We start from the raw sequence: 62,159 nt of genomic DNA on the forward strand, positions 1-62,159 counted from the left end.
TCTTTTATGCAACAATTTTAAACTGGGCATAATACCGTAGTCCAAAACCTACTGTCCAGCAAGTTGTTGTTTTTTTTTTTTTTTTTAATTCTTCAGATGATCAGATTGTCATGACACTGTTGGAACAAATGCTGCAGTATCACAAGATCAGCAGAAAGTTTAGAAGCACTAATATCACTAAACCCGAACATCAGTGATGAGGTTTCAGATATGATCAATGAAACAAACCACTTTATGATGCTTATATTATTAATAAGCAAGCCTCTTCTATCTGTTTTTTTTTTACCACAACAAACATGATTTCTAAACAGTGTTAAAAAAGCAAAAAATAAATAATTTTTTTTTTTTTTAAAAATCAAGGATCAAGAGCACAACTAAAGGAAACACTATTCATTACATTCCACTATTCATTCACGTCATATGGTGACTTATATATATATATATATATATATATATATATTTTTTTTTTTTTTTTTTCCAATTATAAATAAATAAATAAAGTGAAGCTTTTTTTGAGTTGTTTAATCATCCTCTGAGATCTTGAGAGATTTAATTTAATTGTTTGCAGTTGATGTTTCAGTGGCTGACATCAGATCAATTATTATTTATTTATATATATATATTTACAATTGACAGAAGAACAATTGAAATAAATATTTTTTTTGTTTTAACTATGAAAATAAATCAAATAAAGTTAAATGAAAATGAGTTTACACATACTGACTTACCATGAACAGTAACATTGAAAATTTTCCCACTGATTCTGCTGCTGATCATTTTCAGTTCATAAAGTCCAGAGTCTGTGTTTGTGGTGTTCATGATGGTCAGAGATCCAGTCTGATGATCCAGCGTCAGTCTGTCTCTGAATCTCTCATTACCTTCATTACACTGAACATCTGTACAACTGTAACTGAGATCTCCACTGATTTCTGCTATTCGAATGTCATTAAAATACCATCTAATATCTTCTTGTTGGTTTGTTTTAACACCAGTGATTAGAGTGACTGAATCTCCTTCCATCACTGACTCTAAATCTGATCCAACACCGAAAATACCTGGAGAAGAAATGAACAGTTTTTCTACAAAATATTTTTAATCCTGCTGTTCGAATCTTCTACTTAAATAGTGTTTAGGCTACATTACATTTTATTAATTTGGCAGAATTTATGCAGTGAGGACTGTGCAGTGTTTGATTATTCAATTTCAGTTCACCTGAAAATCTTAAAGCACTGTTTACAAGGTTACATGACTCTGCTTTATTATTTTATCCAGTGTAAAACCCGGACGTCGCCACACAAATGTGGCTTTTTGTTAATGACTGTCCTGTACGGAGTTAATATTGTGCCATAATCAAACAAACAAATCCAGCATTTTGCAAACAAACATGATCTGCTTTGCAAAGGAAAACTCGACTCGCAAACAAAGTGATGTGCAAATACAAAGGTCAGTTTGAGCGAAACGCATCCGATACCTAGTAAATACAGGGCTGGTATCTCGGATATTGATACAGATGATACTTTTTACTTTCAAAAGCATGCACTTGCATACCTCTAAATGAAACTGATCTTTTAAATTATTTGTAAGAATTAAATAGGTAATTATACAGCATTATATTTAAAAGCCTTTTTTATATTCAAAATGCCTTAAATGTAAATTATTAGATTATGTTGTTGTTTACACTGTCAAAAAAGTGCTAAAATTTTACCTTTAGATTCTCACTGGAGCAGTGCATATTAATGCACGTCCTGATTTTGCAGAGTTAGGCGCTTCCTGGGTCAACATATTTTGTTGATCCTGGAACAACATTCCTGACCAAAAATTTTTCCGTAAACGTAACCCTAAGTTATCCCTAAAATCAGAGGGAAATGATAGGTGAATAGCACTGTAGAAGCACCAAACCCTGGTTGTAAGCTTTAACTTGACATAAACTGTAAACTTGTCCCTCAGATCTGATTGATTAAATGGAATGTTGGTCCAGGATCAACAAAGATGTTTGCGATGATACTTTGCGAAATCAGGTGCTGCCATATGAGTACCCTTTATGTGCAGATAAGGTACAAAAGTTTTCTGCAGTGATAAAGCAGATCAACATGTCTGTTTTAACAGTCAAATGACTGCAATAAAGTGGTTTAAACAACTACTTTTTCTGTAGTTTTGCTTGTATTTGGAATTGAAAAGTTATATGAGAAGAAAATAATAAACTCAAATAACGTGACGAAAATAATTTGTAACACTGAAGTGACTTAAGATTATTCAAAACTAACCTATTTAAAAGTTCAACACAACACACTTTGACATCAGCACTCATCACACAAACCTCAACAATGGTGACAATAAAAATAAAATAAAATAAAATTTAGCTGCATAATTTATTCATGCCAGAATGCATGCTGGGAACCATGAATGTGTTTTGTATGCTGGCATGAAGCATGTCACCATTGTTGCAGTTCATATGCCGAATGTTGATGTCTGTGAGTGTATGAAAGACACAAGACATGTCTTAAACAAAAAGTTAATGTTATTTATGCATTCATAAACATTAATGCTGTTGAAACAACAAAACTAAGTTGAAAGAACGTTTCGCTCACGTCAAGAAAACTGGACATTTTTACGTTCCTAGAATCAACACTGAATATTTGAAGAACGTTCTTATAACAAAATTCTGTTAGCTGGGATCTCTGGACTCCCAAAAGCAGTGTAATCCTAAACTGACCTCATAATCTAGTGATCGCAATGTCTTGTGACTTCCTTGCGCTTCTTGAAACGCAGACAGTCCAGTTTGAATGAGCCAGCAGCGAGCGCTCTGTCACCGTCTTTCAGCATTTGCGTATGATCTGAGCAGGAGCAAGTTCTTTTATACTACACAATTATTAGATAACAGTTTATTTTTCCACTTCGTATTACAAATCGTATTTGGGTACAGCAGTCACAATCACCTGAAGAAAGATTGTAATAAATAAAGGTCTTACCATTGTCGAGCATAATCAAGACCACCAAGAGTAAATTAAAGAGAAGCTTCATTTTTCCCACTTTCCCCCCTCATGATTCTGATCATAAAAGCATTCTGTTCTTCTGCTTTAAATCCGGTGACACAGTTCTTTCGCTAATCAAGTGAAATTACATAGCAGCCTCTCTAATGCAAGGTGTGTAGTGAAAACCCAAAGTAGTGTTTAATTTGAGCAGATGACAGTAGGTGCGTGCATGAGACAGACAGAGCAGACCTGCTCATAGGTCTCTTTAGGGGGCGTTTTTTGGGAGGTTTTTTTTTTTTTTTTTTTTAAACGGATAGGTGTCTTTTTTTATATCCCATCAAAAAAGTATAGGGACGCCAAGAGGCCATCTATTATTATTATTATTATTATTATTATTATTATTTTCTTGTGATCACAACTATTTTTTAATGTCTAGATCACAAGGAAACTTATGTCAAGATTATGATAAATAAAAAAAAAATAATGCTGCATGCTTTTAGGCTTTCTGTACAACAAGGAAACTATTGGCCTATGCGTTGTTTTCCGAGTGCCTGCAAGGAAACATTCACATATTTTGAAGTGCATCAATAAATATATAAGACTTGTACAGAGGTGTATAGTCCAGGGGTCAGAAAGTAGAAGTCCTGCCATATTTTTCATTCCACCCACTGAAGCAGTGTTAAAGTTAATGAGATAATTAAGTGATAAATTGAGTGACGATTGACCATTATTGAAGACACCTGATGATAACAAGCAGAATCACCAAAAGAGAAAATCACAATTTTTAAGACACCATCATGTAGATGAGTGTTTGCTTTAGTTTGGCTCTTGACCCGTGACTTTTTATTATTAGATCTTGTTTGAGCTGTTAACTGAGTTGTAACAGCCAGACAAGCAGAAAAGAAAAGCAGAAAAAGAGAAAAAAGATGATCAGGTGTTGTTGGTTATGTTTTCACATAATTGTAGTTTGATCTGAGTCACTGAACTCATTTAAAGCCCAATCTCTGAGTTAGATTTACATTATTGATTACAGCAGCACTGTGATTCTACAGCACAAGATCAGCTTTATCAATATAATCCAAAGGGTTTCACAAAAGTTGTTCTGAATAAAACAAAAAGATCTTTCTTTTAGGCCGTGTGTCCACCAGAGCGTTTTTTCCAGCTGCTAGCATACTTTTTCAATTGTTTTCAATGGGAGCGCCGCGTTTTTTAAACGCCAGGAGCGTAACGAGGCGCTGAGCGTCTTTTTCACGCTCAAGCGCTGAGAGCTCAGCGTTTTTTACTGGTCGCCTTGAGTTGAAGAATGTTCAACTTTGAGTAAAACGCTGCGCTCATCACTGTCACTTTTTAGCCAGCCGTCCAATCAGAGTGGAGGAGGGGCGGGACAAATACTACACCGGCCAACCGTCACAACATTCGTGCTGTACAACAACATCAACAAACAGAGAACGGAACAAAATGGATGAGAAATTAATATTGCTGCTCTCCGAAAATACATAGCACAGTAATTTCACATTGTGTCAACATTTTAAGTCTGAAACAAATTACCTGTAAAATCAGTTATAAGTAACAGTACTGCAGATATTCCATATCATAGCAACAGAGCAGCTCAACGGGAAAAAACACTGCGCTGCAAAAGCGCTCACAGACGGGCGTTTTAAGCAGAGCGCCTAGCGTTTTCAGCTGGCTAAAAACGCTCTAGTGTACACACAGCCTTAGGCACAAACAGACATCAAGAATCAGCCTGTGAATCTCAACGACGGTGACAAGCAACATATTCTGATCAACAGATCAATTCTGAACATTAGAAAACAAGCTACTAAAAAGTCACATAAAAACAGCAAAAAATAAAATAGTGAGAATAAAGAAAATTACTAAGACATTTAAGCTCATAATTTATTCATGCAGCAATGCATGATGGGAGGCATGGATGAATTTTGATTGGTAGCACCCAGAATGCACTGCAACATGCTTTATGATGGCCACCACTGTTGAGATTCACAGGATGAGTCTTGATGTCTGTGTCTCTAAATAAAAGTGATTTTTTTTATTTTTTTTTATTTTATCAGAACACCTTTTGCAAAATCCCTCAGATTATATTGATAAAGTTGATCCTCTGCTGTAAAATCACAGTGCTGCTGTAATCAGTAATGTAGTGATGGTGAGATGAAGCCTCATAAAGCATTGAAGCTTTTCAGCCAAGTGGTTCACAAAAGGGTTAATTTCTCGAGGCTTCATATGATCACAATACCACCTGGTGGTCAAAGAGTGTAAAACAAGCAGATACATTACAGATGACCTGATGTGATCTGATACACATTATTTTGCGGCAGTTATGGCTTAGAAATAACAGTGAAGAAAAAAACACACATTTCCACAAAGACTTAAATATTTATTTGAATGTAATGTATATTTTCTGGTTGTAGCTATATAATGACGACTGTTTAACATAACTGTGTAATAGCCTAAACGTATTGGCTTTAAATGAATGGGGCTATTAAATGTGTGTAATAAATTCTTTGGTCATTAGCCTATATGCAGGAGGGGAGATATTATTATTCTAAAACCACACAATCTTTGGTGATCTCGTGGGTTTATATATCTGTCAAAATATCGCGCCAAGATTCGAACCGCATCCAGTCGAACCATTCGAACCAGTCAGGCAAAAGCGAGGCTTCGAACGTCATCAATGATGTCACTGATCTAAAACGATACAAGCTTCGATATACGCGCTTCACTGAAAGTTTTCAGGATTTCTCGACACACACTCCGAAACCTCGGTACAGAACGTAACATCACTAGGTGATAGTGAAACTGTTGGCCTAGGCCAGTGGTGTCCAACCCTGCTCCTGGAGAGCTACCGTCCTGGAGATTTCAGTTCCACTGCTCCAACACATCGGTCTATAATTATCTAGCAGCCTTAAACACCATAGCTGGATCAGATGTGTTTGATTCGGGTTGGAGCTAAAATCTGCAGGGCGGTAGCTCTCCAGGAGCAGGATTGTGTATTTTGTTTAAATCTCTTGCCGATGCATGGCAATTTTCTTTTTTCTTAGTGTTAATCTTCATTGTGACATAACTGTACTAGTCAACAGAAGAGCAGAGCGTGCTGAATATGCAGATAGCGCTTTACATTTGTTCTATTATGCAAGTAATTTATAATTAACTTTATTGTATGTATATTGTTTTTATAGGCTGTCAACAACACAATGTACAAGCACATGACATGTACAGCTTGAGCCTTATACTGTTACAGAGAGGCTATTTAACTGACCCTGTACAAGAATTAGGCTAATATAAAGAACATGTGTTAACCTGAAATGATGATTCAGAAAACATTAAACTTAAGGATAATTTTATTGACCATACAGACACTGTAGCCACAACCTGATAACAAAACTAAAACATCAACAAACAGATTCATCAAAGAGAATAGCGAATGTTAGCTATGGTTAATGCTAAATTGAATGGAAGTAGATTTTTTTAACAACGGCTAGCAAAGTGGTTGAAAACTCCTTGAAAACACCCCAAAATTGGGAAATGCCCTTTTTTGCTCCACAGAGACCTCATACTGAGTTCAGAAACAGTGCACACTGATATGAAGAATAACTCCCATTGGAGGAGCAAGTACTTTTAACTTTGCAGACCTTTTTCATGCTCAAGCAGCAACATTACACACACTACAGAAAGATGAACATTAAAAAAGGCACAATAGGTCCTCTTTAACACATACTTATTTGAGCTGTAAAGCAATTTAAATGTTAATTTTTGTTGATTAGTTTTGTATTGTCAAAGCGACAAAGTTATAAAATGGGATATTTGCACAAAATCTTATTTCACAGGTAGTGTAATTGATCAGGAAATCCCAGCAGACAAACAGCAGGATCTTTCTGAGGGGTTTATTCAGAGATAGATTAATGAAATGGTCTCCTAAAATCTTCTTGTGGCCCACAGGAGCATTTCCATGCTAAAGTCGAGACTGTGTGCATTAATCACCAAATTCAAGACGTGGGTTGCACCCGAAATCGAATATTCTCTTGAGATACTTATTTTAAATTAGTACTTTGTGAGTGGTAAAAAAGTATGTTCTTCATGTGTAATCCAGCATCAGTTGTGTCGCTTCACCTCCATTCTCTCTCATGAACTCATGGGATAGTAAAGTGTCCATCAAATGCACACTTCAGAATCTCGCTGCACATAGTAGGTCTTCCAGGTATTTGCACCGTGCATATTTTGTTACACACTATTTTTACCTACTAAATGTGATTTCAGACACAGCCAACCAAGAAAAAAGCTACAAAAAAAACAAAAAAAAAACAAACACTGGTCACCATAATAGTGACTTCAAATGAAACTTTAAATAAAACCGCCACATCCAAACTCCAACACTGCTTCAGTCTTACTTTAACGCTCTATATAGTGTGGACAAAACACAGAGCAGTACATTTAACATTGAGGATTTTGCTGTGTGGCTCTTGAATGGTCTTGGAGGTTTGGTCTTGACTACACCTCTGCTTTTGGGACATTATAATTCACACATCATGCCCACATGAAGTTTGTCTATAAGAGTCAAAGGACCAAGACTGGGTTAAAATGGACAGTTTGCAGAGTTTAATGTGAAGCCAGCGGGACATGCTTTTGGACCACCAGATGGCCACAGCCAACAACATTTGAAAAGCTTCCAATGAACCCCCCTAAAAGGATAGTTCACACCATCACCTCACACGTAAGCCGTTCTAACCCGGTATGACTCTTTATTCCATGGAACATAAAGGAAGATATTTTGAGAAATGAAATATCACTGGAATTCAGTCAGTGCTTAAGTTAATTGCCGAGTTGGAAACAGTAATTAAGGCGCCGGACAACTCCAGTTTTCCTGGAACATACAATTATAAGAGCATCATTCACAATCTGTAATTTCTATATCACAAAAGATCATACAAAACAGTCATACAAGAAATAGTATGTAAATCAACAACATAAACCATAAAATCAAATAAAATCAAGACTAAGATTTAACTCACTAAGACTAATAGAGCTAAGAATTAGGCCTGAGAAAAAAGATATGTTTTCAGAGATGACAGATAGGGACCCGGCCAGTTCCTTCAATGGTGCAATGCATTCTGGGAGCCATGGATAAGTTTCGTATGATGCACTCAGAATGCATTGCACCATGAAGCATGTGACCATTGTTGAGATTCATATGCTGATTCTTGATGTCTGTGTGCGAGTAAAACTCACAGGAGCCCAAAATATGTAAATGGTGTGTTATAAATCGTTTGTTGTTCTGATTAAATTCTATTATTCTCTTGCTGTAGAATCATAACAATAAAACAGAATTAATAACATACTACCCGTATAAACCTCCCACATAATATCAATGAGTTAAGCCAATATATGATGATTATATTCTTATCATCAATCCGCTTACAGCATCTGATTATATTTTCTCTTGCTGTTCTCGCCATAACAAACAGACACAGCTGTCAAGAGAAAAACTAATGTTAAAAAGTCAAGAGCCTGACTAAAGCACACACTGATCGCCACAATGGTAACATCAAATCAAACTATTACTTTCAAATAAGTAATCAACATCTAAGCCTCTTCTTAATTCTTAATACGAACTTCTGTAGATGTCTGACAGAAATAAAGTCAGTCTGGTTAGTAATAAGTGAAGCTAATGTTGTTTGTGGAGTTGTTTAATCAGATCTTGAGAGATGTAATGTATTTTATCTTCAGTTGATTTCATCCAAGGCTGTGGCTGGAAGTAGTTCTTGTGTTTCTCTTTCCTTCAGTGATTCTGCTTGTTAACAGCAGGTGTTCTTCACTAATACAAAATCATTATTCAATCACTTAATTATCTCATTACCTCCAACACTGGTTAAGTGTTACATTAAACAGCCTGTAGTGTGCACACTAAGCAGTGTTCATTTCATCTGGGCAAATCCATGTGGGGCCTACATGGAAACTGGGTGCAAAACTGGCTGGGTCCCAGTTAGATAGCCCAGGTCAAACCCATTTGGGCCCCACATGGCTCTGCTGACTGGGGAGGAGGAAAACCTAATTCGACTGAGATAGCAAATTCCACAGCTTAGGGTGCAAATATGAAAAAGGCTCTATCACCTTTAGATTTCAAGCAAGACAACGGAACGGCTAATAGTTTGTTAGAGGATGATCTGAGAGTTCTTTGAGTAGAATATGGACAAACAAGGTCTGAGATATAAACTGGAGCCAGACCGTGCAATGCTTTAAACACAAAAACTAAAACCTTGTAATCAATTCTAAATTTGACCAGTAACCAATGTAAGTGCGCCAAGATAGGGGTGATGTGCTCACGTTTTTTCTTTCCCGTCAAAAGGCGAGCTGCAGCATTTTTAACTAAGTTGCAAACGTGATAGGGAAAACCTGGTTAATACCAGCATATAAAGCATTACAGTAATCAAACCTTGTTGAAATGAAGGCATGAATAACTGTCTCTATGTCACCAAAAGATAGAAAAGATTTCAATTTCCGTAAACCCCTAACAACAGAGTTTATTTGCTTGTCGAATTTTAACTCTGAGTCAACAACAACACCCAGGTTCTTTCCATAAGTGTGGATCTTTGCTTGCAGAGGACCTAAACTGGGAGTCAGACCACGTACCAAATGGAATGACTTTTCATTGCTTTCATTTAACTGAAGAAAGTTTTCACCCATCCAACTAACAAATCAGATAAGGACTTTGACTCATGTTGTGCCTTATGTTTGAGATGATGATCAACCAAATCAAGTAGGCTTTATGTTCACCATTTTTAACTGAAAATATATAGGCTAATTTACGCAATTGTAAGGTAATTCGTAACTGTCGATTTCTAAATATTATTAGGCATAAGAATTATGAACATGCATATTGTGAATGAATTTAATAAACAACTGCCTTGCTTTCCTGGTAGCCTTCAGTAAATTCACTTAACTAAGAAAATAATTCATAAAACATATCAGCTGACTTTGTTTACTTCACTGACAGATGAAATTGAAAAGGCTATCAGTCAAAGCTCAGCTTCAGAGAAAAAGAAAAGAAAATTACAATATGAGAAGAACAGGCATTGATAATTAAGTTATACTGCCCACTGACAGCTTTTAAATCTATTGTTATCAATTTTTTGTCCTTCAAACATCTTAAAAGCACAATGTAGATCACGGAAATCAAAATTACATAGAAATCTGCTTGTTCATAGAAACTGAACAAAATTAACCAGTTAACCATTCCAATTTTATTATTACATTCTGCCAGAAAAAAAAAAAAAAAAAAAAAGCCCCCCCCCCCCCATTTTAATCCCTGCCCCCAACAAAGTGGTTAAAGATCATAATTATTCATAATTAATTTTAATATTAATAATAGACATGGAAGATTAATTTTGAAACATTTGTGACAGAATATTATAAAATGAGCAGGAAGCTAGAAACATAAAACAAATGTTTTATGCTTCTAAAAAATACTATATTAGTGTTACAAACAGTCCCTTTCAAAACCTGCAACTTTTGTTATAAAATCTGGTGATGCAAAATTTGTTATCAGGAAAAAATAATATTAAATGGATCTAGTTAAAGAAATAACTCCAGCCCACCTTGTATCTTAAAGCTTTAGCTGGGCCTGATGCGGTTGCTAGGAGACTTTTGTGTTTTGACAAACTATTTCTGCTTGTTTATTTGCTTATTCAATGTGCAGTGTAATCTTCTATCCACTGATGCATTTCTCTCTCCAAAGATTCTTCCATTTAATTGATAGTTTTCACGTGACGTCACGACCTCACGACGTCCCGCTCTGGCGGGAAAAAAAAGGGCTTTCCATTGAACGCCAGTCATTTTTTACCAAGTTTGTAGTAGGATCTAAAGTAGTAAGACCAAATTGACAATGCATACTTTTTACAGGCAAACAAATGAACACAGAATATTAATGCAACACAAGGTTTCTCGTTAAGCCTTTCTTTCCCATTGAAAACTATTATAAAGTAAACGCATTGCTTTCATATTCTGGGCTCATCTGCTCGCCTGTATATAGTAGGCTATGCATCATCAAAAACGGTTAAACTGAATTTAATAATTTAATATTACTCTTTAAGTACATTAATGTATTTTAAGGGTGGGTTGATTCTTTAGCCTGGTGTCGGTTCATCCTCCACCTGTGCTGCTTGATCAGCCCTTTAATTTAGTCTTTCTGCATAGTTAATCTGTTTAAAATTAAGTGGTGCAACACAACTCGATTTAAAATAAAAGTTAAACTTTGCTTATTTTAATCCTTATTGGTGCAGATAACCACCCTATGTTTTTCACGTTAGCTTTTTAAAAAAATCAGTTTTTAGAGATTCAAAATCACTGCAGGTGCTGTATTATAGATTACTAGTGCACAAAACTTGCATCTTGTTTACATATTTTTGCTTTTAAGATGGAAAAATGACAGGCCTGTGCTGCAGTTACATGGCTGTTACATGACTGAATGGCTTATGAATAGCTTAGACATTATGGTTGCTTTGAACTCCAATGCAACACACCGCTCAGAAATTAAACCTAATCATAATGACCACACGGATGTGACACATTCCCACAGGAGCAAGAAGATTACAGCATTGCTAAGCAAGGCATTGTTTCTACTAATCATAATTCAATGTGGGATGTTCTTCAAAGAGTGTGGTTTTTCAGAATTGTTCTAATTGCTTTTTTGATGATAGTCATTTCTTATAGCACATAAACCTGTAAAACTGTTGCTGTGTGCCAGGTACATTTTTATAGGTTAAAAACAGGCACTGGTATTTCATGAATACATCAAGCAGTCTGCATACTGTACTAGAGTGTCATAACCAGGAACTCACATTTCCAAGAATTTAAAGTTTAGTGCATCACATTTGAGTGCATACAGGAGACATGATCATTCAAATCAAATCATGACTCAATGTTAGCTTAGCTCAGTTATTCCTGATAATATGCAAAAATAATTTAGTGGTAAGCAAACACAGATTCAAGCCATTATGAGAGAATCAGATCTGATTTATTAGCACTTATCAGATGTGATCAGAAGTGTTTTATGTGGGTTCAACTGTAAGGCATTTAAAAAATGTCTTATTTTTCACTCAGATTGGAAGTGACTTTTTATACCGCACAATCACAACTGCTTATATAGACTGATCATTTACAATATTAAAAAAGCAATAGCTTATGGAAACATTAGTGTTAGTAAAAGGCAAGCATCCATGTCCTGTTCTTACTGATTTACATCGTGTAAGATTCATAGTACAGTAAGGCTTTTGTGAGAAGTTTGGCATGTTACAGTATTTTAGCACTGACACTGAAAACATGACAATAATAGTAATAATAATAATATCTGTTATCACTTAAGCTCAAAATAATTGACAAAAACAAAAATGTACAATTGCTGTATTAACGGCACCTGAAAACATTATTTTAACATAAAAATTGTTCTTGCTCTACTAAACTCTTGTCTGAATGTCTCCATGAACAAGACAGTAGAGACCAGACTGGCCAAGAACCGTAACAAAGGATGTCAAATAAAAGAAAGAACATGGCAGCACCTTATGAAATCACATTTTTCCCTCACAATTTCAAGAATACTGAATGTAACTCTTTCTTTTTGCACATTTCAACAAAGACAATATATAGAACAGCAGTGGCATGCACAGGTAAGCGGGGGTGGGATTCGAGCCCCTGCCCCTTTAATCATGAAAGTGCCCTTTTTGGTCGTGTCGCAATGCCCCACAGCACACAATTTCTACCAAAGGGGACCCCAAACCCTAAATGCGATTTCGCCCCTGCCCCCACGGAGGTCTGCGCATGCCACTGTAGAACAGAGATATGAAGACGTTAATCCTTACGCACACATTCAATGCACGGTTACAAAAATCAGGTAGTGCACGTACAGTGTGCACATACTATTCTGATAACAAAATTTTTCACGTGAACTGCTCATCTGCATTCACTTATTCATAAGAAACTCACTAGCAGAGCAATTGCACTAAAGAGGTGCATCCTAAAGAGGTCAAATGATTCTATTTATTTTTTTCTTTTTATTTACACTGTGTGCAGAATTATTAGGCAAGTTGATTTTCTGATCACATTTTTTTTCCAAGCACATTTTACCAATTCCAATCCACATCAATCTTAATAACTACTATTAATATTGTTTTTAATCATTTATAAATGATATATAATTGTTCATAATTCTTAATTATTTTGCAGTTAACATGTGTCTTTTCTTGTCCACCTGTTTTTGTATGACCCCGCTGACCCATTTTGCTGAGCATTTTGCTGTCCACTGGTCATGCTTTAACTTTGCAATTTCTAGTATTGCATTAGTATTGCGTCCTTCTCATGAGTATTTAATAATTTTTGACTTTTCAGTCAGAGTTAAATCTCTTTTTTGGCTCATTTTGCCTGTAATGGCTCATTCTGCACACCTGAATATAAGGCATTTTTCATTTCCAGCCTTCATGAACAATTATATATCACTTATAAATGATTAAAAACAATATTAATAGTAGTCATTAAGATTGATGTGGATTGGAATTGGTAAAATGTGCTTGGAAAAAAAATATGATCAGAAAATGAACCTAATAATTCTGCACACATACGATCTGTTGTGCATGTATACAAGCTCATAGTCTTAAACGTTAGCTTGTGTAGTGCATTTTACGGATTAACGGAGTGTTTACAGTTGTCTTGGAAGCTGAAGCTCGTGTTTATGATAAGGGGTGTTACATTTCCGACACACGCATGAGGAGTTTGACCAATCAGAGCACTCGGAGCTTTTCAGAAGGAGGGGCTTTGTAGAAACTGGAGCGCTTTAGACTGGGAATAAAGGTACTACAATAACGCATACTACACAAATAAAAAAAAAAAAATAATTATTAAATCATTAAAGCATGTTAACCTATTCTAGTACACCCAATAAACAAAATAACTTTTAAATTGGCATCATATGACCTCTTTATCAGTCTTTTCCAGTGATGGCAACAATGCCAGTAACAAATCCCACAGCATCTGTAGTGAAGATTTACATATTTGTGCACATGATCTGTGTGCTTGTGTATTGCTGTATGATGCTGTGTGAGAGTTGTAAAATACACTTCTTGGTCATAAAGTATGTAAAAACACACACACACAAAATCCTTTAGCAGCTTTAAAACCATTTTCTTTAGCAGCTTTAATAATCCTCTAACATTAAAGCTGCAGTCCATAAGTTTTGCCTCTTTGTCGTCATCTCTGTTTGAAACCTGCAACTGCAGTTATTTGTGGAATTATCATCTTTACGTGGGTTGTGCATCGGCACGACTCCTCAGCGCGGATGAATCTAATGTTTGCTGTCAGTCACCGCATTGGTGTAGATACTGTACTTCAGAATCACAGATTGTATGTCTTGGACATATGACCAAAATAAGATTTTTCACCAAAAAATGTCATCTGAACAAGTAACAAATCTGCCACTTTTGTTCTGCATCAGCATTGCGTGACTATGCATATTTAGTGTGTATTAGCGTTACCTGTAGATTTCAATTTCTGTACAGTCTAATCTCTAATGTTAATTTGTCATACCATACAATCCGCCATTAAAATTATAAGTTTAATTATTCCAGCTGCTGTGAGAAAAGGCTATAAATGATCCGCCGCCTGCAGCATCCTCACATGATATAGCCTAGCTGGGACTCCTTCGTAAAGATGTAATGACGCAAAGACAAACGGTGGGATGCTTGAATTTCTCTTGGAAACCCAAGTACCACCTGAATTAGTAGACATTATTACAAGCTTACCGTTGTGAATCGAACTAAGATAAGGAGATAATTTTTAACACTGGCTGGTTATGTACTTGCTCAAAAATCGATTTTGGATCATTTTTAACCAAAAAAAGTTATGGACTGCAGCTTTAAGCACTCACTATTCTATTGCTGATAGTGTATTTCCATAAAAATAAAAAAATAATATATATATATATATATATATATATATATATATATATATACTGTATATAGGATACATGCTTTAATTTAAACAACTAAAGAATGAGTTCCAAAAAAACTAGTTTGAATTTGAATTAGTTGAGTTTGGTGTTAAGGTAACTTTTCATATTTTGAAAGTATCAAAATAAAAATTAATGTGATGTCTCACTAGCAGCCACAGTCTCAATCTGATTAGTGGGTGATTCTTTGGCAACAGTCATCAATGCAGTTTCAGCCGTATTAGTGGACGAGTATTCAACATGATGCTCCTGTAAGAAAACACAGATTCACAGAAAATAAATGAAATGAACAATACTGAGCTCTTAGTAAATCTGGCCCCTGTTGTTTTATTTTATATATGTGAATTAGTTTTGTGCATGTGAACTGATTTAAAATCTCATATTTCTATATAATCTGCTGTATGTATGTATGAGATACTTGCATTCTGTCCTGGTTGGGTAGAGTTATTGCGGCGGCAGTAAATCACACCAGCAGTTACAGCTGTAGAAACCAGCAGAGCAACACCAACACCAGCACATATAGGCCGACCAGATTCTGTAACAATAAAGACAGACATACATAATCACTAGAGATTGACTGACAGTTATGAAAAAATATATAATAAAAATATATATTTCAATGCTTTGGCATTCTATCTGAAAACTTGAGAAACTCTGCATTGGAGACTGAGACGGAGCAAGGATCCAGGGTGGAGCCGGCAGGACAGGTGGGCACGGTGAAACCGGTGGAGCTGGAGACCACCATGATGGAGCCGAAGACCACAAAGGGTCAGGGGACCGTGGCGGAGGCCGGCCACCATAGCTGTGACAGAGGAGACAAACTTTACAGTTTGCCTCTGTGGCCGTAACTGAGCCAAAATGGGGCACAGAGAATTCAGCGACTGCCTCCATGGCCGAAACAGGGCAGACAAAGAGTTCATGGTCGGACTCTGTGGCCATAACTAAGTCAAAATGGGGTACAGAGGGTTCAGAGATGGCCTCCATAGCCATGGATTTGCCACACTGGATGCCAGTCTCATTCACTCAGACATGGATCCAGTGGCCAGGATGGTACAGGCTGATGGTATATGTGGCAGGAGCTTGCAAAATCCCAAAACTCACAAAGCAACCCTCGATGACCATTACTGCAAAGTTGGGTTCTTAAAGGCTACAAATACATAAGGGCTAACAAGGTAACAAGTTTATAACACAATACCTTTATTTGTCATGAACTGTGATCCTTGACACTTTGCAGACCTTTAACATTGACAAACAGCAATGTTACAAACTGCATGAAAGAGAATATTCAAAAAAGCATGATTGGGACCCTTTACAGTTTTTCTCAGTCCCTTTGGTACATTTCACGAATCATTCTTAAAATTTGCAAATCATACAAACAGTACCACATATTGGGTTACCTACAAAAGCCTGTAACTTGCTCAAAAGAATGAGAATTGCTTTTATGATATGCACAAGTGACTAGATGATGTGGAGGTTGAACAAGTAGTTTTGAGAATTTCAGTTGTGATCTGAGAAATGTACCAAAGCGACTGAGAAAAACTGTAAATTCCTCAAAAAATGCACAATATAAATTAAATAATACTCAACCAATGACAGCAATGCTGAAGCTCTTAAAGCTGCTGATGCTGATGCTGCCGATGCTGCGGTTTATCTCCAGTTTATAGAGTCCAGAGTCTGTGGTTCTGGTGTTCATGATGGTCAGAGATCCAGTCTGATTGTCCAGCTTCGGTCTGTCTTTGAATCTTCCATCAGCATGTTCACATTGATCATCTGTACAGATCTGATTCTGATCTCCAGTGATTTTAGCGATGCAAGTGTCATTAAAATACCACGTCATCACATCATTTGGGTGTTTTTTTACACCAGGATCTAAAGTGAGAGATTCTCCCTCCTTCACTGCCATTGTCTTCATTTTTTCTTCAACAGGAACATCTGAAACACAAATAAACATCTGCTGTAGGATATGTTTGCTGAATCATGAAAGAACTGTAAAAATGAAATAGATTGCATGTGCTTCAATGCAAAAATAGTTTTATGCTTATAAACACATTGTTCATACTAATTTTACATCAAATCCTCTTGTACTTTACATTCCCAGTGAACCAAAAAACAATGAGTATGAAATAATAGATGTATTAAAACAAATGATCATAGATTGTATGAGAAAACAAAACTAAAAAATATTTAGTTCTACAGTCACTTTTATGTTAGTGTGTTTGATGTTTGGGGGAATTTGGGGGAAATTTTAATTGTGATTAAAAATAATTTGATATTTTGTTTTATACCATAAATACATTGTTTTTTAAATGTGCATAACCTGACTTTAAACATTTTTTTTTTTAAATTAAATGACTTACCATGAACAGTAACATTGAAGGTCTGGGTTCTGTCATTGATGAGTTCATAAAGTCCAGAGTCTGAGTTTGTGATGTTAGTGATGGTCAGAGATCCAGTCTGATGATCCAGCTTCAGTCTGTCTCTGAATCTCTCATTACCTTCATTACACTGAACATCTGTACAGATCTTACTCTGATCTCTATTGATTTGAGCGATGCGAATGTCATTAAAATACCATCTAATTCTGTCTTGATGCCTTGTTTGAACACCAGTGTGTAGAGTGACTGAATCTCCCTCAACCACTGACACTGAATCTCCCTCCATCACTGACACAACGGTCTCAACACAGGAAACACCTGAAGAAGAAATGAACAGTGAACTAGATAAGTTGATGACAAACTTTTGTTAAAATTCTAACATCTTTTGACATACTGCTAACATGTTTTACATTGCAGGCATGATTTAACACATTGCTAACGTGTACAATCATTGCTAGCATGATTTAGCACACTGCTAACATTTTAAGCTAGATGCTAGGCTAGACAGATTAGAATTTGACAGTTGGAGTTTGAGTTCATTTAAACACTCACTCAATGAAAGTCTATGGGAGTTTTCAGAGGTCTGATCATCCGGTTTATGAAAATTGTTGCTCCAAGAACACATTAATTTGCAAATTAGATACAGTGTATATATACATTGTATTGAATGGGAAAACCCAGAATTGGCCATTTTACCCACATATTGCATAAAGTAAAATGGTATATCATTTAATTCCATTATATCTTTCATAACATAGTTGAGAATCTTCTTTATACAAAGTTTGGTTAAAAACAATCCTGAAGCCTAAAAAAATTAATTAAATAGGTGATTTAAAAAAAATCCAATTGTTTTTGCCTATACATGTCATTTCATGTCATTTTATTTTTTAAACCACTTAGTCCTGGTGTCCACTACAGAGGACATAGCATAACATATGAATAAAATATAATTTCTCAAAATTTTTTTCTATTGCTAGCCTCTACGAAATTGCGCACCCTAGCTTTAAAATAGTAAATCAGTATGTGTAAAGCCAACATAATTATAAATCATTGCTGGGACAGTGGGACAAAAACAAACAGGACAGTGCCGTGAAATCTTTTTCCTTCAGATCATAAAGATTGTACAGAAATATTTCTGGATTCATAATGTAACATGCGAACAAACAGCATGAAAACAGTTGATTTACAAGTATCAGTGATCATTATATTTTCATGCCCTGATTAACTATTAAACCTCTGAAGGGATAGGAAGAAATTAATTTATTGTTATTTTACACCATATTAGTACTCAAATCCATTTCATGTTATTCAGAATATTTCTGAATGCTTATTTCAGCTGTTAAAGCTGTTTTACATTAATATACAGAATTAAAACTGAATTAGTTTGAAAGATTCTCCCCCAACCTTTTGTTTCTGATGATTCATCCTCACCCAAAACACCACATAATATGCACTCTGCATCTGAATTATTTTCTCAGCACTTTGAGTCACTTTGAGATGATTCATTCATTCTGCAGTCACATTTATCTAAAGCAACATTCAAATGAGGTATATCCCAAGTTATTTCTCACAATATTCATAGCACACAATGGCAGGTTTATTAGAAGGTTAGTTTAGAAAACAAGCAGAGCAGAGGTTAAATGCAGAAAATAAGAGGAAGAAGTGCTTTGGCTGAAGGTTTGGAAGTGATTAAGTTTAATTACACTCACCAATGACAATAAGACTGAAGCTCCTAATGCTGCCGATACAGAAGCTGCTGCTGCTGCTGATCTTCAGTTGATAATCTCCAGAGTCTGTTTTCCTGGTGTTTGCGATGTTCAGAGATCCAGTCTGATGATCCAGCTTCAGTCTACCTCTGAATTCCGAGTTCTCTGAATTCTGATGTTCAAACAGTTCCTCTGTACAGATATTACTATGACCGCCAGTTATTTTGGTAAAGTAAATGTCATTAAAATGCCATTTGATCAAATCATTTGGGTGTTTTATCACATCAGGATCTAAAGAGATAGATTCTCCCTCCTTCACTGACTTTGTTTTCACTTCTAGTGCAGGAACACCTGAAAAACAAACCAACAGCCACTGAAGGATCTTTTTTGGGGGGGTATTAATTTCCTGAAAAACAAGACAATCAATTTGGTCTCTATACACCGATCAGGCATAACATCATGGCCACCTTCCTAATATTGTGTTGGTCCCCTTTTGCTGCCAAAACAGCCCTGACCCGTCGAGGCATGGACTCCTCTAGACCCCTGAAGGTGTGCTGTGGTATCTGCACCAAGATGTTAGCAGCAAATCCTTTAAAGGTGCTAAAGAGAAGGTTTTGTTTTATACATTTTTGCAATATTACTTGAAACTGTCTTTACTAACTGATAAGACTATTTATTAGGTGCACTGAAAGTAATAATATTAATATACATCATCTGTGCATGAGGTAGGGCCTTAAAAACATCAGCCAATCGTCTACGCGATCATCGCGTAAACGATTGGCCCTCTGGCTTGTCAATCACTGCCGTGACGTTCCTTGTGAGAGATGTGCGCGGATTGGCCCTCTGGCTTGTCAGTCACTGCCGTGACGTTCCTTTTGAGAGACGAGCGCGGCTGCGCTCTCCAGTAACTTTCCACACTCCACAGGCGCCACATGCAATGTTTTTGTCAGGAGACAGGAGTAACAACTGCAGATTATGAGTTACCTGCGGTGAGTCCGACATAATGAACCTAAAAAACACGACACAGCGAATGCCGGTGGTAAACACTCGTGTTCCAATACTCGTGTTTATGAGTTTTGGGAGGCGTTCCTTTGAAGTGAGCTGTGAAGGAGGAGGGCTGTTCTTACGCATGCGCTCATTTCAAAAACTCAGTAACAGTCTTTGGATTCTCAGTCTACGAAAAATTCCTCTTTATCACCTTTAAGTCCTGTAAGTTGTGAGGTGGAGCTTCCATGGATCAGATTTGTTTGTTCAGCACATCCCACAGATGCTCGATTGGATTGAGATCTGGGGAATTTGGAGGCCACCACTGGTCTAGCCATCACAATTTGGCCCTTGTCAAACTCACTCAAATCCTTACGCTTGCCCATTTTTCCTGCTTCTAACACATCAGCTTTGTGGACAAAATGTTCACTTGCTGCCTAATATATCCTATCCACTAACCTGTCAGTGCTCATAATATTATGCCTGATCAGTGTATATAGCCACAGATATTTTAAATTTAACGACTTAATATGACACTAAAAATGTACATTCATAATATTCATAGCACAATGCACAATTAAATGTGAAAACATGCACATTGCTAAACAATTTTTTTTTTAAATGAGCAAAAATATAGTTTTGAGATCATATTAAAAGACAAATACAAACAAGTCAAAAATATTTGTCCACATTTGTTGCTTTTAAACACATTTTTATCATGCTTACACTCATCAAATCCACATGAAATAAATCTGCAACTAAACAGATTATGAGAAATGATCTGATGAGAAATTGTTAATCTCCAGAATACCACTGCCGTTCTTATGATCCAAAAACTGTTAAAACTATCATTCTGGTCTGCGTATGAAGCTGTTAGATTATTAATCCCGAGGTTCTCCTTAATTGGCAATTGAATTAACAATCTCAGCGCTGAGGGAGAGTATTAAGTCTCATTTTTATTTAGCTGGGTCAGAGATTATATAGAAAGAGTAAAGTGTGTAGTATGGATTTAACCAATGAGAGAGAGAGAATAAATCATATAGCTCATGAGTCATGGTATAGGAATGTGATACATATAGAAAAACAAGTCTAATATGGTCATATCCCCAGGAAGGCCAGATCCCCATGCCTTCCGGGGGATCCAAGAGGACCCCTTCCATACTTGCAATACAAAAGGCAGAGACCATTCCCTGTCTCTCCATTAGGTCCAGGGGCCTCATACTTTACATTGATCATAAAATCTTTCAGAAGCAAAGTGTGATATTTAAGCAAACTCCACTTTAAACATTTTTTTAAGGAAACAACCTATTTACTTGGAACACAAGTAGAGAATAAATAACTGTGATGGTCACAGATATAATAAACATTAATGATGATGATAATGATAAATACCATGCTTTTAAACATTCATGAAATGACTCACCATGGACAGAAACATTGAAGGTCTTTTCACTGTTGATGATCTTCAGTTTATAATCTCCAGAGTCTGTGTTTCTGGTCTTCATGATGGTCAGAGATCCAGTCTGATGATCCAGCTTCAGTCTGTCTCTGAATCTCTCATTACACTGAACATCTGTACAGATCTCGCTGAGATCTCCAGTGATTTGAGCTACACAAGTGTCCTTAAAATACCATATAATCTTTTCTTGTTGGTTTGGTTTAACATCAGCGTATAAAGTAACTGTATCTCCCTCCTTCACTGACACTGACATTGTATCAACACCAGACACACCTGGAGATAAACAGTTAAAATCACAGGTAAAGTCAAAAGCTCAGAAATCAAACAACTCAAGCTATAAAAACTTGGGTAAAGTTGGTTTTATATTCTCACATTCGGACATCCGTATTCAATAGCCTTGTTAATCACACTACATTGGACATTCAGTGGACATTCACAAGTAAATATGCCATTAAAACAATACTTGCCTATTTTGATCGACTGTGAAAAATGTTGTAAGTTGACAATCGTTGGTTGTCAATATCATGTCGCTGCTTAAAATTTGCAAACATTAATTTATTGCACATTTATTGGAAAGTCTGAATTTATCAGAAGTTGGTTTTATATTCGCACATTCGGACTTCTGATAAATTCAGACTTTACAATAAATGTGCAATAAATTAATATTTGCGAATTTTTGTCTAAAACTATGACGATGCAGTCATTTAAAATGGGAATAATTGAGAAATAATAAATGAATAACTGCCCGGAATTCCTGACCGGAAGAGAGATAAACATTTTAAGAAATAGTCTGTCTTACCCTGCACGAGTAAAACACTCGCTATGTGCAAAAGAACTTCATTCTGGTGGAGGGGCATAGTGTGTGGATGGTGGATATCCAGAAGCTTTCACGACCATAGTTCACGACACCTCGTATTTATGGAACGCGAACGGGGCCAAATGTCTTTAAACGAAACGCGTGATTTAGGAAGTATGCGTTTCCATGGCACCACTATCAACACCTATGACTCTACAGCGGTCAGGTGGTACAGCAGCCACGTGGTACATGTGGGAGCTTTCAGAAAACTCCCAGCTTACAAACTGTAATTACGAGCTCTACGAGGACGAACACACCTAAACTGCGGTCAGGCGCGCCGCACTTTTTTTTTTTCTTTTTTTTTGTGTGCGTCTAGTCGTGTACTTACGGTATGGGTGCTGGAAACGGTGTTATGAAATATTCGGTGTCTGAGATTTTCGGTGACACTGGGAGGAGCTTACATGAATATTCACGAGTTTCCTGTTTTGAGTTAAAGCGCCACTGAAAGTGTTAGTGCACGCTCTTCGGCTTACATTAAAGGTAATTAGCATATGTTTCAGCGTTAAACGATGTCAAGCTTATATTCTAACTGTTATTGATGCACAAGATTTTATATATAAGATATATTGTATTATGTCGTGTCATGTGTTAGCTATGTTTGAAATGAACACAGCCAATGATTCGCCAGAGGTGTCGTTAGGATTCGCTAAACGAGCCAATAGCGTTTTAAGTAGCCTATTTTTGTTGTTTCTGTATTGAGTCTTTTAAGCATATAATTTTGAAAGTTTGCCAAAATGTATGGTAGCATAATAATATTAATTGTAAACTCCTGTGGTGAAGGCAGCAGTAAACTTTCCTAGTTTGCAGAAGCACTTCTAATCTGGGTAGACTTGAATTTCTATATGTAATGTTTCAAAAATAAATTGCACACATGCAAGAAAACATGTTAATGTAATTGATATAGTTTATTTATTATCCAAATAGGCTACGGTGAATTATGCATGCGATAACTAATATACAGTAATATCTATAGCCAATATTCTTTCATTCCCAAATATGACTTTTGCCAGTAAATATCCCTGTACACCAGACAAAGCAGACACTTTTATTTTTCACTTTATTTTGAACATGACAGTGTATTAAAAATTTTAATACTACATGTTTGTTGTAATGTCATTTTATTATATATTTCAGATTGAATGTGTCAGTAGCAAAGGCTGGTATCACAAGAGCAGACCAAACTTTAAAGGTCCCATTCTTCGTGATCCCATGTTTCCAACTTTAGTTAGTGTGTAATGTTGTTGTTAGAGTATAAATAAAATCTGTAAAATTTTAAAGCTCAAAGTTCAATGCCAAGCGAGATATTTTATTTAACAGAAATAGCCTACAACGAACGGCCAGTTTGGACTACATCCCTCTACTTCCTTCTTTAATGACGTCACTAAAACTGTGTTTTGACTAACCTCCGCCCACAGGAATACACAAAAAAGGGGGCGTGGTTTTGTTGCGCTCCCACGGAGAAGAGCAAGAGTTGCGTTTGTAAAGTGTGTTTGTCGCCATGTCGTCGAAACGCTGTTATTTTCATCCCGCAGTCCAATCACCTTTGTTTGGCCTTCCCAGGGACGCTGTACTTAGAAATCAGTGGTTACAATTTATGTTTAACTCGGTTCCCGAAAATTATAATCCACATGTTAAACTATGTGCAGCACATTTTACTGAGGACAGCTTCCTCAATCTCAGTCAGTTTAATGCCGGATTCGCACAAAGATTATTTTTTGAAAGATGGAGCAGTTCCCTCTTTGTCTGGAGAAGGCGTTGTTTGTGGACCACAACCGGTAAGTGCATTTTATTATTTACGTTGGTGCGTTTAACAGTTTCTGTAACTTATCACACAAAGGGCAACGCTGTTTAGCTTTGTTAACTAGATGGCAATTGAAACATATCCGACCAAAACTTTTAAAAAGTGTAGTAATTCAACCGGACACCATCGATTGTTGGTGTTTGTTATGATCAGTTTAAATTATTTGTTGATTATATCTGTTGTTTACTGTTTAACCACATGCTGGTTTAGCTGCAGCCACGCGAATCATTGTTCTATGTTTAGGCCTATGTAACGTTACCTACTGTAAATAAACAGCTTACCATTGTGACACATCCTGTAAAAGACGTGTTTGCACAGGTTCTACTCGATCCTCTTCATCTATATTCTCCGGGTCTGATTCCGGCTCAAATTGATAGGGTAAAATTAAAGACATGTTTACGATAACACTGAGCGCGTGCATCTCCACGTTATGGTAAGAGGCGTGACCTTTCCGGGCAAGGAGCGCTAAGCTGCTGTCGAATCACAACACAGGAACCGCTGGCACAATCAGAACTCGTTACGTATTTCTGAAGGAGGGACTTCATAGAACAAGGAAGTCATCAGCCCGTTTTTATGACAGTGGAAACAGCGGTATACAGATAAGTAAATTATGTGAAAAATACTGTGTTTTTTTATATGCGAAACATGAACACATGTTATATTGCACACTATAAACACAATCAAAGCTTCAAAAAACCACGAAGAACGGGACCTTTAATTTGTCTGGGATCCCAAGACCCTGTGTAAAGTGTGTTAATCTGCTTGCTATGAATAGAAACATGAGACAGTGATATTTGCTTCCCTGCAGCACGTTCACTATATGGAGAAGACAATTGGCAAAAGTATGAGGAATATTATTGTTATGTGGATAATCAGACATATATACATACTGTGATTGTTCTGTCATTTCTTAATTGCTTGCTCAGTTGGTAAATATTTTTAAAGAGACTTTATTAAATCCTAAAGTTAAGTGTTATTTTTTTTTTTTTCATATTATTAGGAAACATTCTCAATCTTTTTTCCCACAAAATGATGCATTTCATTGACAAAAAAAATAAAATAAAATAATAATAATAATAATAATAATAATAATGTGGAAAAAACATGAAGCACTGTGAATCAGGATTCAGTTTAACACAGTGGTGATATGAAACTATATGGAACTAAATGATCAAACCTGCAGTATATTCACAATGAAATGTATTAGTTCTATTCTACAAGCTTTCCATAACAATTAAAATTTTATTTATGTTAAATAAGCTGCTAAAATAATAGACCATGTAGTAATTTGCATATCTGTAATATCAAAGATGAAAGTAAATAATGAGAGTAGTTTCACTTTGAATAAAAAAGAGCAACTGATTCTGTGTTGGAATTTTATTCACAACTGAGAAGAAGTCACGACATATGACATATTTAATTAGCAAAAACACTTGTATTTAAACACACTTTACACAGGGTCTTGGGATCCCAGACAAATAAAAGTTTGGTCTGCTCTTGTGATACCAGCCTTTGCTACTGACACATTCAATCTGAAATATATAATAAAATGACATTACAACAAACATGTATTATTAAAAATTTTAATACACTGTCATGTTCAAAATAAAGTGAAAAATAAAAGTGTCTGCTTTGTCTGGTGTACAAGGATATTTACTGGCAAAAGTCACATTTGGGAATGAAAGAATATTGGCTATAGATATTATATTAGTTATCACATGCGTAATTCACGTGGCCTATTTGGATAATAAATAAACTATATTTAAAGTACATTAACATGTTTTCTTGCATGTGTGCAATTTATTTTTGAAACATTATATATAGAAATTCAAGTCTACCCAGATTAGAAGTGCTTCTGCAAACTAGGAAAGTTCACTGCTGCCTTCACCACAGGAGTTTACAATTAATATTATTATGCTACCATACATTTTGGCAAACTTTCAAAATTATATGCTTAAAAGACTCAATACAGAAACAACAAAAATAGGCTACTTAAAACGCTATTGGCTCGTTTAGCGAATCCTAACGACACCTCTGGCAAATCATTGGCTGTGTTCATTTCAAACATAGCTAACACATGACACGACATAATACAATATATCTTATATATAAAATCGTGTGCATCAATAACAGTTAGAATATAAGCTTGACTTCGTTTAACGCTGAAACATATGCTAATTACCTTTAATGTAAGCCGAAGAGCGTGCACTAACACTTTCAGTGGCGCTTTAACTCAAAACAGGAAACTCGTGAATATTCATGTAAGCTCCTCCCAGTGTCACCGAAAATCTCAGACACCGAATATTTCATAACAACGGTCAAAATGGATTTAAAGACGCCGTTTCCTTGTATTTACCCCTAAAAAGGGCAAAAGAGACATCAGAAAGGTTATTCATTTCTATTTTCCATCTTATTAGGACACAAATAAGTTTTGATTAAAAAACATGACCTTTATTTTCTGTTTTAAGGGGAGACACTACAGGCAAAAACACTGATTTTTCAGGCACCTGTCAATTTTGAGATTTTGTGCTTTTTGGCTTTTCATAAAGTGCTTTTTTTTTCAGACTGGTGGAAAGAAAATATCCAAACTACACTTTTAAGTGTCAAATCTATTTGCGTGTATAGATTTCAATTACAGTAAATATCTGTAAAGGCTGTTTTCTCAAATGAGTCAGAAATCTCCACTTCATCAGAACTTACATACACCAAACTTTACAGTTTTATTCCTATCTTCTGAAGGATTTGTTGATATATAATTTGCCTGATTTTATACAACATTTTATTCCTAAAAAAATTGTGATTTTTTTTTTTTTTTTTTTTTTTTTTTTTCTAGCTGTTGATAGTAATTTCTGATTTATGGAGTGATAAAAAGAGATATCCAAAATTCCCTTTGTAAAAACCTTTGAATTTAATATGTCCAAAAAATTAAATGAGAATTTTGAACCTGACGTCATCCAATATTCAGATTTTTGTTCTAGAAATGTATGCAAATTAGCGCATATTTAATCAGATAATGCCTCATTTGCATATTTAAACATAAGGTTTTAGAAAACTTGTAACACAAAAAAAAATGTTTGTAATTTTTAATGCAATCAATCAGCTAGGGAATTATGGTGATATCTATTAGTTAATTTTTTTACCCTATTCACCTGGGGTGTCTCGCCTTAATGATTGTATATAAGCTATACATGAATTAATTATACATACTTTATTGTTAATAAATGAAGACTTCAAATCCTCTAAGTGCCGTCTGAAATTTTCTTCTACAATAAGCATTTTTATCAGGCTTGTATGTTTAGGTTCAGTAATTCCACTTTAATGGCAATTAATAGGTCATTTTCATTGCCATTAAAGTGAAATAACTGAACATAAACATACAGCTTGATAAAAATGCTTATTGTAGAAGAAAATTTCAAACGGTACTTATGGCTTTTGCATCTGAAGTCTTCAAATGTTAAAATGAATGTTAATTATGAAAAATAATGTATTAATTTTAATTTTCTTGAATTTATATGTTTGATTTGTATGTTTTTATATATATTAGGTTAATTACTATACACTATTTATTAATATTAAATAATGTTAATATTAATGTGAATTTTTAGACACCTTTTATATATAACCAAAAATATAAATTGGAAAAATAATATAACAATAATTAAGTATGATAATTAACATTAATATTAATAAAAAATGTTTAAAAATAATGTTGTTTTTAATGTTATATATCAACATTATTTTATATTAATAAATAATGTATAGTAGCCTATTTTATGTCTAATATATAAAACATTAAAATCAAAAATATAAATTTAAGAAAATTAAAATTACATTAAAAATATATTATTTATCATAATTAACATTAATATTAACATTTATTAACAATAAATTGTGTATAATAATTAATTTATAGCTTATATACAATCATTAAAACAAAAAATAAAGGTCATGTTTTTTAATCAAAACTTATTTGTGTCCTAATAAGATGGAAAATAGAAATAAATAACCTTTCTGGTGTCTATTTTGCCCTTTTTAGGGGTAAATACAAGGAAACGCCGTCTTTAAATCCATTTTGACCGTTTCCAGCACCAATACCGTAAGTACACGACTAGACGCCCACTTGACCGCAGTTGTTAACACGACGATGCCCATCACTGACAAAAGAAACCAAAAGCTGCAAGTACTCGACTGCGCGGCGCCACCCCCACACCACACTGCACGTGTCCGCGGCGCGTCACGGCTCCGGCAAGGATTTGTTCCGTATATTTTGTCCAGTTTATTTGTGTTTATTGCCATACTTTATTTTGCTGTAATCTTCAGACGAATAAATGTTGAATTACTGGCCCACATATAATCTCACAATCTCTGTTGATCTAATTCTGCCTGTTCCTGCCATCAGCAGTAGCTAACTCTTCACAATGCTCTTCATCATCATCTTCAAATTGTTCATTGCTCTGTTCATCTTAACGATAGTTGCAAACAGCTTAAACTGAAAATGAGGAAGCAAAAATTAGTCTTAAAATCCTAAAGAAATAACAGTTAGAAATGCAACAGGAATCTTACATCATTTCTCTTTGAAAAACAGTTTGGAAAGTTTCAGATTAGAACTATTCTTATAATGGCTAATGGGCAACTTCAGATGGTGTGTTTTCTTCAGATCACTTGAGTCATTTCCGTGCTTCAAATGTAATGACATGCTGAAGTGCATGAGGCAAGAAGAACAAAAAGGATATAATGGAAGCACAACCCCCAACAGACACAGACTGAAGCAGTTTCACTTCAGCAGTCTCTACAGGACTTTTAAACATTTCCCTTTTTCTGAACTGATGAATAAAATGTTTTGCTCTCTTGTTTTTTGCTCTTTGTCCTTTTGGCATCTGGTTGGTAAGTTCTAAGCATTTCTATAATTACCAGAATTATAAATCTGTATAGTTTGTGTTTGATCCTACGTTCTGTGCATTAGTTTTCTATTATATTATTGGCATATAAATGATGAAATTGGAAGTCTTGTTCTGGACACCACTCAGCTGTTTCCATCTGATGGTACAAAGTATCTGCAATATGCATAAAGTTTATATCCCTTCAGAATTTCAAACTGGGAAGAGCCTAAATCTTATTGAAACACGTAAGACAAAGCAAGAGCATGAACAATAAGTTGCTGGCTCCAGTTCACTAAATGGCCCTCAAGGGTTTCTGAATTATAAAGCCACAGCCAAATCGTATAGTTATTCTTACTTAAATGTGCTACTGATGATAAACTCCCTCTGTTCTGCAGTGTTTGTTAATTCAAATGCAGTGAAAATGGTGTCAGTATCAGTGACGGAGGGAGATACTGTCACTCTACAGACTCAGCGACAGGAGAACGATCTGATATCATGGACATTCGAACATCCAGAGAGTCGTATAGCTGAAATCAATAAAGAGGCTGGAATCTTCTCCACTTATGATGATGTTCCTGATGGGAGATTCAGAAACAGGCTGAAGCTGGACAATCATACTGGATCTCTGACCATCACAAACCCCAGAACCACAGACTCTGGACTCTATGAAATGACTATCAAGGGCAAGAGAGACAAATATAAATTCACTGTTACTGTCTATGGTGAGTCACTAATTGTTCTGTCTACTAAATCAGCTTCTTAGCAATGGGATAACTATGATACTTTGGCCTTCGGTTCAAAAGCACTCAATGAGCCTCTATCACTCTAACAAATACTTTCTCAGCGGCACAGTATATCAGTGTGACGTCAGGAAAACGTAGGACTCCAAACTAATACAGATGCCAGATGTTAAATTTGGGATGAAAATGATAATCGGGTTGATGTCTAAACCCAACGTTTGTTTGATGTCAAGCTCCAATATTTTGACAGACATTAAATTTTGATTGGAATAAACAGTGTAAAAAAAATCCTCATTTAGTGGTCTAATTTGCTAATGTCATCCAGAGTCTATTCTTTTCATGTGTTATCATTTTGTATGATTATCCCTCTATTATCATCAAGCAGGCAACATTATCTGAACACAGTTGCTGTTCTTACTATAAGCACAAATTACAGCAGCCAGAGAAAAAAAATAATGTTAAAATGTCAAATCAAACTGATTAACTAAAGCAAACACTGATCACAATGATGGTGATTATGAACAAACCATTTTCAACCAAACATTAACATCAAAACCCATCAGAACTTCTGTAGTCAACATGGTTAATAATAAGTGAAGCTTGTGGAGTAGTTTAATCAGATTGAGAGAGATTAATTGTTTTTTTTTAATCTTCAGTTGATATCATGTAAGGCTGAAGAAAGTTGTAATGGTCTTCAGCTTCCATTAATAGTAAACGTGTGGCACCTTGTATGTTTTTGGTGTTTATTTCAACCAAAATTCGACGTCAGTCCAACATTGGGAGACTGTCCTCCAAAAAAAAAAAAAACGACCCTATAAGGTCGTTTTTTAAGCACCCTATTACGACCTATATTTACGTTTTGAAGTCATACGCCCTCTAGTGGGTGTAAAAATAATGACAGTGTCGTGTTACATCTGTCATGACGTATGACTGTCATTACCAATCAAAATGCATGTTCATTTAAATCCAATGTGTGGACTTTTTACACCATTTCTCCTATTTTCATTCAGCAAAACTAATTTTTATTAATGACTACACCCACCCCATCCCTAAACCTAACCTTAGTGATTTATAGTGCATATACACTTTATGAGCACATGCGTTCTCTGGGGTCGAACCCACACTCGCATGATCACATGATCGCATATTGTTATTGCAATGCTCTACCAGTTGAGCTATGCTAAACCCAAAACATGACGCAGATAAAAGGGAACAATGCATTAAAATGAAAGTGTCCTGTTGTCCATAGGGGCGCAACTATAGCAAACGCTCCTATGGGTCGTATTTCATGAATTAAAATGAAAGTGTCCTGTTGTCGATAGGGGCGCCACTTTAGTAAACGCTCCTATGGGTTGTATTTCAGGGAAGTGACAAACGACCTATATAGGCGTACTGGTTGGAGAACATGTTGGGTAGTTCTTATTCACAGATTTACACTGTAAAAATGTTGGATTGTTTCAACCCAAGACTTTGATGAAATATGGGCAAACCCAAGCTGGGTTTATCCATATTTTACCAGAATGCCTTTAATTACTGCCAAAGTCATGTGATTTCAGTAAATGTGGCGTTGTTACATCACAACTGTTTCGAAACGTTTCGAAATCCCAACGGTTCACCGATGGACAACTGAGATTGCCCCCAGTGGCCAATCACTGAACAATTGTATAGTTTTTTCCTGACATTAGATCTGTTTAAAAAAATACAGACATTTTAATAAGGACTTTGTATAATTAAAAGGAATAATAGTGGATAATAAGCTATTGGCCTTTTTAGCTCAGCCACCCATAAAACAAACCAAACAAGCCCTGAAAAATAATAAAAGAACATGTTATACAGACACTTAATATTAGAATTTTATTGCATTTGATAGAGTATACTTTCAAAAAACATTTGCAATGTGTTTGTAAAATGTTTTTACTCTGAACAGTAGGGGTCAGGAGTGCTTCAAAACAAATTCAATCATTTTGTGAAGCAATTTGAAGCTTTGAAAATCTGAAAAAGATTTTAATTAATTTTAATGTTATGTTGAAAACACTTGTGAAGCCAATTTGATTATATTTAAAATTGTAAGGCAGCTGAACTTAAGTTTTTAAGCTGAAATATGTGTAATTTAAGTGTACATATGCTCACATCCACTTTGGGAAATGTAAAAATCCCGTTTTAGTCATTTTAGCATATTTGTAAGTAGAAAATTCAGACGTTTTTAGGATTTAAAGAAGTGGCACAATTATTGAGATACGCTACCTAATAAATACAAAGCAGTGGATGAAATGAGAGCAATTAACAGTAAAACCAGTCCTTTTAATCATTTAGCATTTGTTGTCAGTTATTCCCTACATATTTTTTTTTCTTTATTTCAGCTCGTCTGCCTGTTCCTGTCATCAGCAGTGACTCTTCACAATGTTCTTCATCATCATCATCATCATCATGTTCATTTGTGTGTTCAGCTGTGAATGTGAGTCATGTGACTCTCTCCTGGTACAAAGGAAACAGTTTATTGTCCAGCATCAGTGTGTCTGATCTCAGCATCAGTCTCTCTCTACCTCTGGAGGTGGAATATCAGGATAAAAACACCTACAGCTGTGTGCTGAACAATCCCATCAGCAACCAGACTCAACATCTGGACATCACTCACCTCTGTCACACATGTGCAGGTACAGCAGTGCTGAGTTCCTTTATTCACTAAATTAAAATGTTGATTGGTAACTTAAGATAAATGAGCTTCTGTCATCATTTATTCATGCCATTTCTAAAGCAATTTTGATTTTTTTTTTTCTGTGGAGCAAGAAAAAGTCAGATTCTTGAAAATCGTATTTCTGTTTTATTGTTCAGTTGTTCCTTCGGAAGGCCACACCCATTGTCGTGATTCTGTGCTCCGATTGGTCATCATTGCACTGATGGGCGTGGCTGCTGCGACTGCTTCTTCTGATTAATGACGTCAGATCGACCAGAGGATAAACAAAGAAAACAGAAAAGATAATGTTGAAGTTATTCTTTTTTATAATTCCAATAATAAAAAAATAATAAACAAATCAGAAGAGATATCATAAAATTTATCCAGTTAAGCATGTTTTGGAGAAGTTTAAATTCAACATTTCTGTCAATTATACCTGTGAATTTTAGAAGATTTTGCACCTGTTTTATCACTGTATCTTTTTTCATCTATTCAAGTCTTTGGAAATGTATATTAAGATAAAACTGGCAATAATTTATTCTATCTTTAAAAACACAGAGTTAATTAACTCAACTTTTTAATTTGTCTTTGTTCACTGACTCAGTTAAGTTGTATTTAAGCAGAATATTAAGCATGTTTAACTTTATCACTAGAACATTACTTGCTCTGGAGCAGGTTAAGTTTAGAGAACTAAATCAGTTTTTGGAACTGAAAGTTTACCCACATACTCTGAGAAAAAATAGCCATGTTGTATAACCTGCTTTCTGGGCGTTTTATCTGAGTATGTCACTGAAACAGACACAACCAGTCATCAACCACTTTCAGTTTCAGAAGAACACAAATTTACTTGTGCATTTACATGGACAAACGCTTTCATTTCCACAGATTCAGCGTTCTGTGACTATTGTAAAATGAGGGTCGTTATTGTGATCTTAGTGTATGTATTAATGGCTGGTAAGTGCATTCATTTGTTACAGTGTCTTTTCTGAATGTTAATGAAACCTAAAAGTGTTTGAACATGACCCAGCTTGAATTTATTCAGTTTTATTCATTTTTAGCCGTTGCTGTTTTAAATATCTAGGGGTTTGAATTGGTTATTTTATGACATTGCTGTAACAAATTATAGCATGTAAAATTGTGTCCTGGTCATTTATTCTGTATCGCTAATTAACATTTCAAAGGAACAGTCAAAATAATTTGAATTGTTACTTTAAATGAGTCTAAAACTTTCAAGTGCTGATACATTCTGATTCTGTAAATGCATGCAAAATAATTGATACATTGATACTGTACAATTAAAAATAAATGAATTTTAAAAAAATGTAAAATTAATATGGTGGAAAATATCAATAAACTAATTTTAACCATGGTCTAGGGGTTGATAAAACAAGCAATGATCTCTAATGTGTGGGAAGAGGATTTGTATGAGAAGGTGTTTGTGAGTGATGTGTAAGATCATAAATGTGTTAATAAATGATGTTCTTCTGCTGTTTGATTTCATGCAATACATTATGTATTGTATTTATCGCATTTCCTGAAGGCAATTTGGTTGCAGCATTTAGACATAAACAATGCATAAAAAGCACAACAAGGCATAAACCCTTAAGAATCTTTTCTACTTATCCCAACAGTGGAAAATATTCAATTTTGAGAGCTCTACAGATGATACATAATCGTCCAAACTGATTTGTTATAATTCTACACATTTCCCAGTGTTAAATTAACAGTGCTCAGTGTTTATATGAGTCCACACTCAGGTGGCCTGTTGCGCAAAGCCTGTTTCAGTTTCTACCCAGGTAAGTTCAAGATTAGCAAACTCTGGTTTTTCGGGCTTGTGGAGGTGGATTGGTTTTTAGCGGGTTTCATTGCTATGGTAATTTACGCTACATTAACATGTTTTAGAGTTTAGAGATCACAAACCTAAACTGAACCAATCAGCTATGAGTAAAGTGACACGTATCTGATGCAATAAAGCCACTCCCCTGTATCTCTCTCTCCAAATGAAATCAGTTTATAATGAAAACATTTTAGAGACAAAATTGCTCAACTTTTGCTGTTAATTATTCATTATATTTATATTAAATAAATTAAAATTATGAATAATTCATGACATATTCATAAAATTAGGCCTATATTAATTGACAATATTAAACTTCGCTTTTAAATTAAAATAAATATAATACATGCACCATATATGAAGCTTACATGTATTCTTTTGAGCTCTTTGTGAAACTATATTAATTATTTGGTCTATTTGTTTGATTCATGCAGTCAGATATTTTCTTTTAGCTGCCATCTCAAACTTTCACAGTATCAGTGTTTATTTCTGCTTTGTAAATGTGTTTAATTTCATATTTTTCATGATGATCTCTTAATTTTCGGAAGACACATGAATTGCGCGCCTCTCTCGCAAGAAGTGAATCAAACTGACCTTGTCCTTGTTCCGTGTGATTGGCTGTTTACACTAATTAAGTGATTAATTGAGTGATGATTGAAGCATTATTGATGATACCAATATTGATGATAATGATCAGAATCACTGAAGGACAGAGGAACAAAATCATTTCTTCCATAGTTCTTGTGTTTCTCTGTCCTTCAGTGATTCTGCTTGTTAACAGCAGATGTTCATCACTAATGCTCAGTCATCACTTAATGAATCACTTAATTATCTATTTAACTTCAACACTGATTCAGTGTTACCTTTTCACTCTCTGGGTGTGGACTCATAAACACCAGCAGTGTTAATTTAACACTGAGGATTTTGCTGTGAAACAAAGTTTGAAACTTGTGGTGCTACCCCTTCCCTTCTAACAAAGCAAACATATTTTCACAGCTCTTTCCTGTTATATAATTGTGTTTGGCTTGTTTTCTTTAGGTGTTTCTGGTGTTAGTATACATGAAGTGATACTGACAACTGGAGATTCAAGTCACTCTAAACACTGGTGTTACAACAGACCAACAAGGGGAGATTAGATGGTTTTTTAAAGACACTCTCATTGCTGAAATTATTGAACATCTCAGTTACAACTGTACAGATGTTCAGTGTAATGAAGGAACTGGGAGATTCAGAGACAAACTGAAGCTGGATCATCAGACTGGATCTCTGACCATCATAAACATTGAAGACTCAGACTCTGGAGAATATCAAATAAAGTTTAACAGCAGCAGCGACAGTGAAAATATCTTCAAGGTTATTGTCTGGGGTGAGTTGAGTGAAAAGCAGGTTCCCATTCAGTCAGTCATGTTCAATGTTACGTCGATACTGATGTAATGGGGTCTCGCTTGGGAGCCCAATCACCTCCAAGTGGTACAAAACAAACCAATGGGAATTAGCCAGTAAAGATTTACATGCTGGGCCACACCCCCAAGATCCGGGTATAAATAGGACCGGCATACTCACTTCCATCCATACTTTTGCTTTCGGAGACGATTGGTTGTGTGATCGTTCTCTCACCTTCAACAAAGAGTGAATTTCTCAAAGAGCAAAAACAGCCATTTTAATTGCTTGATCTCCACGACGCAATTCTCAATGCTTTTATTGTTTTTGTTCCAGTGGCTGCAGCTCACGGAGCTCTCTCTGGCTGATGGGAAGGCACGTTCAACGGTGTGTGCAGCACTCATCCCTGTGTGCTTCAGCTAAAAGAGCAGTTCTAAAAGAGCAAAACACAGGCGATCAGTGTCTTTTTCAAGATGTCTTTTCGTTAGTGTGTTTCTAGATGCAATTGTTTCCTGACCTCGTCTGACGGCCACAATTGCTTTCTCAGTTGCCTAGGTAAACAGCATGCTGAGTCAGCGCTCGTAGATAGTACATGCCCTCACTGCGATGACATGTCCTTGTTGGTGTTGCAGTCTTGAGTTTCCTTCTTTAACATGGAGGTATGAGTCCCCTCTGCTGCTAACCAGCCACCCGCAGCTTCAAAGTTGCTGGTGTGGTTAGCACTCTGGGAGATCTAAAGGTCACAGTGGGAGCTTCTTCATTGGGTCCACCCCCTCGAACCTCTCACACCTCTAGCACGCCATGTGCCGTCGAGTTGCCGGCTGCTGCCGCGGGACCCTCTATGGAGGTTCCCTGCGTCACTTTCTGTGCTCCGGATGAGGACCAAATGTTGATCGCTGCATCGGGGAGTGGACTTTTGGACTCTGAAGAGGATGAGGAGGCCGAACTTCCACCCTCCAGGGTGGACGTTCAGGCTGAATTGGATTCAGAGTTGACGGCCATGCTTGCCTGGGCCGCCGTGGGCATAGGGCTTGAGTGGAACCCTCCACCGTGTCCTGAACGCTCGCAGTTAGATGATTGGTTTCTGGGTGCAGGGCGTGGTTCAGCCACATACTGCACCAGTGCCATTCTTCCCGGAGGTGCATGAGGAGGTTCAGAAGACGTAGAAGGCACCTTTTACTGCCAGGAACCGTTCATCTGCCTCCTCCACTCTCACTACTCTCGATGGTGGGGCCGCCAAGGGCGTGGTTCAGCCACATACTGCACCAGTGCCATTCTTCCCGGAGGTGCATGAGGAGGTTCAGAAGACGTAGAAGGCACCTTTTACTGCCAGGAACCGTTCATCTGCCTCCTCCACTCTCACTACTCTCGATGGTGGGGCCGCCAAGGGTTACGTGGACATTCTACAGGTAGAGTTGCGGTGCACTTGTGCCTGCAGTCTGCTTCCACCTGGCAGAATTGTCCGCACCTCCCGTCCAAGGCAAGTAAGACAACGGCAGCTTTGGCTGGAAAGGCTTACTCTGCCACTGGACAGGCAGCCTCTGCCCTGCACGCCATGGCCATCTTGCAGGTCCATCAGGCGAAAGCTCTGAAAGAGCTGCATGAGGGTAGTTTTGAGCCAGGGCTATTGCAAGAACTGCGCACGGCGACTGACCTCGCCCTCCGGGCGACAAAAGTCACTGCACGGGCCCTGGGTCAGACAATGTCCACCCTGGTGGTCCAGGAACGACATCTCTGGTTGGACCTGGCTGAAATGAAGGACGACAAAGTTCACTTTCTTGACAGTGACAGGCCTAAACGACCCTGTCCTGTGAGCGGAAATTGTGGTCCTCTTGGCGAAGGACGCAATAGAGCCTGTCCCACCAGCCGAGTTGAAGTCAGGGCGTAGATAGCCACGGGTGTCCACTAGCTTGTGCCATTTCCCTCGGACGAGGGAATGCGAGCACTTTTCCTGCTCCTCAGTTCAGTTCCCCACATGGTGAAACCTGTGGAGTTCCTCCGGCAACCTGCGGCAGCCATATGTGTCTATCCACAGTATGGTTTCCCTAATGGTAAACCTGTGTCTTTCCCTGGCTCTGCTCTGCTCTGCCCTGTCTCTGAGCACTAGAGTTCCTCCCTAGAGGTAGGACCTACATCAGAGATATTCCATATGCGTTACTGCCCCTCGGGTCAGTCCATATGTGTCTTCCACACATCACCTCCCTTCGGGCAGGGTGTGGTCTCTGTAGCTTTTCCCTCCTTTGGACTGGGAACACTTTTTTGGCGTTTGGTCATGGCTGAAAAACATGGGAAGTGAGTCCCGAAGCACCCTTGCCCAGGGGTAAGGAACAGCAGCTTCAATCCCCTGAGTAACGCCCTGTCCTCTCCATCCCACTGGTATTGAAACCTCCTCTGGCTTACTGTGGATGCTGGAGGGTTACAACTCTGTGGTAGCACCTGCATTTGGGCACACTATGGCTTGCCAGCATCTGCTTCCCTAACACTCGTAATGTGGCTCAGTTGCTATGGCGTTTTCAATATGGACCCCATTACGTTAGTGTCGACATAACGACAAATGTGACTGACTGAATGGGAATGTCTAGGTTACTATTGTAACCCTTGTTCCCTGAAGGAGGGAACAGAGACATTACGTCCCCTTGCCATAGCCCTGAGTCACCGCTGAACAGCTGGGTACCTATCTCGGCTCTTCAGCAAAATATAAATGGACGTGAGTATGCTGGTCCTATTTATACCTGGATGCCAGGTGTGTGGCCAGGCATGTAAATCTCACTGGCCAATTCCCATTGGCTTGTTTTGTACCACTTGGAGGTGATTGGGCTCCCAAGCAAGACCCCATTGCGTCAGTATAGACGTAACATCTTCGTTGCCTCCTTCAGGGAACGGGGCTTACAATGGTAACCTAGATGTTATATATGTTTAAATCACTTCATAGTTTTTATTGTAATAGTAATGTACACAACAAAAATCCCAGTGGAAAATTAACTCTCATCAGTTTATTTGAAATCACACTCAAAGACTTGAGAAAATTAATTGAGTGATGATTGACCATTATTGAAGACATCTGATTTTAACAAGCAGGATCACCAAAGGAGAAAATCACAAGTCAGTGAATGAGTTTTGATTGTTGCCACCCAGCAGCACCCAACATGCTTTATTATTGTCACCATTGTTTCACAGGCTGATTCTTGATGTGTGTCTAAATGAAAGTTTTTCAGTACAACTTTTAACAAATCCTTTAGATTATACTGAAAAAGCAGATCTTCTGCTGTAGAATCACAGTGCTGCTGTAATCAATAATGTAAATCTAACTCAGAGATTGGGCTCTAAATGAGTTCAGTGATTCTGATCAAATAATGATTATGTGAAAACATAACCAACAACACCTGATCATCTTTTCTCTTTATTCGTCTGGCATTTACAACAGCCAAACAAAATCTAATGTTAAAAATTTTAAAAACTAAAGCGAACACTGACCACCATAATTGGGTTTTTTTCCCAAAGTGATTCTGCTTTTTAACATCAGGTGTCTTCAGTCATGGTCAATCATCACTCAATTAATCACTTAATTATCTCATTAATTTTAACACAGCTTCGTTGTTAACTTAACACTCTTGAGTGTGGAGTCAAATAAACTCTCAGCAGAGTTCATTTATCACTGGAGATTTTGCTGTGTATACATTCCTGTAGTACATTTATATCATTTTGTGCTATTCTGTATTATTTAAAAAAGTAATTTTCTAATATGGTAGTTTATGTTCTCATTTAATGCATTAAACTGTATTTTGTACAATTGTAAAATGTAAAGTGTGTACCATGTGGGTCAATAAAGCCTCTTTCCAGCATCTGTTGTTTTTTTGTTTCAGGTATTTCTGCTAGAAAAGAAATGAAGATCACAGAGGGAGGATCTGTCTTTTTAGAAGCTGGAATAATGACACAAAATGATATGGTAACTTGGTATTTTTATGACACTCAAATCGCTCGAGTCACTGGAGATCTCAGTTTGATTGGTACAGATGTTCAGTGGAAAGATAATAATAAGAGATACAGAGAGAGGCTGAAGCTGAGTTATCAGTTTACATGGTCTCTGACCATCACAAATGTCAGTACCACAGACTCTGGACTTTATACACTAAAGATCATCAAGAGCAATTTCACCATCATGAGGAGCGTCACTGTTACTGTCACTGGTGAGTTTCATTTAATCATTCAGGGTACTTCTCTCTTGAGCGGTTTTAGAAAACTGTTGTTAATTTGAACAAATAAATGTTATTTTATTTATAAAACTGTTTGTGAAGTGAATATCAAACCACCAAAGTGTCACTTATTTTCACATTGCATGTCACTCTCATAATCACACAATGTTTATCAATGTAATTAAAGTGGTAGTTCACCTAAAAATGACAATTATCCCATGATTTACTCATCTTCGTTCAGATTAATACAGTGTGATTTATATATAAAAATCCTAATTTTTCCAAACTTTATAATGGTAGTGAATAAAGGGCCAGATTTCGAGGCCCAAAAAAAGTCCATCCATCATAAAAGTAATCCACATGGCTCCACGGGGTTAATAAAGTGATGGGTTTAGGGTTTTTGTAAGAAAAACATCCATGTTTAAAACTTTACTAAAATCAGCTTCTATCAAACATCTGTACATAGTCAACTTACAACAGAAGTGTAACTTCTTTCATGACGATTGATGAAAGTGGATGCTTAGAGGATAGAGCAATACAAATCACCAGTCACAAATTAGAAGTCTACTACGATCATTTTTAAAGAGAAATGTTGGAGGATTTTGGTACAAGAGAAGAGGAGCTTGACTTTTTTTTTTGAAAAGCCCTATTTTTTTGAACCACGAGAAACGTCTACTCTTCACATACTCCTACGCTACATCACGACACCATGTCCTAACTAAATGCGATGCAATCAGAAGAGTGTGTGGGCGGTCTTTCTTGGCGCACAGCAAAAACTCCAGTGTTTTCCTGGGAGTATATGTGATACTAAAGTGTTAAAGTATTAAAATAAGAGTGTTAAAAGTGCCCCTATTATGTCTTTTTTAAGGTTCCTAATATTGTTTTGGGTGTATCCTACAACAGGTTTACATGCATGCAAGGTCAAAAAAAAAAAAAAACACATTCATTTTCTAATACATTAATGTTAACGTTTTGTAAATGATTCATTAGAAGCAGTTCAAAGAATCGTCTTTCTAAACCAGGGGTGGGCAAACTTGATGGGAGGGCCACTGTCCTGCAGAAATTAGCTGCAACCCTGATAAAACTCACCTGTGTGTAATCCTGAAGACCTTGATTAGCTGGTTTAGGTGTGTTTGATTAGGGTTGGAGCAAAAATCTGCAGGGACAGCGGCCCTCCAGGATAGAGTTTGCCCAACCCTACTGTAAACCCTGAGCCTACACTGCTCTGATTGGTCAGATGGCCCAATCCTTTGTGACTGGTCTACTGCATGCACCATGCACCCATTGCCTTAACTGAATGATATCTATCAATTCACAAGAAATTGTATACAATGTATGGACAGAAAAGATGGCATAGATTTTACCGCAATCATGACTTATAAATAATGTAGTTTGTTTTTTAAAAGACATGATAGCAGCAAGAAAACTGGACTTTTTAACATTCCCATAACCTAAATTGAACATTTTGAAAACATCCTTAGAACAAAAATTTGTTAGCTGGGATAAAGCTGTCTGACTGTTTTTCTGTAAGAATATAGTCATGTACACCTTGGTTTGAGAGTGAGGAAATCATGCGATATGTTTTATTTTTGAGTGAACTATCCCAGATAGTGCCATCAAAGAGTTTCTTTCAACCGATGACCAAAGTCAAAAGTATCAATCATATCAGTAAAATCAGTAGCACTAGAAATAATGACTATCTGTCTTTAAAAATTTCAGCTCCAAGTCTGATACCTGCTGCTTTTCTCACTGCTGTTCTGGTGGTGGTTGTTTGTTCCTGTTGCATGCAATAGCATGCCAGAATGGTAAATATTACAAACAGGACATTTAACAAGATGGAAATATAAGATTTATTGTGAAAAATATGTTTAATAGAAAACAAAATTATGTATTTGCTTCTAATTCACCAAAGAAATCATGTGTTGAATTGATGTTGTTATTGTTCAAACAGATGTCAGGACGCAGCACGATGACTGGGTGAGATATGTGAGATGAATCTGTCTCAGATCTCTGACATCTGTAAGTGGCATTTGAGTTTCCTCTGTGTGTGTGGTTTAATTCAGATATCATTGCATTTAAGTTTAAAATGCATTGATACATTTGTTATTATTATTATTTATATAATTGTTTATTAATACAGGGTATTATGATCCTGCTTTGGGTTCAGGTTGTAACAAATGTGAGATTTATATTGTTCTTTGTGATTAATACAAATTAACTCGTAAATAAATGAAGTATTCCAGATAGCAAGCTATGATCAAAATAATGTTAAATCAATGTTAATGTGTCAACGTTAGCCTCATTGAATATCACTTTTGCACCCTCAATTAATGTTGAAAAAATTTTGAAATTTCAACAAAAAAATCAATGGTAATGTCATTGAATCAATGTCACAATGTGAAGTTGGTTCAACATCATGCTTGAACTCTCAGAAAATGAAACACAACTACAACTGACTTAAAGCCACACAGCCTGAAATCAACTGAAGATAAAAGAAGACAATAAATCTCTCAAGATCTCAGCAGAAGCTCTTTTTGAGAATTAACAGAGGTTTAGATGTTGATGTTTTATTGACAATGTTTGGTCACCATTTTGATGATCAGTGTTTCCTTTGCAAAAAATTTTTATATTTTTGATGATTTAAAAAAATATATATTATTCTGTATAATTTTTGTATATGTAACTGTATTTTTGTATGTAGTCTGGTATACTTATGTATGTTAATGTTTATGTACACATATGGGTTTTTATGCAATTGAGCTATATGCTCTTTTAAAAGATTTTTTGAGTTACAAAATTGGATGTACTACAGAAAAAGTATGTACTTAATTATGTAACATTAGTTTGCAAAACGTATTTTAAAAAAAAAAATCTAAATATCTTAAGTATTGGCCAAGGTGGCAAATCCAATACATTCACGATTACCAGCTGGAGTGCCCTGGTTCTCCACTAGAGGGTACTCAACCCCAGACTACATTATTGCCACTAAGTATTGGACTTTCCCATCAACCTTTGCTCGGGCTCATCAGCACTCATTGCCTAGCATTTTCACCCTGTCTATATAAGCCTGGTCAATTCAGTCATTTGTTTCATTCTGCAATTCTTGTTTTTTTGATTCCCTGCCCGTTATTCTGGAATACCCTTGCCTGTGTTTATTCCCTGTTGTTATTATTTGGATTGATTGCCTGTGTGTATGATCTTTTTCCTGATTCAGGATTACATTTTTGGAATACCCCTCAATAAATACTGCATTTGGATCCTCAGTACATCAGTCTCCTTGCAGTACATGACAGATAGCCTTCATGTTGCCCCCGATACTTGTTTGTTCGTCTTGAGCCAAGGATTACAACAATATAAGACACTTGAGTCTGTGACTAACAGGAGTTATGATCATTGCAGCGCCAACAGTTATAGGCAGGTGTGTGTGGAGGCTTACTCATTTGTGATTAATAATCCAATTACATATTACATTTTGCATGGCACCTAACTTATTCTGCAGCAGTTTGTTTCTGCTGAAGAAGTGATATCTAAGGTCACTGAAGATACAATATCTTGTGTGTTTTGCCTTTACTCCCCCAAACCTGTCAACAAGGCTGCTCGACATGAATGTGAGTGTTTTAGCAGCAAGTAGCTGAATCGCAGGTGTTTGATTTTTTGAGATAAGGACCTGCAGCAGGTGATGAGGCCGAAACCAGCACATTCAAATAGGCTTTGACTGTTTCATTTTACTTATGCTATATTGACAAGACATTTTTATAGGATATTGATTTACTTATGGCCTTTTACTTATGGATTTGAGAGTTTGTAGACATTTAAGAGGCTGTTGTGTCAAACTTTAATTTTTTTTTCTTCCAAATTTGAGGTGTTTCATTTTATTATGACTTTGGAGAACATTATTGCTCTCCTCACAAATCAACTGTTTCTTGCATTTCACTGGCATGTATATAAATCTATAACCCCACCTAAGAAGCGATAGAAGGGATTTTATGATTGATTTGATGATAAATGAATGATTGATGGTTCGTTCAGATCAAGTCTTATGAAGTACATATATTGTTAGAAACTTGGAATTTCATCATTTCACTCTCTTAAAACACATTCTTTCATCACTTTCATCCCTTTCTTTCTGCAAGTTGCATGAATGTGTGTGTAATAATCAATAAAGTATAATTTATATTTTTAAAAAGAGAAGTGTCTTGCTTTATGTGCTTACAAATGTAATGCCTTAAACTGCTGATCTATGTTACCTTGCTAATAAATATTGTTTTCATATAGAATATATAGAATATTGTTTTCTATTCATATCATATAGCTGATAGTTACAGCCCGTGCAAACGATTAGTTTGCTCAGTCTTTAAATAAGCGACTTTCAGAATTCCTTATAAATTAATTAATTAATAATTCCCTTTGAGCTAAATTAACCTGTGTTAACAATTACACTAATAAAACTGTTTTCGCTCTATTCCCAATAGACTGCCCAGTGCATTTAAACCAAGAACACTTCCCAGTTTTAAAAATCATGGAAATGAGAACAGCAAAAAATTTAAGTACCACTGAATTTATTTTATTTGTTTATAAGGATCAGGCAGCTTTGGGATCTAAAAAAAATATATAGATGTCAAAAAAAAAAAAAAAAAAATAGGGAAGAAGAAACTTCAGTTTAAAAATGTAAATACATAAAACATATGTGCCCAAATCATTTTTTAAATAAACTAATTCAATCTTTTACCCATTTTTAAAAGCTTTCCCTTTCATATTTCATAGGTGGAGCTAATCTTGGAAAGGTGAATTCCTGATTAGGACACTAGATGGCGACCTAGTAGTATACATGCATAGAGAAACAAAATGCAGTTATGGTTTCATTTCTGAGGCTGTTTACATCTGTCTGGGTTCCAGCACAAGGCACAGAGGAATATGATTCATAAATATTACAACAGTAAATCATACACATTTTTAAAATGACTGTCAGTAATAGACAAAGACAGGATTTAATCTTTACAAAAAGGTGTGATATCAAGAATAGCTAACTTATGTGTATTAAATCTCAACTACCTGACTTTTAATTTTGTTGTGAAATAGAACTTATTTCCCAGCTCTTATATAAAGTTGCATATATAATGAACACAATTTTCTGCACAGATGCATTGAAAGAATGTGTACTGTGAAAAACCATATATATGACTTGAATTGACAATATGATATTTTACTTGATCACATAATTTAACTGAGAGAACTGTTTATCTGTTAGACTCAGTATTTCACAGTAAAGTCTATTTTGTTAAAGATGAACTCTGACTGAGTTTCACTTGAGCAGGAATGGAAAAAAAGCCCTTAAACCACACAGTAATGGCATCTGACTGTGTCTGTGTCAAACGTCAACCACAAACATCCAGCTCATGCAGAACCTGTTTGTCCATCAAACCACATTTCTGTAGAGATGTAAAATAATAATAATAGTAATAAGACTAATCCAAAGGAATCTGGACAGTGGCACTGACCACTATATGAATATGATGAGGCAAAATGTTTCTTGTTTGCTGTTGTGAAGATTTGTTCATTTTTTTTATTTTTTATTATTATTTTTTTGAGACTTAAAGCAGAACTCAGTAAGATTTGCGAATCTCCACCTACAGTTTCCTTCAGTGAATCACACTGTTGTAAATACTCCAAGCGCAGCTCTGGACTACAACGACTATCTATATACAAGAAATCTCGATGGAGGTGGGTAATTTTCTAAATTGTCTTATAAAGTGAGATCGCTATGTGTATATTGAATTACCGTAAAGCATTTTGTCACTCTCGCGTGAACGTGAACATGTGGCGAGATTGTGTCGGGTCGGCGCAGCTCAACTTGCAAGTGCTGTTTTCTGCCGTAGACGTGATCAGAGGGGGTTAGTGCACACCTCAAACACACCACTACAAGTCAATTAACCATTATAAGGACTTAGAAAACTATTTATAAAGGTAAAAAAAGTTACTTAGTTCTGCTTTAAAGGTACAATATGTAATAATTTTGTCCATTAGATGTCGCTAGAAGCCTATTCAAAACAAAGGCGTAGCTTGATGACGGTAAGTTTGAGCTCGGAATCTTGGGACATGTGGTCTCCACCTCAACGGACGGTGCAAAAGAATCGGGATAGGACTCGGGAACAAATCATGTTCATGGATGCGATTATTAACGTTACTGTAGTATGAAGCAGAGCAGGACCGAGTGTTGTGGAGCTGAACGAGGAGCTGGAGCGATTGATCAACACACGCCTCACGAGCAGCGGGACTTTTATTATGACACAGTCGCCGGCGCCGCTTCCGCTTTTCCGGTCATGAGTTTGAGGTAACACAGCTCTGTTTATCATATTAGATACATTTGAGTGTGTTGAAAATGATGTTATAACATTACTCTGTGCGTTCGCTCGGCGGCTGCTGTGAGACACTGTTACACACTGCAGTAAGATAGATCGATTTTACAATATCATATTAAATGCTGGATGGCTTGTGTATTACTGTTACTAAAAATAAAGCTGCATCTGATTATGCTATGTTAGCCACTTCACAAAATAGTGTGTTTTTCACCACTGGCCTTGTGGTTTTTGATATTTTACTGCAAAAATATTACATATTGCACCTTTAAACAGAGTTTGAGAGTAAACATTAAACTGTAAACCACAAGTTTTACATAATTTATTAAAACACGGCTGGTCATCTTCTCTTTGAGATAGGCGCATAATCCACATGATCCTCCTTTCTGACATCCTGTCAAAAACACAATATACAATAATTAAACAAATTAAATTGGGGGGGGGGGGGGGGGTATGCATGTCGTTGACATCATGTTACAATAGGTAGATATAAAAACAGCATTGCCTGTGTGTTAGAACTTGCATTGTTTCCTTATATGTTTTTATGTTTTTTTAATGGTATAGCAAAATAATAGTCTGCTATACAAATAACAGATGAACAGATTTGAGTTGATTTGGGCTGTGTTTCTCAAAAACATTGTAATAATCACAAAAGCACGTACAGCATGTGAAACTGACGATTTGCACTGTGATGTGACTTATTTTGAGCACTGGAAATATGAACTACTGTTGATCTGTTACTCTTTAGTTTCATTCTGAGTGTCGTGAGTATTGCATATGAGTCACTGTTTCTTGCACTTTTATACATATATGTTGCTGTTTTGTGTGGTCTGGATAATGATCTGTCACACACAAGCACAGTCACTGCTGAAAAGATACACAGACACACAACATCAATAAGTAATAAATGATCTTACCAGTTTTTGTGCTTTTCTTTTGTGGAATGTCGGCTCAACATATATAATTTCTTCTTCACGAGTCTTAGCTGTTTCAATGACAATAAGATGTAGTATATTAAATAGATGGATTCAGTGGTGTTAACTAGATCTACAAACCCGATTCCAAAAAAGTTGGGACACTGTACAAATTGTGAATAAAAAAAGTAATACAATAATTTAAAAATCTCATAAACTTATATATCATAAACTTAAATTCGAGTACTTTCTCTCCCTCCATAGAGATCCAACGCAACTTACACATTCAAGGTCCGGAACGGTAGGAAATACATCATTAAACAAGACATCAGTGGTTTAACCTCATCCTTATTCTATTAATTTTATTCTATTATTCTATTATTAATCTTATCCTATACTAAAACAACAAATTAATCTTATCCAAAGTATGTTCACGCAACAATGTTAACTCTCGCATGAACACAGCATGCATGCGATGCTCTTTTGCAGGTCAATATTTTCATAAATAAAGTGGTAAATTATTTTTTGCGCAAACAAAGCACTTGCATCGCTTCATTAAATTGACATTAAACTGCTGGATTACTTTAATGATGTCTTTACTACCTTTCTGGACCTTGAAATTGGTAGTTATGTAGCTCTCGGGATAGAAAGCTCACAAACTTCATCAAAAAGATCTTCATTTGTGTTCCAAAGATGAACGAAGATCTTATGAGTGTGGAAAGACATGAAAATGAGTAATTAATGATAGAATTTTCATTTTTGGGTGAACTCACCCGTAATTTCTGAATTACATTAACAAACTGATTTGCTTTCACTTTAAACTGAAGCTCAGAAGGGTGAGAATAAAGAGAATCAAAGTGTGGAGGACGCTGATTCATTTTTAAATTTAGATTTGCATTTTTTGTTTTCAGTGTGTTTTATTGAAGAATATGTAAGACAATACAATAGTGCTGCCCAGTGTCACTATAGATACTATAGATCACTATAGATCTACACATATAATTTAGTTCTTTCCACTGATCCTTTAACTAAAATATCCTCATCAATTTGAGCATTCGCACACCTCAAAAAAAGTGAAAAAAAAAAAAACATTATTTATAGATCATTTTTGCCATGTTTACTCAAAAACAGGTGCATCAACTCAGATCAGTGAAGCCTACAACCAATCAGTTCCAAAAAAACACATACAAGAAATGTATAAGCAATTGTTTATAGGCTGGTCATTCTTAACTGGGAACACACACAAAGTACAAAAAAATTCCTCTATTTGGAGAGGTTATTTTACCCTTTGTGAGTAAAGTCAGTAAGTTTTAAGCCCAAAGTATACTTTGATTTTTACACGTCACAAAGATCCGTGTACAGTGCGCAAGATGCAGATTTTATCACCAGAATAACACTCATGCACTGTTACAGTTATGTAAGTTTCGTTTTAGTTTTCATGGACTTTTAGACTGTTTTTCATATGTCACATGTTTTCCTTTGTTCTGTTTTCCGCCACCTTTTAGTTGTCATGGTAATTCATGTAATCATCACAGGTGTTCATTATTAGTTCCCTAGTTTGTTCCCTTAGTTTGTGTTTGTTGCACGCTGTTGTGCTTTTGGATTATCTTTGAGTCTTCTAAATAAACCTTGTTGGATTTTTGTACTCTTCTTCGTCTTCCTGGGAGCCACTGTAACACTAAAGACATTTATAACGCTCAGTGGAGAGAAATAGTGACAAAATAAATTTCTTTCAAAGATTCAGCAAAAAAAAACTCTCAGTCTTGACTGAAATACCATAGAAAATGAATACGGGTCATTTCTGACCCATGTGTGTAAAATTTATGTAGACAAACAAAAACTGTGTTTGTTTATAAAGTAAGAAAGAAAAAATGAACATAATGATTTTTGTCAATCAAAAACAAGATATTTAAGGAATACCTGGAATAAATGAATGATAAAATACATTTCTTTTAAAGATTCAGCAAAGAAACACTCAACCGTTATTGAAATTATATAGGAAATGAATACGGGTCATTTTTGACCCATGTTATGCATTAGAAGGGGTTTTCATAGTTTATGCATCAAAGGGTTAATGAGTAATGGACGTAACGTTCAATAAACCAATCAGAGTGTCATCTCCCATTCCCTTTAAGAGCGAGATGCGCTCGTGCCATGGCGGATTGCTATTTACATGGCGGAATTTGTTGGCAGAAAAGCTGAACGCTTTTCAAGCGAAGAAACCGATCTGCTCGTGCGCGAAGTTAAAGCGGGCTTGCAAATGCAGGCTTTCAAATAGCTCCGCGCGATGAGTCAGTTATATATATGTGTGTACTGGCACGATTGTTCAATTAATTAGCCAATTTCGTTCATCATAAGTAGTAGCCTAATAGGCTGAATTGAAAATAGGTAGCCTAATTCTAATACACGCAATGACTATTCATCATTACATTTTTATATTTGTGTAGCCTACACAACAATATTCTTTTACACTGTAATCCTTTTGTTTTTAATATTTGGCATGTTTGTGTGATGCGCATCCCTGTGTGTAATAAGCAAAGTCAACGTGCACTGTGCACGCGCACTTATTTTTTTAGACCAGCACGCCCATGGGCGCACTAACTGGCGCAAATGCATTTACTAATTTAAGGACGTGGCGCTGAACGGGAAAACGTGAACGGCGCCGGACGCAAACTAGCAAACACACTTGCGCTGCGCCTTGCGTCGCATTGCGCCGGGTGTATTATAGGGCCCATATACTTAAAGGGTGTATATTAAAGGGATAGTTCACCCAAAAATGAAATCCCTGTCATCATTTCCTCACCCTCAGCTTGTTCCAAACCTGTATATATTACTTTGTTCTGTAGAACACAAAGGAAGATATTTTGAAGAATGTGTTAAAGTGTACAGCTCTGGGGCACAATTGACTTCCATAGTAGGAAAACAAAATACTATGGAAATCAATGGTGCCCCAAAGCAGCCTGGTTACAAACTTTCTTCAAATTATTTTCCTTTGTGTTCAGCAGAACAAAGAAATATATACAGGTTTGGAACAACTTGAGGGTGAGTACATGACAGAATTTTCATTTTTGGGTGAACTCCTTTAATACCTCAAAAGGTACAAATTTTGTACCTTTTTTCTGAGAGGGTTACCGTAAAAGGTCTTTCTTTTTTCTTTTTGGACAACACTGCTGAACAAAAGAAGATATGGAACATCTGCTGAGGAAACTTGAGAAGAAAGTCAAAGGATGGGACTAGAATTGAACATTAAGATCTTGTCAACAAAAATGACTGGGAAAAGACATCATGATTGGGAAGATCGAGGGCATATGGTGTTAAGGACACTCAAGGACCTCATCAGACTAGCACAAAAATGAATCATTTTTAACACTTTAGTCTATAAAGTCAACAAAACTCAAATCTGAGCTGATGGGACATCACATATAAATAAAAATAATTCAATTCACATTTATTTGGATAGTGCTTTTCACAATACATATTGTTTATATGACAGAGACGTTTAAAAGAAGCAACATAGTTCAACAATTGAGAATCAGTGTAAAGCAGCTCAAGTCAGTAAATAAACACTAATATCAGCTCTGCTGTACCTGCACATGTGTGACAGAGGTGAGTGATGTCCAGATGTTGAGTCTGGTTGCTGATGGGATTGTTCAGCACACAGCTGTAGGTGTTTTTATCCTGATATTCCACCTCCAGAGGTAGAGAGAGACTGATGCTGAGATCAGACACACTGATGCTGGACAATAAACTGTTTCCTTTGTACCAGGAGAGAGTCACATGACTCACATTCACAGCTGAACACACCAATGAACAATTTGATGATGATGAAGGACATTGTGAAGAGTTACTGCTGATGACAGGAACAGGCAGACGAGCTGAAAAGATTTGAGAAATCAGAATAAATCATATCTGTGTTTGTTATTTTTAGATTTGTAAAAAAATAAAATAAAAAAAAACACTGGAACACTATTTTAAAACTGGAAAATCATTTATGTAAGACATTGAAAATGAATAATAAATAAAGGAAACCAATATTTAACTCACCATAGACAGTGAGAGTGAAACTCTTTCTCACACTGTCGATCAGTAGTTGATAATCTCCATGCATGTTCAGTTGTGGTGTTTGTGATGGTCAGAGATCCAGTTTGATGATCCAGTTTCAGTCTGTCTCTGAATCTCCCATCAAGAACATCATCATATACAGTGATTCTGTCCTCCAGTACATTGATTTCAGCTATTAAAGTGTTATTAGTTTCAAACCTCCACTGAATCAGATCATCATCATTTATTTCAGTAAAACCAGAGTTTAGAGTGACTGAATCTCCCTCCATCACTGACACTGACTTCAGTTCATCATCACCAAACACTCCTGAAGATCAGAAACAACAATTAAAAGGTAAAAAAAAATTTAAATTAAAACACATTTGCAGTTTACAATCATAAAAACCGGTGGTTCCAAAATGTTTGCTCACTGATTTTGCTACAAACATAACATCTAAAACATAAAAGATTTTGAACAATTTTCTACCTTGAAACACAACTATATTTTCTTCAAATATTTGAGTTAGATTCACATTAAAGTCTGTTTTTATGGATCTGATGACCTTATTAAACAGGCTGATTGAATTCTGTCCCTTATATAATCTGAGACCTGAATCAAACAGATCATAAATCCAACATATTATAAAAAGCAAAGCATGCAAATCAGAAAAAAACATTGCTACAAAAACAAACTAAACATACATTAGTAACTTACCATGAAGTTGCCACAAACACAAGCAGAACAAAACACCAACATGAACCATTTTCTTCAAGAACTCTTATATTATAAAGAAAATCTCTGAAAGCTGTCTGTGTGGTCTTGACAGAACTGATATTAATCTATTGTGGTTCCTCCCTCAACAGGACTCGACCACCCTTCACCAACCAGCGACCACACACAGAGTTTCACTTAAACTACACTACAACAACATGTATTAATCATTGTAGAGTGGACAGAAAACATTCTATGGAATGTGTGGAATATGTTTCTATGATGAATGATGAAGAATAATGTGTACCTTGTAACTCTTATTTGACTTTCTTAAACTTCAGTGTCTGTGAAGCTGTTTTCATGAAAAGGAAGTCACATTGTGAGGTTCATTCTGACAGAAGAGGAAATAAAGACACTCTTTACAAGCAAACTACTGACATCAACTTGCATCCGATAATACACACAGAGGACGTTTTCCATTCATCAGGTCAATTGACGTTTCTTTGCAAATAAAGGAAACCACGGAAGTTTCACTTTGACACAGCTGATGATGTCACATTCACTGAATCATTAAAAAAAAAAAAGCTGATGTGGTTTTCGGGTCTAATAGAATCTTGTCTATGTTTTCATGCAACCAAAGAGAGGGACTTAAAATGTTGTTTACCTTGTAATTAATTCTGCTTTGTCTCTCTCATCTGAAAGATTGTGTATTTTCATTATCTTTAGATGCATTTACATTGTGACTGTGCCTTAGATGCAATCAACTGTCTGTGTTTGTGAAGGTGTGAACCAAATGTCCCATACAGACATATGGCCCATAGCAACTGATGGGTCTGAATGACAAACAAACGGCATTGCTCAGAGTAGATTGCAGAGTAGATCGATCTCCTGTGGGTGGTCCTAACAGTGTTCTATTGTTTGTAGCCCTTTTGTCTTCATGTATAAAGTTCTGTCCCACAGACAGAACTTTGGGTTAAGTTATTTTGAAGGCCGACACACTAACATCGCTGCTGAAGAACTGTGCTACATTACTACCTTCAATAAATTCTTCTCCCCACAAGAACTCTGGTCAAGCTTACTTATTTTATGTATTAGAGAAATCTAATAAATTGGCAAAGCAACCACAAAAGACTGCTCAGCCAAAAACAGCAAAATCTAACAATTTCATTGAAGCTGCATTATAAATGCTGTAGGCTACTAATGCTTTGATGTGTACCTTACACAATGATGGTAATTTTGTTTTGGACAAATGTCTGTAGAATGCATAAGTGTCAGAGGTGGACATTCCAGGGGTCAGAAAGTAAAAGTCCTGCCATATTTTTATTCCACCCACTGAAGCATTAATGAGATAAATAAGTGATTAATTGAGTGATGATTGAGCATTATTGAAGACACCTGATGATAACAAGCAGAATCACCAAAGGAGAAAATCACAATTTTTAAGTTACCATCATCGAGGTCAGGGTTTGTTTTAGTTGAGCTCTTGACCCTTGACTTTTTAGTATTAGATTTTGTTTGGGCAGTTTTAACTGCATTGAAACCAAACAGACAAGCAAAGCTAAAAGATGATCAGGTGTTGGTTATGTTTTCACATAATCATTATTTGATCTGAATCACTGAACTCATTTAGAGCTCAATCTCTGAGTTAGATTTACATTATTGATTGCAGCAGCACTGTGATTCTACAGCACAAGATCAGCTTTTACAATACAATTTTTTTTTTTTTTTAAGAGTTCTGATTGTAAAAAAAAAAAAGCGCTCATTTAAACACACAAACATCAAGAATCATCCTGTGAATCTCAACAGTGGTGGCCATCATAAAGCATGTTGCAGTGCATTCTGGGAGCCACCAATCAAAATTCATCCATGGCTCCCATCATGCATTGCTGTATGAATAAATTATGAGCTAAATTGTCTTAGTAATTTCATTTATTCTCACTATTAAAATTTTGCTGTTTTTCTGTGACTTTTTAGTAGCTTGTTTTCTAATGTTCAGAGTTGATCTGTTGATCAGAATATGTTGCTTGTCACCGTTGTTGAGATTCACAGGCTGATACTTGATGTCTGTGTGTGCCTAAAAGAATTTTTTTTTTTTTTTTGTGATAAGGACAACTTTTAAAAAAAAAAAATTCTGTATTGTATAAGCTGATCTTGTGCTGTAGAATCACAGTGCTGCTGTGTAAGAATTGAAAATATCCAAAGATATTTTAAAATGAACAAAGACATTTGCTTTACTGTTTCACACCCCTCTCTCTTGCCAAGGGCCATTTGGGAGGCACAAAGGTGATAGTGATCAAGGCCTGTAGGCCAAGATGTGTACATCGGGGGTCTACAAATGGTCATACCTTTAGTACAGTGGGGGGAAGTTTTAATCTTCTGATTGGTCAGTTTGAATGTCTCACATTTGAGTTTCAGTCACATGGTCAAGGAAGGGATAAAAGAAGATTTTAACGGTTGCTCTGGGCTCTTTTCTATGCTCTTCTTCCTTGGATCTCGGGCACTCCCTTGCCCCCTCTCTCTCTCTCTCTCTCTCTCTCTCTCTCTCTATTTCTCTTTCTCTCTCTCAGGTAACTTTTTTCATACATGCTGTGTACAATTAATGGTATATGATTTTATCATCTCATACATCTATTTTGTAATTATTCTAAGTGTAACCATAATCAGATATTGTCATTAAACCCTTTCTATTACAAATGATGTGCTAACTAGTTTTGATTTAGTATTAACATTAATGTGCTCCCTATTGCAGTACAATATTGTCACACTATAGCAACGCTCTCCCACATATTTTGCTATTATAACTGCGCTTATTTCCGTCGTTGGTATAAGTTGCAGTGGGTGGTAATAGATAAGAAATGTACAGTTTTCTAACATCTTACTGATAAAGTTTCTTCAGTCGCTCGGCAAACCTTACAGTCTGAACCGCTGTAGGAGTTCCACCCTTACAGCTGTAATCAATAATGTAAATCTAACTCAGAGATTGAGCTCTAAATGAGTTCAGTGATTCAGATCAAATAATGATTATGTGAAAACATAACCAACAACACCTGAAAAGTGATAAAGTGCATATCATATGCACGCGAAAAACTGTGTACCATAAGCACGCCAAAACTCATTGTGGCGTATATATTCTACGAGATTACACACTCTTACTATTTATACGCATTTTCATGTGATCGTGTTGAAAATGTCATGTAGGCTTTCAAATGAAAATGGACTTATATTTATTACACTAATATAGACTATGTTTTTATAGAAATTTCCCCCTAAGCAACAAAAACCAGTCACAAAAAAAACATGAAAAATATAGATACTGAACTATAAAACAGAAATACTATATATTTTTTTGATAAATTAAACATAATTGCTTTGAAAGTACATAACGTTCACAGTTCAACAGGCGGTTAATTTATTGTGAGCACAGGTCAACCTATGCCCAAATTTAATCCCAAGTTCTTAAACAGTAGGTAGAGTAAACGAAACTTAGTTTGCCAAACAGATCATGGTTTCCTGATAAACGATACTCAGGACAATGCAAACTGCACTGCATAGTCAAAAGTCACTTTTTTCAATATGTAACCTAGACTTTTTGTCTAGGTAGGTACATGAGGTGCACAATGGAAAAATCCTAAGACACAGAGAAAGTCAAAAAGTAAAGCCCAATAAATAAGAAATTATTTAACAGTAGTAATCTAGAATTGACTGAACAAATTTGTCTCCAGGTGTGGTTGGTGACACATCTGGATTGATGTCAGTGATGGAAGGAGCTACTGTCCCTCTAAACACCGGTGTCATCAAACAACAACATGATACGATGCGGTGGTACTTTAATGACACTCTCATTGCTCTGATCAATGGAAAGGCCAGTACGAGTTGTCTGTATGACGGTGAAGGCGGGATATTCAGCGACAGACTGAATGTGGACTACGAGACTGGATCTCTGACCATCACAAACATCACAAATGAACACACTGGACGTTATGAAGCAAATTTCGTCCAAAGCAAGAGCTCAGGAACCAGCCTAAGCTTGAACCGAAACAGCAAGTGTGACAGCACAAAGATCACCAGAAAAACGGGCAACACTGGCAACATCATTAAGACATTCAGAATTTCTGTCAGCAGTGAGTTATTCATTCATTCAGTAGCGGGTCATCCAGTCATTTGCTTTGTGTTTACAAACAATAAACTCAGTGATTGTTTGAAACAATTCAAACTAGTTCAACCTCGTTCCTTGAATATTTAAAACATCTTACTGCACAACATTCAATTCTGCATTTCAGACCTGGACAAGATTAGACTGACATTATACAGTCTTTTTAATAGTAACATTTTTGTGATATATTTAAAAAATTGCACTTGGTCCTTTAAGACCCTTAATTAAGCATTATTATAATTAATCACTTTGGTGATATGTTTCTTCTGCAGCAACACAACTTTTATTTGTAAGAATACACTGCAGGGAGTTTGTTTCCTGTTTGGAAATGTTTTCCTACAAACAAACAGAAAAAGTAAATGAATCAAAAATGTACTACATTGCAATAATAATTTGTTTTATTTCCTTCTTATTATTCCCTTGCACTTTCCTACTCATCTGGCAGGTCCTGACAAAACCAATAAAGAACTGTACGAGGAAGAGGAGGAGCAAGAGTCTGACATGAGTAAGTTTTCTCCCTAAAACTTCTTCTTAGGACAACTTTGATTAACTTTTTTGATCCACTTCAAATGTTGACTACTGTACATTGTTCTAAAGGTGACATCTTTCTATATATTCCTCTCCTTATCTCAGTCAGTCAGGTGTGTCAGTGGTGATTTTTATTGGTGGTGTTATATTGTTTTTGCATTGTTTCCCTGGTTTAAAAAGGAGAGGGCGGTGCAGTACTTGCATACAGCTTGCATTTATCAGTCCAATGATAAATGATCTTTTACAATGTCATAAATGTTGAGCAAGAAAATGTGTTTTGTTCCTCACTCAAATGATTCTGCTGTCATTTATTCGAAGACACGAATCTCGTAAAATTGATTAGGAAATATAAGCAAAATTCATTATCCATCTTCATTATGAAATAATCCCTTGATTTTAAAAGGAATAAGCCTTTCAGATCTCCTCATTGGATCTCTAAAGAGGTCCATAAAGAGAATATATGCATTTACTATCAGATTCACTCACACTAATGACTGTCTGTCTTCATCTGTTCTAGATTCAGTTCTAATAGCAGGAGGAGCATGTGTTGCAGCTGTTGTTTGCATGATTTACTATCACCGCAGGAGATCTACAAAGGGTAGGCATAACCTACAGATACTGTAGTGAGAGGATAACATCTTTATTTTGCAAAATTAGTGGTTAAAGGTGGGGAAAGTGATAATTCAAAAATGATGTTTGGAAGTTAGCCAGACCGACACACCAGCAAACTACAACATACGTGTATCCAATCAGCATTATGATGGTGGAGGAGAGAGAATGAGCAAGACTGCAGAAAGAGAGATGAGACACAGTTCAAAAAAGAAAAGCTCAGAAGAATATCACTGGATTGAAGGTTTATGGCTGGGCAAGCGTTTAAGGACTCACATTAATATTAGAAAATTTTTCCAGCGCTGGAGAGAGCTAAGAGGAAAGGCCTGAAAACAGACTTGGAGGCTTTGAGTGTCATGATTGTCTGGAGCTGCTGTGCTGTTGGCGACTAACAATGAACACTTGTTTGTATCTACTCTAATGTACTGTGCATTCATTTTTTGTGCTTCCTTGTCTTCATTCATCATTTGCGCTTTATTTTTCTTGAAGCATTTTGTTGCGCGTCAGCTGTGATAAACTGACATCCACTCTCACATTGAGTGTGCTACAGTGGCCAGATAGTGAGAGTTATGAATGTAAACCACTGCGCACTGACAACAGCTAGAGAATGCAATGTTTATTGTTAGTGCACTCGGTGTTCAGGGTATACGAGACCGACTCCGAGCAGGGCGGTTAGGATTGGAGGGTGAGTTTTGGAGGAGGAGCAATGAAGAGAGGAGTGTGTTTGTTTCATTAATTTCAAATATCAACAATATCCAACAACGTTTTTGAAATATCGCTTTCCCCACCTTTAATTGTCTTTGTAATTGACTGTATTTTTGTTTTTTGTTTTTTTTTTGTTGTCTTTTTTGCAAACAGATGTGGAGAAAAGCAAGCATGAGCATCTGTTGATAGTATAGTATCTTACCTCATACTTATTCTATCTTTGTAGAAAACTGAATTTACATAAAATAAAAAAATCACCCATTGACTGAATATAATTTATAGCAAAGTCATGTAAATGGAAGAGGAAAAAAAATGTTTAAACTGAATCTTATTAACTTATTGATGACAGATGTAGTGTGTAGTGAACAGCACAGAGGGCCAGTTTATGGCCAGGCCCCTCTCTGTCCATAACAGGGGACAAAGGTTTGCTACATTTTGATTGGATCTTGGTGGACTAACACAAACAAACTGTCCAACTCCATCAGATAAAGATACAAGGACAACATCCGGACCTCTCTTAGATGGCAAGAAGAAGACCTCTTGTACCAAGCCTGGGAAGGACAAGACTTCTCATTGGTCCACATGCAGTTTCTGCCCTTTACACATCTAGACACTACTTCCTAAGGTTGGACTGTGACTGCGAGAAAAATTCTACGGGACATCAGCAGCAGTGGGTGAAACAAGATTTTAGGACCCTTTGGTGCTCCAGGAGATCAGCATGCCACAGAGCTTCATGTTTAAGACTGTTAAAACAGATTCTGGCTCCTCTCCCCACTGCATTGTCACCAGTGTTAATTTCGGTAATGAAAACTATGACGAAAAATGTTCGCTGACGACCTTTTTTTTCCATAACTAAGACGAGACGATGAGAGACGACACCAATTTCATTTGGGCATCCATGACATGTGGAGTACCTCAAGGCTCAGTTCTTGTACCACTTCTATTCAACCTGTATATGATGCTACTCAGTGAATTAATGAGAAAATACCAAATCGCCTATCACATCAATACAGATTACACCCAAATTTAACTAGCCCTATTATCTAGTGGCTGCACCACATTGACTCCCTCTGCTAATGCATTGGTCAAACTACCAAAACTCAAGTCAGGAATCTTGTTGTGATTTGAGAAGGAAATCACAACAAGAGAAGGAGAGGGAACTGTAGATCATTCATAAATTTATGAAAAACTAATTATAGTTATAATTAAATCATAAAAGAGTTTGTGGTGGAAATTCTATGCACCTGACTAAAGTTAAAGGGTTAGTTCACCCAAAAATGAAATTTCATTTCATTTATTACTTACCCTCATGTTGTTCCACACCCGTAAGACCTTCGTTAATCTTCTGAACACAAATTAAGATATTTTAGTTGAAATCCGATGGCTCCGTGAGGCCTTCATGAGCAATGACATTTCCTCTCTCAAGATCCATAAAGGTACTAAAAACATATTTAAACATTTTATAAAGACAGTGTGCATGGCAAAGGTGACATGATCAATTACATATTTTTTACGAGATAACTCCGTTTTTTTAATTTTTCAAAAATCGTGTTTTTTGGTTGTGCATTCCAATTAATATCAATTCAACTGCAGTTGGTTTGTTTTGATTTAAACCTTCATAACTTAAAAAATACAGCTAAGTAGCACCATAAAACAAAATAATAACATGATAACATAATAATAAACATGTTTTGACAAAAATGTTAAAAACGGAGTTTTGCAACGAAACTCTTCATATATTTACTGTACAATTCTTTCTGGTTCTTGAATCTGATTGGCTGAGAGGTCTTTCAAGAGAAGAAAGTAGTATGCACACATCCCAAATTATTTAAAAAAAAAAGTATTAAAAAGACAACGTTTCGACCAAAAAGGTCTTCATCAGGTCAGACAAACAGTAAATAATCAAAAGATGACAATTTATCATTTTATCAACATGATCAATCACACCTGAAAAGCACAGGGCCCAATACCAATTCTGGTATTCAATGGCAAATGCCAATCGAGTTGCTGGGCAGTGAGCACAGGACCCACTAGAGGATGTCAGCCCCAGAAGTCTGTTTCTGATTGTTTGGTAAGAGACATTCACACCAGTGGCCTGCTGGAGGTCATTGTGTAGGGCTCTGGCAATACTCATCCTGTTCCTCCTTGCACAACGGAGCAGATACCAGTCCTGCTGATGGGTTAAGGACCTGTCCAGCTCTCCTAGAGTAATTGCCTGTCTCCTGGAATCTTCTCCATGCTCTTGAGACTGTGCTGGGAGACAGCACAGTATGTATCGTTGCACCTATGTCTCTCTATATTTGACACTTCCAATGAGCTCATGAATTGAATCAGGTGTGATAGATATAAATTAGATATTAGATATTACAGGAATATTCGGATATTTTACTTTAATTTTACAGTTTTTGTTTGGTAACCGCTTTTGGCAGTGTAGGGCAATAGTTTGCAGTTTCATCAGCAGAAGCCAGCTTCAAGTCTCAAAAGGAGTTCGTAGGCCGCTCTGCGTACATTCACATTTGCACAACAATTATACTCTAACAGAGTCAACTAACTACATCATTACTTCAGGATAAATGATTCTGATTGGCTAAGAAAAATAGACAAATTTGGTTTCTTCCACACATGAACAGATAGTCAGAAGCATATCTCCATTTGTCACGATGCTGATGAGGGGACTCTGGATTTAGGTACCGGATGTCCTTTTGGGATCATGACATGGCGTCTGCTGGTCTCAAGCACAGTGCCAGTTGTCCACCAGTAACAAGGGACCTGCACAGAACACTTAGCACACATACACAGATACACATGATTCACAGCTTCTTCAAGGCTGAAGTTGATCTGAGCTCTGCTCTGAGCAGGAAACTTTCCCAAAACATACTGATATCATGTTCTTTTCTCTCAGTAAGAGATACAGACAATATCCAAAATTATTTTCTAGTGTTTGAAAAGGAAAATAAATGCTTTATCATAAATTAATGAAGTCATTCCAATAATTTAAAATTTAGAAATATACATGTTAATTAATAACTTAAAAAGTATATATTGAAGCAGTGGATTCCAGAATCCACCCTTTCAGCAGTCATTGAGATCATTTTTTTTAATGTTTTTTAATGATCTTTAATGCATTTCAGCCTTTTTTTTTTTTTTTTTTTTTAGTGTACACAGCAAAATCCCCAGTGTTAAATTAACACCCCTCAGTGTAAATATGTGTCCACACTACAGGGTGTTAAAAGTAACACTGAAGCAGTGTTGAAGTTAATGAGATAATTATTGATTAAGTGATGATTGTAAATTAGTGTTGACACCTGATCTTAACAAGCATAATCATTGAAGGAAAGAGAAAAAATATGTAAATTAATGTTTTATGGAATATTTAGTTTCAAGTCACCATAATGGAGCTCAGTGTTTGCTTTAGTTGGGCTCTTGACCCTTTACTTTTTAACATTAGTTTTTTCTGCCTTTGTAAAGCACATTTGGTGTGGCAAGAGAAAATGTGATCTGGTCACAATATATTATCATCCTGTAATGACCTGATTCACTGATGTCATTCACAGTCTAAATCTCTGATCATGTTCAAGTTCAGATTATAAAAGCATTGATGCATCTTAAAGGGATAGTTCACCCAAAAATGAAAATGTGATGTTTATCTGCTTACCCCCAGGGCAAGATGTAGGTGACTTTGTTTCTTCAGTAGAACACAAATGATTTTTAACTCCAATCATTGCTGTCTGTCAGTCATATAATGCATGTCAGTGGGAACACAATCTATAAGAGTAAAAAAACATGCACAGACAAATCCAAATGAAACCCTGCGGCTCGTGACGACACATTGATGTCCTAAGACACGACATGATCGGTTTGTGTGAGAAACCGAACAGTATTTATATAATGTTTTACCTCTAATACACCACTATGTCCAACTGCCTTGAGCCTCCGGTTAGTGATGTCTAAACGCGCTCTGATGACGGCAGTGATGTCTCACGCTTATACTTCAATGAGTGCGAGACATCACTGCCATTGTCAGAGCGCGTTTAGACATCACTAGCTGGATGTGCAGGGCAGTTGGACATAGTGGTGTATTAGAGGTGAAACATTATATAAATACTGTTCGGTTTCTCGCACAAACCGATTGTGTCGTGTCTTAGGACATCAATGTGTCGTCACGAGCCGCAGGGTTTCATTTGGATTTGTCTGTGCATGTTTTTTTGACTCATAGATGGTGTTCCCATTGCCATGCATTATACGACTGACAGACGGCAACGGTTGGAGTTAAAAATCAT

The 62,159-nt window shown here is 36.3% G+C and overlaps 2 protein-coding genes, 2 long non-coding RNA genes and 1 pseudogene across 11 annotated transcripts in view; 2 read left to right on the forward strand and 3 right to left on the reverse strand.

Moving 5' to 3' along the window:
- LOC125263507 overlaps nucleotides 1–3,209 on the reverse strand; it is a 19,012-nt gene extending 15,803 nt beyond the window's left edge. For 2 of the 4 annotated variants that reach the window (XM_048182505.1, XM_048182504.1), the window contains exons 1-2: nucleotides 2,970–3,205; nucleotides 729–1,055 (exon numbers count right to left, since the gene is read on the reverse strand). In XM_048182505.1, the coding sequence (XP_048038462.1) occupies nucleotides 729–1,055; nucleotides 2,970–3,021 (379 nt within the window). In that variant the 5' untranslated portion in view covers nucleotides 3,022–3,205. Of the gene's footprint in view, nucleotides 1–728; nucleotides 1,056–2,713; nucleotides 2,835–2,969 lie in introns of all 4 variants that reach the window. The other 2 variants (XM_048182506.1, XM_048182507.1) reach the window with 2 other exon arrangements.
- Nucleotides 3,210–14,576: 11,367 nt separating this feature from the next.
- Nucleotides 14,577–22,547, reverse strand: LOC125263506. Of its 4 annotated transcripts, none has more exons than XM_048182500.1 (7): nucleotides 22,300–22,547; nucleotides 21,465–21,773; nucleotides 19,061–19,408; nucleotides 17,334–17,669; nucleotides 16,564–16,908; nucleotides 15,399–15,511; nucleotides 14,577–15,225 (listed from the first exon to the last, which is right to left on the reverse strand). In XM_048182500.1, the coding sequence occupies exons 1-7, from the start codon at nucleotides 22,355–22,357 to the stop codon at nucleotides 15,109–15,111; spliced, it is 1,626 nt and encodes a 541-aa protein (XP_048038457.1). In that variant the 5' UTR covers nucleotides 22,358–22,547; the 3' UTR covers nucleotides 14,577–15,108. The 4 variants fall into 4 exon arrangements, with proteins under 4 accessions (XP_048038457.1, XP_048038459.1, XP_048038460.1 ...); XM_048182502.1 differs by lacking the exon at nucleotides 14,577–15,225 and adding an exon at nucleotides 16,172–16,212 and having other exon boundaries at nucleotides 15,398–15,511; nucleotides 22,300–22,545; XM_048182503.1 differs by lacking the exon at nucleotides 14,577–15,225 and adding an exon at nucleotides 16,172–16,212 and having other exon boundaries at nucleotides 15,400–15,778; nucleotides 22,300–22,546.
- Nucleotides 22,548–32,366: 9,819 nt separating this feature from the next.
- Nucleotides 32,367–32,758, forward strand: LOC125263509. Its single transcript, XR_007183834.1, has 2 exons — nucleotides 32,367–32,431; nucleotides 32,610–32,758. It is a non-coding gene; the product is annotated as an uncharacterized LOC125263509 (long non-coding RNA).
- Nucleotides 32,759–35,394: 2,636 nt separating this feature from the next.
- Nucleotides 35,395–43,992, forward strand: LOC125262820. 2 transcript variants are annotated; one of them, XR_007183619.1, is made up of 5 exons: nucleotides 35,395–35,654; nucleotides 39,532–39,855; nucleotides 41,581–41,666; nucleotides 41,813–41,880; nucleotides 43,076–43,992. It is a non-coding gene; the product is annotated as an uncharacterized LOC125262820 (long non-coding RNA). The 2 variants fall into 2 exon arrangements; XR_007183618.1 differs by lacking the exon at nucleotides 43,076–43,992 and having other exon boundaries at nucleotides 41,813–42,409.
- A 6,793-nt stretch (nucleotides 43,993–50,785) lies between these two features.
- On the reverse strand, nucleotides 50,786–51,936 carry LOC125262635 (annotated as a pseudogene).
- Nucleotides 51,937–62,159: the final 10,223 nt, after the last annotated feature.

Source organism: Megalobrama amblycephala, linkage group LG2 (genome assembly GCF_018812025.1).
Source record: "Megalobrama amblycephala isolate DHTTF-2021 linkage group LG2, ASM1881202v1, whole genome shotgun sequence".
NCBI lineage: Eukaryota > Metazoa > Chordata > Actinopteri > Cypriniformes > Xenocyprididae > Megalobrama > Megalobrama amblycephala.

Excerpts from the sequence above, each read along its gene's own strand:
- LOC125263506 (XM_048182500.1), bottom strand. The coding sequence starts at position 22,357 with ATGCCCCTCCACCAGAATGAAGTTCTTTTGCACATAGCGAGTGTTTTA. Across the intron at positions 19,409-21,464 it reads CTTCAATGTTTCTGTCCATG|GTGTTCCTGCACTAGAAGTG; the intron begins GTGAGTCATTTC and ends TTTGTTTTTCAG. Across the intron at positions 16,909-17,333 it reads CTTCAATGTTACTGTTCATG|ATGTTCCTGTTGAAGAAAAA; the intron begins GTAAGTCATTTA and ends TTTGTGTTTCAG.